Source organism: Episyrphus balteatus, chromosome 1 (assembly GCF_945859705.1).
Source record: "Episyrphus balteatus chromosome 1, idEpiBalt1.1, whole genome shotgun sequence".
Classification (NCBI taxonomy): Eukaryota; Metazoa; Arthropoda; class Insecta; order Diptera; family Syrphidae; genus Episyrphus; species Episyrphus balteatus.
Window position 1 is genome coordinate 100,900,860 of NC_079134.1, and position 72,089 is coordinate 100,972,948.

Sequence of the window (72,089 nt, forward strand, 5' to 3'; positions counted from 1 at the left end):
ATCGCAAAAAGAACTCGGTCTGTTTTCGTGTTCCTTTTTTACACCAAAAATTCGATTTTTTTGAGGCGATTCTAAAAATTGAAACGAATTCGACATTAAACTTCAACAAGCTAAATGAAAAAAAAAAATGAAGTGTGAATGACAAATTTGAGTGAAGTTGGTGGAGGTTGAATGATTGACGGATGGATATTGAACGAATGGAACATGAAACAGATTGAATTGAAATGCAAGGTGCAAACACAATGCCCTTAAGCCGACTACACTTTGCATTTTCTTTTTCGATACTTTTTTTACGTAGTTGAGCGTAGTTAAAACGTAGTTCAACAATATCTAAATCAGGTTTAAAATATGTCAAAAATTAGGTATATTATATATTCCTGTGTAAAAAGTGTAGTTAATTGCAAGAAAACAACAACAAATACTATAAAAAATAAAGAAACTATTTTGGTATACCTAATTGTGTTCAAAATTGTTGCAAATAAAAAAAAGTGTGTGTACACATGTACACGCGACTGAAGTTATACTTCAAACTCAGTATATTAAATGAATTTCATTTGATATTTTTATTATTTTTATTTTATATTATTAGTAAAATAATCAAACAGCGTATTTTTTTTAACAAATTCAGCTTATGCTATCTCCGTACCTTAACCCCAGACAGAATATAGTTATGCATGAAAAATTCTTTATAATTGGAAATTAAAGGCTTAACTACATACATAGTTACTTCATACATAGCTCAAAAAGTGAAAAAGTACAAAAGCGAAAATTTTCAAACGCATTTTTGTATACTTTTTCGGCCTGAAAAATTAAAACAAATATTGCAGAAAGCTTACTTTTTGGTCTAATAAACAATTTGTATACTCTTTTTCACAAAACAATTGCGCTAGCCAGAAAAAAATTATTTTCACTTTTGTACTTTTTCAAAAAGTGGTGTATGTAGTTAAGTCTTAAGACTTCCCTGAATATAGCTAAATGTCAGAGAAAAAAAAATTAATTTTATCTACGATTGATGGCCTTTATATCGAGTGTGTGAAGCTAGCCCCCCTTTTTTTGAAATTGTTATTTTTGAAAGTTGTTCCAGGTTGTTCCCGATTTGTTCCGGATTGTTCCAAATTTTTTTTGAAAAATTTTCAAAAATGGAGTTTTTAGAGCCAAAAAACCGTTTTTGACCTAGCCCCCCTTTTTTCGAAAATTGAAATTTTGAAAGTTGTTCCGGGTTTAAAAAGTTGTTCCGAACATTGTTCCAAAAACCAAAAAATTCTAGCCCCCCTTTTTTCGATTTTTTAGGTTTTTATATTTTTTTTAGCTTTAAAAAGTTGTTCTAAACATTGTTCCAATAAATTGAGGTCCTAAGGTTTGTATTTTTAAAGATATGGCTTTGGAAACTTTTTTTCAAAAAACTAAAAAAACAACTTTTCCAATTATTATTTTCAAAATTTTTTTTCTGAAATCGAATATTTAACCATATATACATATTTGGAGTGAGTTTCAGTGTTCTACAGTAAGAGCATCAACTCGAAAATGCACTTTCAAAATAAATCTTGATGTTTTCACATTTTCAAAAATTTCCATAGGCCCCCCTTTTTCGAAAAATAAAATTCCAAAAGTTGTTCCAAGTTGAACATTAATATTTCTTAAGCCAAACCAAAAATCGTTAAGAAAAACAAACAACTAGGCATTTAAACTAAAAAAAACGGTTTAAGTAAACTCTTGCCCCAATTTTGCTACCCTCTTGAAAATTTTAATATCCAAAAATTAAAACAAATTAGTCTTCTGATTTTCTTTAACCTGTTAAAATAAAATATGTTTCAAAGATATATCAACCCCCCAAAATTATAAAAAACCCCCCACCACTCCCCAAATTCGAAAACCGAAAATCCAAAAACGCACACACATGTATTATTATGAAAAATAAAATGTTCCCAACTTTTATCAAAAAATAATGAAAAATATAGATTTTAGAGCAAAAAAACTATTTCTACGATATTAGAAAAAAGTCCTCATTTAACCCCAAAAATTTTCAAAAATAAAAATTTAAAAAACAATATTGTGATAATATAGTCCTTTCAAATTAATTCCAGTTAAAACATAAGAAAAAAAAATGTTTATAAGTTTTTTTCGAAAACGTGCTCCCCAGACTCCCTTTTGACCAAAACTGAGAATATCAAATTAAATACTTATAAAAAACCCCACGTTAAAAAACATTATACGAGTTTCATACCATAAAACTTAAAATTAGATACTTAAAAAAATTAAAGAAAATTTTTACGATATAACAAAAAAAAAAATTCTGGCTCCCCTTTTTCGAATTTTAAAAATCCAAAACTTGTTCCAGGTTGTTCTAGGGCTCTTCTAAATTGTTCCAGATTTTCGCTTCTTAATATTGATTTTTAGTATGAAAAATTTCAAAAAAATGCTCCCCCATCCCCCCTTTTGACAAATCCAAAATCTAAAAGTTGTTCCAAGTGCACAATCACTCAAATTCAATTGTTCCAAAGTTTCATTCAAAAATATTCAAAACTGAGCATTTTAAGCCAAAATTTCATTTAATATGGGAAAATCATGTTAAACTTGTTCTGGCTCCCCTTTTTCGAATTTCAAAAATCCAAAACTTGTTCCAGGTTGTTCTAGGGCTCTTCTAAATTGTTCCAGACTTTCGCTTCTTAATATTGATTTTTAGTATCAAAAATTTCAAAAAAAATGCTCCCCCATCCCCCCTTTTGACAAATCCAAAATCTAAAAGTTGTTCCAAGTGCACAATCACTCAAATCCAATTGTTCCAAAGTTTCATTCGAAAATATTCAAAACTGAGCATTTTAAGCCAAAATTTCATTTAATATGGGAAAATCATGTTAAACTTGTTCTGGCTCCCCTTTTTCGAATTTTAAAAATTCAAAACTTGTTCCAGGTTGTTCTAGGGCTCTTCTAAATTGTTCCAGACTTTCGCTTCTTAATATTGATTTTTAGTATCAAAAATTTCAAAAAAATGCTCCCCCATCCCCCTTTTGACAAATCCAAAATCTAAAAGTTGTTCCAAGTGCACAATCACTCAAATCCAATTGTTCCAAAGTTTCATTCAAAAATATTCAAAACTGAGCATTTTAAGCCAAAATTTCATTTAAAATGGGAAAATCATGTTAAACTTGTTCTGGCTCCCCTTTTTCGAATTTCAAAAATCCAAAACTTGTTCCAGGTTGTTCTAGGGCTCTTCTAAATTGTTCCAGACTTTCGCTTCTTAATGGGAGGGGGGTCTATTCCCCCCGTTTAGCCAGGAGGGACAATTTTCTTAAAAAAGTGACTTAATTTGGAAAACAAATTATGTATTTAAAATCAACGGTTTCACCTACAATGACGTGCTATATTTTGTAGAGCCAAAAACCTCGTCTTATATCCTGTTTTTGATTAAAGCTGATTTATGATACAGTTTTTTTAAAATTAATTTTCAAAATCATTTCCAAAAAAAATAGAAAAAAAAAACTTTGAACTAATTTGTTTCAAAATTGTATGTATTTAGGTACAATTTTAGTTTTCAAAATTCAATGCTCTTATTTGTTAACAAACAAGAACAGAAAACCGTATTCGAAAATGTCTTGTCGTTTTCCAGAAATTAATAAAAAAACAAAACTAATTTTTATCGAAACTACGGTTTTCTGTTTTTGTTTGTTAACAAATAAGAGCATTGAATTTTGAAAACTAAAATTGTACCTAAATACATACAATTTTGAAACAAATTAGTTCAAAGTTTTTTTTTTCTATTTTTTTTGGAAATGATTTTTGATTTTGAAAATTAATTTTTAAAAAACTGTATCATAAATCAGCTTTAATCAAAAACAAGATATAAGACGAGGTTTTTGGCTCTACAAAATATAGCACGTCATTGTAGGTGAAACCGTTGATTTTAAATACATAATTTGTTTTCCAAATTAAGTCACTTTTTTAAGAAAATTGTCCCTCCTGGCTAAACGGGGGGAATAGACCCCCCTCCCATTAAGAAGCGAAAGTCTGGAACAATTTAGAAGAGCCCTAGAACAACCTGGAACAAGTTTTGGATTTTTGAAATTCGAAAAAGGGGAGCCAGAACAAGTTTAACATGATTTTCCCATATTAAATGAAATTTTGGCTTAAAATGCTCAGTTTTGAATATTTTTGAATGAAACTTTGGAACAATTGGATTTGAGTGATTGTGCACTTGGAACAACTTTTAGATTTTGGATTTGTCAAAAGGGGGGATGGGGGAGCATTTTTTTGAAATTTTTGATACTAAAAATCAATATTAAGAAGCGAAAGTCTGGAACAATTTAGAAGAGCCCTAGAACAACCTGGAACAAGTTTTGAATTTTTGAAATTCGAAAAAGGGGAGCCAGAACAAGTTTAACATGATTTTCCCATATTAAATGAAATTTTGGCTTAAAATGCTCAGTTTTGAATATTTTCGAATGAAACTTTGGAACAATTGGATTTGAGTGATTGTGCACTTGGAACAACTTTTAGATTTTGGATTTGTCAAAAGGGGGGATGGGGGAGCATTTTTTTTGAAATTTTTGATACTAAAAATCAATATTAAGAAGCGAAAGTCTGGAACAATTAAGAAGAGCCCTAGAACAACCTGGAACAAGTTTTGGATTTTTGAAATTCGAAAAAGGGGAGCCAGAACAAGTTTAACATGATTTTCCCATATTAAATGAAATTTTGGCTTAAAATGCTCAGTTTTGAATATTTTTGAATGAAACTTTGGAACAATTGAATTTGAGTGATTGTGCACTTGGAACAACTTTTAGATTTTGGATTTGTCAAAAGGGGGGATGGGGGAGCATTTTTTTGAAATTTTTCATACTAAAAATCAATATTAAGAAGCGAAAATCTGGAACAATTTAGAAGAGCCCTAGAACAACCTGGAACAAGTTTTGGATTTTTAAAATTCGAAAAAGGGGAGCCAGAATTTTTTTTTTTGTTATATCGTAAAAATTTTCTTTAATTTTTTTAAGTATCTAATTTTAAGTTTTATGGTATGAAACTCGTATAATGTTTTTTAACGTGGGGTTTTTTATAAGTATTTAATTTGATATTCTCAGTTTTGGTCAAAAGGGAGTCTGGGGAGCACGTTTTCGAAAAAAACTTATAAACATTTTTTTTTCTTATGTTTTAACTGGAATTAATTTGAAAGGACTATATTATCACAATATTGTTTTTTAAATTTTTATTTTTGAAAATTTTTGGGGTTAAATGAGGACTTTTTTCTAATATCGTAGAAATAGTTTTTTTGCTCTAAAATCTATATTTTTCATTATTTTTTGATAAAAGTTGGGAACATTTTATTTTTCATAATAATACATGTGTGTGCGTTTTTGGATTTTCGGTTTTCGAATTTGGGGAGTGGTGGGGGGTTTTTTATAATTTTGGGGGGTTGATATATCTTTGAAACATATTTTATTTTAACAGGTTAAAGAAAATCAGAAGACTAATTTGTTTTAATTTTTGGATATTAAAATTTTCAAGAGGGTAGCAAAATTGGGGCAAGAGTTTACTTAAACCGTTTTTTTTAGTTTAAATGCCTAGTTGTTTGTTTTTCTTAACGATTTTTGGTTTGGCTTAAGAAATATTAATGTTCAACTTGGAACAACTTTTGGAATTTTATTTTTCGAAAAAGGGGGGCCTATGGAAATTTTTGAAAATGTGAAAACATCAAGATTTATTTTGAAAGTGCATTTTCGAGTTGATGCTCTTACTGTAGAACACTGAAACTCACTCCAAATATGTATATATGGTTAAATATTCGATTTCAGAAAAAAAATTTTGAAAATAATAATTGGAAAAGTTGTTTTTTTAGTTTTTTGAAAAAAAGTTTCCAAAGCCATATCTTTAAAAATACAAACCTTAGGACCTCAATTTCTTGGAACAATGTTTAGAACAACTTTTTAAAGCTAAAAAAAATATAAAAACCTAAAAAATCGAAAAAAGGGGGGCTAGAATTTTTTGGTTTTTGGCCCCTAACTTTCGAAATATTGAACTTAGAGGTCCAAAAATTTGGAACAATGTTCGGAACAACTTTCAAAATTTCAATTTTCGAAAAAAGGGGGGCTAGGTCAAAAACGGTTTTTTGGCTCTAAAAGTTCCATTTTTGAAAATTTTTCAAAAAAAATTTGGAACAATCCGGAACAAATCGGAAACAACCTGGAACAACTTTCAAAAATAACAATTTCAAAAAAAGGGGGGCTAACTTCACACATTCCTTTATATCAATATAAGTTTAGTTTTAGTCTATGTGGTTTTCTTTTCCTTTTATTTATGAGTATTTACTTTTTAGTTTTTGTTTTTTATGGCAACTTGCCACATGCAACTTACCACATGCAAGTTGCCACATTTTGCATACTGAATGCCACATCCCTCGTGCTACTTGCCACATGCCACATGCAACTTGCGACATGAAACATGCAACTTACTGCGGCGTACTGCATTTTTAAATACTAAAGTACTTCCAACTCTAAGGGTGAAACGTCAGCCCTGCTGCCCAATTATCGCGGAGATGGCGATCGCGTCATAATCCCTTTGACATTCTTGTCAAAAAACAAATTTTCATATCCACCGTCCCATAAGAAGTATAACTTCAAAAATAAAGAAATTGGCACTCGAATTTCGAGGGCTGGGTCGGCTAGTGTATATAAATTTTACTTAATCCATAGGCTGATACGACACAAGACATTATTACGACACAGAGGGGGAGATATAGTTGAAAATTGTCTCATGTTATCGCACAGGTGACTTCAGTTAAGCTGGAGATTAGGGTGGTCCATTTTTTTGGATTTTAAATTTTCGTTATAATTAGCATTAGAAAAATTGTTTTTCTTCACGGCAGATTTACTGACGAGAAAGAAGTGGAAAAGCCCAGTTATGAGGTTCTAGTTCTAGAGTTCTAATATTGGCAAATTTGGTGAATCGGGGTGAGGTAAAAAAAAGTGCGAATTGTTTAAAAACTAACTAGTCAGAAAAATATTTGATATTGAAAAGATTTAAACGGATTTCAAAAGAATTAAAACTGTTACAAATTGGCATTTTCGATTTTTTTACGAGAATATCTTGAAAACTTGATGTGATTGAACTTTTCTGATTTCGGATTCGAGTTCATCGCATGAAAAACTTAAAAAAAGTATAACTTAGTTTTTGTAACAGAAATATTGTTGACCAGTATTTTTAGATATGTGACCTTTTACGTATAAATTCAAATGAGTTATTTTTTACACTTCTATGTATACAGTACTGTACCAAATTGCTTAAAAGTTTTTTGTTACGTTCTGCGACGTACTGCTTTTTTAAATGCTAAAGTAAACTCCAAAAGTGAAACGTCAGCCCTGCCGGTGTAACTTCAACCGGCAGATGAGTTTAAATTTTTTAATCCAATTGTAATTGTTTAAATGCTAATCGCGGTTCCATATAGGTTCAAAATTGAGATTTCTGATAGATGTAACCACCCACTACCGTTTTCTGTATATACTATTTACATATGCAATGCTTCCATAATGCTTCAATTCACAAAATTTTGCGAGTTGTTTTTGTTTGGTTTGGACGGGTGCATGCACCAGTTTTTTTTTTTTTTAATCTGTTTTTTTTTTTTTACGGCACCTTTGATCGAGGAATAATTTTGGGAAAGTTTTAAGACGCTAACATATCACCAAGTATTTTTTTATTTATTTATTTAGAATTTATCAGAATTAATTCAAAAAAATGTTAATGTGTGCAAAATTCTTCTGTCTGCTACACTGTTTCAAACTAATGAAAGTACCAATAATTGAGAAACTGACATTTTAAAACTGTACATTTGGGTGTGTTTAAAAGAACCGTATGAACTGTGGTTGCTGAGAAAATTCGACTATGTCGTCTTGTCGAATATGTCATCTTCAGCAGATCTTTCCTATGCCCACAGCCAACCATGTGAAGAAAGACCCACTAGAATTCAAAGACCTCCATGGAGTTTCAGTGCTATTTCCGATTTCAATTATTAGGGAAATAACGGAATAACCACTGAAACTTACTTACTTGCTTAATATATAATTAGAAATGCATTGCATGTAACCTAAACTATTTAATCAAAATAAGTTCTCGATGTCAAACTATATTTGGGTTACAAAACGTTATTATGAATTACCACTTGTTGAAATAATAATAACGCTTTAGAATCAAGACATTTGAAATAAAAGACACTTCTTGTTAAAGTACTGTCTTGCGATCACATCATTTTGCCTCGTCTTACACAAGCAAAATAATAGTAAGTGCTTAGTAAATAGATGGAATGTATTTTCCTTTGAGTGGTAACAGTTACAGTATCATTTTTAATTGAATTTTTTCAACCACTTACACTCAAAAGAAAACAACAAAAGTAAGTTCCGTTTATCGAAAACTTGCAAAATGATTTTTGATATGATACTTCTCAAGGTTGACATTATTTACTTAAATTCTTGCGTTATAAGAACCCAAATAGCTGTTGCGGTAACTCGATAACGTCTTTCCATGATCATGGACACGTTTCGTATAGTTGTTGTGTGTACAATTTTGATGCCTGGCTGCATTTTAACTTGCCAAGTCCGGGAAAATGAAGAATTAACAAAAGACTGGTGGCAAACTGCACAGTTTTATCAAATATATCCTCGATCTTTTATGGACTCTAATGGCGATGGAATTGGTGACTTAAACGGAATTACATCAAAGTTAGAATACCTTAATGAAATCGGTGTTACAGCAGCTTGGCTTTCTCCGATTTTCAAATCACCAATGTTTGATTTTGGTTATGATATTTCAAGCTTCTACGATATTCAGGATGAATACGGAACAATCGATGATTTTAAAAAGCTTATAGCTAAGGCGAATAGACTCGGACTGAAAATTATATTAGATTTTGTTCCTAACCATGCGAGTACAGAAAGTAAATGGTTTAAAAAATCGGTAAAACGTGAAAAGAACTATGAAGATTTTTTTGTTTGGCACGATGGCTATGAAAACCCTAATGGTGGAAATCGACTTCCCCCAAGCAATTGGGTTAGTTGAACAGATCTTTGATTAGTTTCAGTCGCATAGAATTACAGTTATATTACTTTATTTTAGCTTCAAGCATTCAGAGGATCTGCCTGGGAATGGAATGCTGAGAGAAAACAGTTCTATCTTCATCAGTATACAGTTCAACAGGCTGACTTGAATTACCGAAATCCTTTGGTGGTTGAAGAAATGAAACGTGTACTTCGATTTTGGTTGGAAATTGGTGTTGCTGGATTTAGAATTGATGCAGTTCCAATGCTTTTTGAAGCACTACCTGACATTAATGGTCGTTATCTCGATGAACCACCAAGTGGAATAACAAATGATCCAGAAAACTCGGACTATTTAAAACATCTGTACACCCAAGACCAACCCGAAACACTAGACATGGTATATCAGTGGCGTACCGTTATGGATGATTTTCAACGAATACATGGTGGTGATACTCGAGTTTTGCTCATTGAAACATACTCACCGGCTTCATTTACAATGAAAATCTATGGAAACCGTACCACAAAAGGAGCACACTTACCATTTAATTTTAATCTAATAACAATGTTAAATAAAGGATTCTCAGCAACTGATCTATCAAGGAGCATATCTTCCTGGTGGGATAATATGCCACCTGGACAAACAGCAAACTGGGTGGTAAGTTGGCCAACAAATTGTTTTTTTTTTTATTATATTAGTGGAGTAACTAAAGCTCAAAAGTTGGCAATATTAGGGAACCCGGCCGAACAGCTTAGATTTTGATGATCTTTTTTCCAAACGTCGGTAATTAAAAATACTTTAAGGTCTATAGAAAATTGCCGGTGTTGCCGTTTTGATTTTTTTAATTTAATTGAAGATTTTTGTGAAAAAAAAATTTTTTTCAAAAATTTTTCTTAAATTTCATAAATTAATTGATACCAAAAGATTGCCTAGGAAATTTAAGGAAAAAAAATATATGGGAGTGAGGGACAATCTTCTATCGTTCAAGCGATGGATGCAATTTTCTTATTAATTGACTTCAAATTCAAAAAAAATATTTGAAGACAACGGCAACACCTACAATATTCAAATATACATTTTTAAAAAGCTAGAAGCTAAGTCATATTTGTAAAATTAAAATTAAGTTAATTGAATGAAGGGCTTTTGAAAGAATGGTAATTGAACTCAGATTTTTGAAAAAAAAAAATTATTGACAAAATTTTAAAATGTCGTTTTTAAAACTTTTTCGCAATATAAAATGCATTTATTTTTCAAATCTTTTAGGCCACATTTATTATGATTTGAAATTATAAAAGGAAATGTCAATTATATTACAGTTAATGAAAAAAATTAAAAAGTATTTCATTTTGAAGAACTTTTTTTAATAGATGTTTTAAAAAAAAATTTAACTTATTTTATTTTTTAAATTCAGCATTTAAATATAAAGTTATTTTTTATTCATTCAAAAGCTCTTATTGTTGAAAGTTAAATAGCAAAAGTTTAAAGTTCTTATTTGCCAAAATCTTTGAGAAAATCAATGCAAAAATTCAGTTCTTATCAAATAAACCAATTGAAATTGAAGTAATTTTTAATTTTTTTTTCAAAAATGTGATATACATTACCTTTTCTGCTTCGGAATTCAACTGATAATATTTATGGCCAAAAATTTTTTTAAAATAAATTCATATTTTATTAGAAAAAATTTGGAAAAAAGTCATTTTAAATATTTTTAATAACATTTTTTTTTTTTTAATTCTGAGTTTGAAAACCATTTTTTTCAAAAACTATTCAATAAATTTTGGGGATTTAAATTTAAGAGATAAAAATGAGCTTCTGGCTTTTTATTATTTATATATATTTTTTTTTGTGTTTGAAGTCAGATTGTGAGAAAATTGCATATAGCGCTCAAATGATGGAAGATTGTCCCTTACTCCTTTATAATTTTTTTCCTTAAATTACCTAGAGAATCTTTTGCTATCATTTGTGTTATGAAATTAAGCAAAAAAAAATGGTTTTGTTCAAAAAAAGTTTAATTTTAATTTTAAAAAGCAAAACGGCAACATCGGCAATTTTTATTCTATAGACTTTAAAGTATTTTTAATTACCTATGTTTGGAAAAAAAAAAATGGTCAGAGCTGTTCGGCCGGGTTCCCTAATAATTTGCTTTAGTTACTCTGCTATATTAGTACCTACATTTTAATTTTTGCAGATTGGTAATCACGATAAGAGGCGAGCGTCGAGTCGTTATGGGGAAGATTTGATTGATACGATGAATATGTTGGTTATGATGTTGCCTGGAGCCAGTATCACTTACCAGGTAAATAAGCTCTTTTTTTAACCCTAGAAAGATAACCCTACAAAAAATTACGTTGAAGATAACCATACGTCGCGTCGATTCGACGTGTATGTGTTTGAAAGTGAGATTATATTATATAACTATATTATTATATTTGTGCAAATAATCAGATATCACCATAAATATTTAATGGATAAATAAAAAAACATGAGTTTATTTGACAAAAACATAAGAAAAACCAAAAATAAATATTTATTTCATTAAAAAACTTAACTATATTGAGATCACTTCTTCAGACTCATAAATTATTTTTTCAAATTTTTACAAAATAACTTTGTATATTATTAATTATATAAGTAACTTTTATAAGAAAAATTATTCAACTTCTTCTTCTAGACAGTTAGGTTAGGTTAGGTTAGGTTAAATGGGCTGACAGTTGATGTTGTTACCGTCACACTTAGATCAATGTAGATCCCTTGTGATACCTTGAAGTATTTATAATATAACCTCATTAAAAAAAGTGTAATCCTATGAATCCTATGGTTTGTCGAGCCACTTGGTAAACTTGACAAAGTTCAGTAGGCTGTTGCCTGACAGTTCTGATAGTTCTTCTAATTCATTAAAGAAGTAGTTCCCTAAAAATGTTTTTCTAGTGCGGCAGAGTGCTGGACAGTGACAGAGGAAGTGAGTAGTGTCTTCCTGTTCGTCCTCATTGCCGCAGCCTCTACATAGGTCATCTGTGCTAAGCCCTATTTTCTTTTTATGGTAGCCCAGTAGGTTATGTCCCTTTAAGGAAGGTTTACTGAGTAGTAAGATCTTATTAGATTTTTTTCTCGTCGTAATTCGGCCAAAGTTTGCTGGTGTGAGCGCAGGTATGTAGGAGGTTCCATCTTTCATTGGTTTTTTGAAAAATATGTTTGACGATATTTCGTTTCATTTCACATTGTGGGATTCTGATGTTGTGGTCTATGAGAGAAGGATCAAGTACTGAGCCTTCCCTTGCAAGCTCGTCCGCTTTTTCGTTGCCGAACACATCACTGTGGCCGGGAACCCAGCAGAGTCTTACATTATGCTGCATACCAAGAACCCTAAACTCTTCGCGACAGCAAGAAACAAGCTTTGACTTGATTAAGGTGGCAGAAATCGCTTTTATTGCCGCTTGGCTATCAATAAAAAAGGTGATGTCAGCAGGTGATATCGCCATCATGGATATTTGTTTAGCAGCATTTTTCACTGCCAATATCTCGGCTTGGAAGACACTGCTGTGATCGGGGAGCCTGAAAGAACTGGCAAGGTTGAGGTTTTCTGAGTAGAAACCTGCACCAACCCCAGTGTCGACTCATTTGAGAAAGGTACACTGTTTTCCCAATCTTGTCTGTTGGGGAAACTGACATTAAAAGACTTTTTGAAGTCTAAGTAAGGGGTCATGTAGTCTGTACATACGTTGTTGTCAACGTAGTTGGAAAGGATCTTGGTATGACCGCTTTGACTAATACTCCAAATGTTGGTTTGACTGAGTCGTAGGGCACTATTTGCTGCTAATTCTTGTACAAATAGATCTGAGGGAGTGAGATTAAGGATTGCCTCCAAACCTGCGGTTGGAGTGGACCTCATCACCCCGTAGTACTAATGCATGCTGTTCTTTGTACTTTGGTTAGGGTCTTCAAGTTCGTGGATTTCTCCAGAGCTTGCCACCAGACTAACCTGCCATAAGTCAGAATGGGTCTGACAATGGCGGTATACATCCACATGATTATTTTAGGATTTGGTCCCCAGTTTCTGCCAAGAATTCTATTACATGAGTAAAGTGCAAGCGTGGCTTTCTTATATCTTTCTGGAATGTTTGGACCCCAGTTAAGTTTCTTATCCAAGATCACTCCGAGATATTTCACTTTATCCGAAATCTTAAGTGGGGTGCCATCAATTTTTGGCACTATAAAAGGAGGAGTTTTCCTTCTGTTTGTGAAAAGTACCAGTTCTGTTTTAAGGGGGTTTACTTTAAGACCGCATCTCCTGGTCCAGTTACTGACCTTGGATAATGCGCTTTCTAATTGTTCGCTTACAGTGGTTAGGTATTTACCTGTCGGTCGCTAGAAGAGCTAGATCGTCTGCGTAGGCTATAACTAGGGTTGCCAACCGTACTCTTAAAAAGAGTATTGTACTCTATTTCTCGTGTTTGTACTCTATAATCTATAACTCTGATAGAGTACGTCAAAATACTCTTTTTTTACTTAAGGCTAAGTGTACCACCACATAAACATATTAACGTTTACAAATTGGTGGATAACTTTCATATTTCTAAAGATAATTGAATGAAAAAGATAACGAGGCTTAAAATATTCGACCTTATAATAACTAAATATGAACAATTGTGATTTAGAGAGTAAAAAGCACTATAATTTTGGTCGTTGTTTTAGTATGACCTACTTGTTTTGTTTGTTTTTTAGTCAGACTTAAAATTTATTTTTTTAATTTTGTTTTGGAATGAAATTGAATCAAAGGAAGGAGTAAGCTTTTTTCAAAAAATTAAACTTTGTTCTTTTTTTAATAGAAAAATATGAAACGCAACTGATGCTATTTTTCTTGATTTTCCAATGTTTGAACTGGTGTAACTTTTGCTGTTTTCAATATAATTCATGGAAATAAAAAAATTTATAGAATATTAATACCTACCTTTATTAAAAAAAAAAAAAAAACAGTTTTAAGTATTAATTAAAGAAAAATGTTTAAACTCAAAAAATTAGATTTTTTCTTTTAAAAAATCAAGGTATTTTTTTTCGAGTTAAGCTTCTTATACCTAATTGGTAACTGCAAAAATTGTGAACTATATACTATCTGTTCTTACAACTTCAGCATTCACTGAGAGAGTATTTTGGGTCATGAATTTATATCAATTTTGAATTTGCCCGTTTAGGGTTATACAGATACACATATTTTAAAAATAACAAAAAATATTGTTATATACTGCAAGAAGTACCAAAAAATACATTTTCAAGACTTGAAATGAATGGTACTCTTCTTTTTTCAAATGTACTCTTTTTCTTCGTCTCTGAGATCAAATATACTCTATTCCTTCTTAAAAAAGTTGGCAATCCTAGCTATAATCTTGACACCGCTGTTATTCAGTTTGATGTGAATCTCATTCATCACCAAAATCCAAAGAAGAGGTGATAGAATACCACCTCGTGGGGTTCCTCTAGATGCTTACATTTTTATATGTGACCCACCTAATTCACTATTGATTTGCCTGTTTTTCAACATGCACACGATCCATTTTATGACCGTGTCTTCTGTTTTAAGGTCAGTGAGTGCTTTTTCAATTGCACTATTATGAACATTATTGAATGCTCCTTCTTTATCTAGAAATGCTGCGAGGGTATATTCATTAACAACAAGTGTCTTTTCTATTGTTCTGACTGCACAGTGTAAAGCTGTCTCTACACTTCTACCTTTTGTGTATGCATTGCATGCTGAAAGGGTGATATAGCCTTTGGTCTTAAGTAATTGCGGATATGTATATCGATTAACCTTTCAAGTGTTTTGAGTGTAAAAGAAGTTAGACTGGTACGTCTGAAATCTTTGGGTTCTGTGTAACTGGATTTACCAGCTTTTGGTATAAAGAAAACTTTGACTTCACGCCATGTTTTAGGGACATATCCCAAATGAAGGCTATTTTGGAATATTGTGATCAGGTATGGAATAATGAATTCACTACTTTTTTGCAGCATTAAGACGCCGTCTAGGCCTGGAGATTTATAAGGAGAGAAGGAGTTGATGGCCCAGATCAACTTTTCTTTTGTAATAATTTCTCTAGGAATTTCACAAAATGAGTGCAAAGAGTTTGTAGAATCATTGACAAATTCAGAGTTACAACCTGGGAAGTGAGCTTGATTCTGTCCATTGATTATCAGGCCCTTTTAGGGAGCCTATAGGAGTAATCGTTTCGGAGAGGATTTTCCTTAGTCTTGCCGAATGATTTGTACATTCGATAGCACTGCAAAAGTTTCTCCAAGAGCATCGTTTGGCTCTTTGAGTTTCTGTCTTGAATTGTCTTTGATTGGTTTTATAGGATTCCCAATCACTTTCAGCTCTAGTGCGTTTAGCACGATTGAAAAGCTTTCTAGTTTCTTTTCTTATGTTACTGAGCTCAACAGTCCACCAGGGTGGTCGTTGTTTTTCTTCGTCGCGGTAATAAGAGGACAGCTTTTGTCGAGTGCATCGCGTAGAATTCCTGTGAATTCCTCTGTCAATTTATCTAGGCCATTTGGGTCTAGATTATTATCAGTCCTCAGGTGACTGATGTTCTTAACTATTTCTCTAATGAATACATGCCAATCGGTACGCCTATTATTCCTAAAGGGTTAATTGTGCCTAGCAGCATCAGGGATATAAAATTCTATTAGTCTATGGTCGGAAAAAGAGATTTCATCTAAAACCTTCCGTTTTTCTAATAGGCAAGTATCTGAATTATTCGTCAAGGTAATATCAAGAACCTCTTTACGTGTTTTTGTAACAAAGGTGCGGGTGTTACCTCTGTTAGCTACCACCAAGTATTTATGTCAGTGCTTCCCCATTGTATATGGTGTGAATTAGAATCACAACCTAAAACAATATCAAATTTGTTCTTACTTGCAAAAGATACCAACGTTTTAGTGATATCTGCTGGTGGTCCTTCTATGCTATCGTACGACATGTAGGTGGAAGAGAAGATGAGCGTTGGAAGCCCATCGCGTTCCAATTTTACCGTAGTCTGGTCAATGTTGCTGTAAGTAGTTAGAAGAAAAAGATTAAACTGTTTCCTAGCTACTATGCATGTTCTTGGGTTACTATTAAGGCTGCCAAGATTTGACTTGTACAGCAGAAGTTAGAACGTGGACCCTTGATATTCTCTCTTACAAGCCAGGGTTCCTGATACATCGTATTGTCTATTCTCCATGAGGTACACAAGGTTAGCAGTGGCGGCTTTACTATGATGAAGATTGATTTGTAAGATTTTCAATTCCATTCATGTAATAAAGTTTAAGTTCAACGCTTTACTAACCTGTTTTCTCTCGTTGCGAATCAATCTAAGTTTGCACCTAGTGATACCAGCACTTTCCTTGAAATCAGCCTTCCTCAGGAGTGGTAAAGATTTGTGTATCAATCTTACCACAACTTCGGTGCCGTCTTTGGTTCTCTCGTTCTTAACCACTTCCCACTCTTTGCTTAAGAGATCACTATTCAGAGATAGGATATATCTCTCAAGCCGTTCGCTGGGAAGGGCCGGGCCTTTTACCAACAGCTTACCTAGATGTCTGTTGAGATCTTTAATCTCCTTTACGTCGATGAGACGAAGGTCGGCGCCTTGCCATGGAGCTGCCGTTTTCTGTATGAACTCACGAAGCCATTCGACAGTCTCGTCGTTCTCGCAGTTCATCACCTTGAAACCATGGACAGTCGTGAGGTTACCGAAGAGTGGAAGAGCTCTTGACGATAGCCTCATTGACCTCCTCCAGGATTCTTAGTTCAAGGAGATGCCATTCACCCTCAGTCAGCTTGCGTGTGGGCTTACCATAATCAGCTATAGCGACTTGGTGGCCTTTTACGCTAGCTCGGGAGATCTTCTTCGTTTTTCTTCTAGGCAGTTAGGGCAAACCAACGTCTTGTGCTCTCCACAGATATGGTTTTTGCATTTGTCGCACATTGACTTTGTCATTCTTTTAATTTTTGTCGGGCAAAAGGCGCAATATTTTCCTTTTTTTTTTTGGTTAAGGTACACCTTCATCTTGTGTAGGAACAGAAGGGAGTCGTTTTGGTAAAATTTCAGAAATTTTATTTTTTATATTTTACGGCAAAGTAGGCAGTTCTTCCCTTTTCAAAGCCTACGGCGTTATCAAGCTGTTGCTAAGTGTTTCCATAAAATCACGACGACTAAGCGGCTTTTCTTGTTTAGATAAGACGTTGTCACAATAGATAACATACCCGTTTATGAACGCCATATTCAATATGCCATAAAACATTGCCATGGGCCATCGGTTTGTTTTACGGCTGCATGACATCGAGGAACACATTTTGATCGAACGTATCCACACCACCTTTGCTTTCATTGTAAAAGTGGATGATATTTGGTTTTGATGTGACAGGACGAACAGTACCATTTTCGTTGGACGATGACAGGAGAAAGACCATTTTGCTTGGTTTGGGCTTGTAGGACACTAATGTCAAGGGACCGTCATAGCAAAACATGGATGTTCCGATAGGCCTGTAGCGCGTTTTTTTTTTTAGATCTGTCGGTATTTCTCTCTTGTTTAATCTTATTATACCAACTAATGTCAAATTATATGGCCGCTTTAACAAGTTTTTTGCTAAGGGAACTGATGTAAACCAGTTATCACAGGTAATATTTCTATTACTTCCATGAATAGATTTTGTGAGTTCCTTAACATAAAACTCTCCGAGAGGCAATCCGTGGGTTTGAGTACATTTTCCCAGACATAAAATTGCATCGTGTAGCACTGTCGCACGCCATTACTATTTTAATCCCGTACCTACTGGGTTTGTTGGGCATATATGTACATATACATGCCCATCTTTTGCTGTATTTCCGTGTTGGTCCATTTTGTTATTTCCTCCACGATTTCGTTTGTAATAAAGATATTAAAACACTCTAAAGGATCATAAATGTGTTCATTCATGCGAGTCATCTTCGAAATCACTTTGTGCATCCTCTTGCAGTAAATTGTCTTCTATTTCACTGTCCGACCCCTCTATCTCTTCATCACTTCCAAGTATGTGATCTAATAATCTCTCAAATTGTGCATGTGCACCTCTTGGACTGCCCTGTGACGTCATTTTATGTTTGTAATATAGCCTACATAAAATAAAAATTACCTATGTTTATACAGGGTGTCCCAAAAGTTAACGTCGAAACAAAAACGGTAGGTAGGGTAGGTGGTGGCAGTTATCAGAAAAATAATAACAAAAATCGCAGCATTTCTTAAGAAAAAAAATTTATCTCGGTTATTTATGGAATATTCCCAACAATGTTGTACCATTTTGAAAAGAGAATTGAACACACCAACTTTTAAGGCAACTTGCCGAAACATCGTAGTGCATTTTTTTTACACTACGGCTCATTGAATTAGAGTCATGTAAAATTTTTTAGTACTAAGTTGGGTAAAAAAGTAATATTTTCTTTAAAACTGATGCAGCTGAGTTGAAATTTTTGAATGCATTTAATAGTAGGGTTATTCAAGGTTCCGTAACAAAAGAAAAAAATGAGAAAAATTAAGATTTGTAGTCACGGCACATGAAAAACCGTCACAGAGTGACCATTTTTTCGACTTTTTTTCAAATGCCCATAACTCTCAAAATATATGGCTGCGATTTTTTTTCTTATTTTTCTAATAACTGTCACCACCTACCCTATCTACCGTTTTCGTTTCGACGTTAACTTTTGGGACACCCTGTAGAACATAAACAAACATATCTTTACACAAAAAAGTTCATAAAATAAATATTTTTTTGTTACAAAAAGTGACGTGAAAGATAACGATATTAACTATTTAACGATATTTTTTTATTGAACAGTAATTATATATATACAATTTGCTTAAAGCTAGTTATCTAAAAAATTTACATTGATTATATTAGTATTATGTTGGCACAAGAGGGGCCTAACGTTTTTACATTGTTTTTTTTTTTTAAGCTAAATTTTCTTTTAATTGTCATTGTGTTTGTTTTAAATATTAGTTCTGTTGGCAGCTTCTTAACTCAGGTTGTTCAGGTCTGGTTGTCATTGTGAACGTTGGATTTAAAGATAACGTAGGTACGTGTCGTTTCGACGTGTATGGTATTTTCCAGGAAATTTATGTGTGTGCTGTAATGAACTAACCGCGTAAGCGTTACCGTTAGCGACCTTTTTGAAGCCTTCATCAAAGGCTTCAAAGCGACCTTTTCACTAATTTCATAATAGCGACTTTTTTTCTTTTGAGCTTGTTCAGAGCACCATCGTTGGACTATGGACTTAGAATAAAATAACTGAGCAGACCGAGTTGAATGCTAAACACAAGCATTTAGCAAGTGAAATTGAAAAAAAATTTCAAACAAATAAAATAATGGCGCAAGAGTGCAGTTTTGCCAGAGTATTTTCGAGGCAAGGAGAAAATTTTGAAAAATCTTGGAGCCAAAAATAGCCGTTTTCAAAAATGATCCAAAAAAACTCAAAAAAATTTTGTGGAATGAGATTTAAAATGTTGTTCTTTCAATTTTCAAATACCTTTTGCTTATCAGACTTCAAGTGTAATTATTTTTTTTTTTCATTTTGTTGATATATTTTGGTTTTCATGCTCATTTACGGGCGTAAAATTAAATTTTAAATGAAAATCAAATAAAAAATGTATACAAATTGGTTGTCACATTTACATTTTTGGTGGATTTTTGCTGTAAAATGCTTTCATTTTAAATGAGCCTGTAATCGCCAAGTTCGAAACTAAAAGAGCCAAAATCCGATAAATCGAAAATCAAAATTTAAAAGAGCGAGGTAAAAGTTCAAGGATAGCCTGTTTGGCGATAAATAGCCGGCTCTGGCAACACTGCAAGAAAGCAGTCTATTCGGTCTATTTTTTTTATTTTAATTGAAGTTGTAAATTTTATTTTTTGTTTCTGTAAAAGAAAATTACAAGTAAATAGACAAGGTGTGTTTTAAAAATAATTCAGAACAGGCTTTGTTCAGAGACTATTCAGAGCGTGCTCGGAATGTTCTGGCTCTGTTCAGAGCTTTTTTCTGAGTTAAAAAAAAACGCCTACTCATAAACTTATCCATTTCCATACCCAAAACAATACACATTATAATGTCAAAAATGGGCAGATCGACCTTTAATTTTTATATTTCAATCGCAGTAAACAGGAAATTTGTTCCTGTTTTAATTTATAAAATGTCATTTGAAAAAACTATAAATAGAAAAATGACAAATTTTCTTTGTGTTTCTTGTCGTAAAATGATCAATAATTTTTAAAAAAAATAGTTGTGTGCTTGGTTTATTCGGCTTTCGTGCGTTTTTCGTCGGATATTTATCACAATTAAAAATTACGGTAGCTATCACTATTCTTCAAACTGACATTGGTCGCGAAATTGTCAAAACATGTACTTTGAAGATATTACCTTTTTATGTGTATAGCCGAACAAAAAGAGGGAGTTTTCAATGGAATTGGAAAGTGAAAAAATATATTGGAAAACTTGAAAGCCTTTTTTAATTCTTGCTCAAATTAAACGCAGAAACACAATCACGCTTTGCCGTCGATTTTGACAACTGCCAAAAGTTCAACCATACGAAATCTGTGTAATCTCTCACAATGACGCTTTTCTACGTACGCTTTTTTGACAAACGTAAGGAAACGTAAGAAAGGCTGAACTTTTGCTCGCTTTCTGACATTTATCAGACATAGTTACAATCACCCACATAATTATTGGGCCAATAATGTGAATGCAAAAAAATAAATTATTACAGTACTAGGTGTGCTTTTTTTATGTGACAGCATATTTTATGTTTCAATCAGCTGTTCAAAGTTAAAGTGACAGAAGCGCGCTTTGAGGATTTCTCAACTTAACGCGACGAAGCGTCTGGCAAAGCGTGATTGTGTTTCTGCTTTAAATGTTTCAAACTTCAAATGTTACGGGCCAAGCGTAGCGTCCAACTAAATCTAAGTTCCTAAAATGAAGACTGTTTTCTTTAATTTCTAATTTGGTTATTTTTTTGTTGTTAATAAAAACTTTGTTTCAAGACAACTTGTGTTTATTTTTCTATGTAAAAACATATGAAAACGGTTAAACGACTTTTTTTCAAATAGCGACTTATTCGTCAAAAAAACGACTTTTTTTCAATTTTTCAGATTAGCGATTTTTTTTTTTCTGAAAGCGACTTTTTTAGCCACCTTTCAAAAATTTTCAACGGTAACGCAGTCCGCGCCACCCAAGTAACAATTTAGCTTTTATTAGGGTCAATGCAAGCTAGTTTTTAGCTTTCATAACAAGAAGGACAGGTCTTATGCAAATCATTTTGGCGCATTTTACCAAAATTGCATAGGACTTAACTTCACCAGTAGACCATGCTCGAATATTAAAGATGAGTGGAAAATTGGGATCTAATTGAAATTTCTAATGCGTTACAAACATTGCATATCCACAGGATACAAACTTTGCATACTTACAGGTGTAAACATTGCATTCTTACAAGAACCTCTTGGAACATCTTATAGAGGCCTTCTGTCACTTGAAAATACAAGGCTTCTTTAGAACGGTTCAAAGAGGTCTTATAAAGGTCTTCTTTAACTGATATTTACAAGGCTTCTCTTAACACTTCTAGATAGCCTTAGACTAGGCGCACACATGTGATTTTAGTCGCACGATTATCCAGTCGCAAAAATGGATCATATGGATTTCAATGCCTGTGAACACACATGCTTCCCGCGATTAAAAAATTGAAAATTGTGTCTACAGTCACTGAAATTCTTGTCATCTAATTTGCGACTAAATAATCGCGCGATCAAAATCGCATGTGTGCGCCTAGCCTTAAGGAGACCTCCTTTCTTTCCAAAATGGATGACTTGCGTAAGTTAGCCTTAAACTAAACGTATACAAACTATAGCTTGTGGAATCGAAGAAAATGAACCTAATGCAAGTAAAATTGTCACTTGGGCAGCACTTGTGTCTCCACCAAGCTCTATTGTTCGACTGAGTTGGCAAAAATTAAGAGCGTGGTGGTACCATTTAAAAAAGAATGGCAGTTATTTTTTTTAAATAAAGCACGTCGAATCGACGTAGGTTATCTTTCTAGGATACCATCTAATAACTATTTCGTTTTATATTTAATTGGCTTGTGTACCTACTAAACCAGGGCTATCGCTCAAAAAATTAAAGTACTAGTTAAAAAAAATTATATAGATACACTGAAACACACACAAATAAACCAAAAATGGCCCAACATAATTTTGAATCTTTCTGTGGCAATAAGACAGAGTAGCTTATATGTCGACTTCGCCATCTGTGTCGTCATCCCCACTAAACTCAAAGATCTCGCCCAAAGAATTACCACCATCATCTTTGTCATCAACATCATCGCATCATTCTAATTCAGCTTTCTCACCATCCCATTCCCGCACTTCCACATCCTCTTTTTCTACAACCACAACCAGGGCTACCTCTGAAAAATTTTGGAAAGAGTCATAAAAAGGAGTCCTGGCTGGAAAAAAGGGGTCCCATCAAAACTTTCAAGTAAAAAATCATAATTTTTCACCGTTATAATTCAACATGGTTGGTTTATTTTATACATACATAAATTAACAAAAAAAGTTCTCTTTCAACAAAACATAAATAAATATTCATAGAAAACAAATTAAACTTAAAAAAAAATGACTTAGGTTTATGTCAATTTTCTTGAGAAAATAAATTAAGAGTTTCTGTTATAGTCAAAACAAAACTCTTAGTTATTGATATTGGTGACCTTTTTGTACTTAGGTATATAAGTTTTTGGTGAACGGGCTTCAAATGAAACAAATATTTTCTTTTTGTCACGACGTTTCGTCCATGTATATGGACATCATCAGGTGAACAATGTCCATATACATGGACGAAATGTTGTGACAAGAAGAAAATATTTGCTTCATTTGACCTGAAGCCCGTTCACCAAAAACTTATATAAGTACAAAAAGGTCACCAATATCAATAACTAAGAGTTTTGTTTTGACTATAACAGAAACTCTTAATTTATTTTCTCAAACAAAACTCTTAGTATTATATTTATGTACACTAAAGCGAAAAATAACTATTTTAATATTTAAAGTCGGGAAAAGTATTTTAAATAGTCATTATTGACTATTTAAATAGTCACTTTTATAATACCTAACTATTTTAATAGTTAAAATTGACTATTTAATAGTAAGTTTGGAGAATACGAGTAAAAACACAAGACAAACAAATGTTTTTGTACGTTTTTTTGATAAATGTTGAAATCTTGGATTGATATTTGATACTTTAAGTTTTGATATCCAACATTGAAGAGAATTGGACTCCCAATAGATGCATAGGTATGAAGTGGCGAATTGCACCGCAAAGCATCGTTTGCCAGCTCATAATACTATCCAGTCGTGGCATGCAGCTAAATCTACAAGGCTTTCTTTCAGTTTTACAGACGGTATCTTTTTGAACGCAATGAAAAGAAACAAATTTGTTTGTTTGAGACCGAAGCTCCGAGAAATCGCGACTCGCGACAGCTTTCTAAAAACATGTGGTACAAACAATGATATTACAAAACTAAATTTGCAACATTTTAAAATTTGCAATATGTTATTAGATCGAGTTTTGAACGGTCACAGTGTATACAGCTATTTAAAAATATTTACAAAATCGACTTGACTTTATTTTTTTAACTGAACAAATTTTAAAAGTTCAATTTGACGTTTACAAACAGCTGTTTGTTTACCACGTTTACGCAAATATTTCTTGTGGGGTATTCATGTAAACCATTTGCGAAAATTTATATTTTTCTACAAAGTGGAAAATTCTATCGTTACATGAATACCCTTAATGTTTTTTTTTTAAATATTTTTCACTCTATTGATGAAAAAACAACCAACACTTACAAAATTTCTAAAGTTGATATGATCTAGTAATATGAGCTTGAAATCCATGCACAGTCTTTAATTTTCTAAATGAATTACCTGTCCTTAGGGTGAAGAGCTCGGTATGCCGGATGGAATAATAAGCTGGGAAGACTCGGTTGACCCTGCGGCTTGTAACTCAAACAAGGAAATCTTTGAGGAATTTACAAGAGATCCAGCTAGAACACCATTTCAATGGAGTGACGCTCAAAATGCTGGATTTTCCACGGCTGCTAAAACTTGGCTTCCAATTGCAGCTGGTTATGAAACCATAAATGTTGAAGCAGAAAAAAACACACCAACAAGTCATTTGAATATCTACAAAGCTTTGGTTCGCGAAAGAAAAAATAGAAAACTTTTACAATTTGGTGATTTAAAATTTAAAGCAATTAATGAGAAAGTTTTTCTATTAGAAAGGTGAGCAATACAAAACTCAAAAAGAAAAACTAGAATAAAAAAAAATATCTATTTTAGATCATTTACCACCGGTGAAAAACTGATTTTAATAGCTAATGTTGGAAATCAGCCATCTATCATTAATGTGGATGAATTTGATTCGACATTTAGAGGAAATGTTAAAACTTTGATTTTGAATTTAAAATCAACAAAAACTGAAGGGTACGAATGTTAATGTACAGTAAACAAGTATTAACAAAGCGGCTAATATTTTCTTTTTTCTTTCAGAACTGTTTTACCAGCTAGAAATTTGCAATTGAGTGCATATGAAGCCTTAGTAATTGAAAGAGCTTAAAAAAGATAGAAAATGCAGTTGAAATAAAATTAAAAGTTATGATTTCATTATTTTTATAATGCATTGAGTTTTTTATTTTTTTTTGTTTTTCAAAAACTTACTAGTCTAAAGCTATGATTACAGGGTCAACGGAATCGGTCAACGCGTTGACTCTCTGACGTCAAAAAAAAATCCATATTCTCTCTGTCATCGTTCACAGCGTCAATGCATAAAACATTGACTATCACACGATTGACACTATTGCGTCAATGTTGTCCTAAATTACGTTGACGCGCAGGTGTGCCAACGTGACGTTTACTTAGCAGTGTCAACGCGTTGACTCGCAAAACTTATGGCGTTTTCGATTGGCTCTCCGGAAGCGTCCGGAATCATTCAGAAGCCTTCTGAAAGTGTTTTATCCGCCCGAGTTTGACAGGCAGAACGCTTCTCAGAATAAAAATTCTCTTCTTGATTTCAAAACAGAATTCACTCAAAATCACTAATATTTAAAAAATAAACGTCAAACCAAATTTCCTAGTAGAAAAGCAAAAAATTTTTATTTGATTATTCACCAATACAGATATAAAATTTAAGAATTGAGTGGAAACGATTCAAACTGTTTTATTGGATTTCAGAATGAGTGAAACCTTGAGTGATTCCAATCGAAAACGACATTAGTTGATCACACTGTTTGACACAAAGGAAAAATTTAAATTTTTCAAAAATATTTTGTAAAACAAAAAGCGGACAAAATGAGATATGAAAAAAGCTCTCATAGAAAAATTAAACGAACATTTTTTTGACATAGTTTAGTTGCATTGAAATGTAAATATTTCCAGATATACGCAATGCACTTTTAAGATAAAAGTCTTGAATGAATTCTGATAATATTGTTGAAAGAATATAAATGTAAAATTACTAAAGTTTTATCGAAAAATTAGAAAAAAAAAAAATAAAAAAGCTTCCACATTTGATTTTTAAAAAATCGAAAAAAAATCAATATGGCCAACTTCAAATGCTTATAGCATAGGAACGCCGCGCCGCACCTAATGTTAATGGTTATGGTCTTAAAATGTAGCTTAGAATATAAAAGTGGTTTTTGTTTTTTTTGTTTTTGTTTTTTTTTTTGTAATTTTTGCATCCAACATGGATACCATGGCCATACTGAAAAGTTTTTTTTTTTGTAAAAAAAAGGTTAAATCCCTCCAAAACGGTACACCGTTTCCCAATCAAACTATCTTCACATTTCTATTTCTATACAAAAAAACAATGTCAATCTGAAACGATGACACGGTATTAAATTCTGCCCCGTCAACGCTTGGACAAGGTCATTGCGATGACACCCAGTCACCCGATGACACCGCGTCCCAATGGCATTGATAGAGAGATTACACGGTCATCGAAAATAGTCAATGCGTTGAACCCAAAAATGTGTGTCAACGCGAGTGTCATCGGACCCGTCAACGCAATGACAGCAATTTTCGTTGACGATCACACGACGTGACACTCTTCACTGAGGGAAAAACCGCAACGTAAAATGTAATATTTTCAACGTTGATTTAATGTTGAAAAAACTAACATGAAATATCTTTAAATTAAAATTGAAACAACATAAGAAATATTTTTATTTCTGTCGGACTTCAACTTTTGTTTTGTAGCATTTTATCACTTTAATTTCCAACAGTGAGATAGCACAGTGGTAACTGGTAAAGCATTCGCCTAGTGACCTAAGAGTTGTAGGATCGATCCTCAGCGGCTGCCAATTTTTTCCTTTATTTTTTTTTTTTATAAATGGATGCTTTTTTTCAAAGTTGAAACAACTTTGATTTAAAAATGTTTTACTTTGATTTTAAAATTTTCTTCTTCAACGCAAAATCATTCCAAAGTTAAGTTGTTTTTTCTCTGTGTTGGGACAGATTGTGACGTCATTATTACGTCAGATTTAAAGCGTTGACCGATTTCGTTGACCGTGTAATCATAGCTTAAGAGCTGGCAACACATTTTGGGTGAGAGTGATTTAAAAAAAAGTTAGTAATTTTGGAAAGGTCTTTAAATTGTGTGACGCAACAACGGATATCTTATTCCAGTCAAAGCATATTTTGATCATGCGCGCTGGAGCACTGTCATTTTTTATTTCATGGATCGATAGGGGTATACACATAAACCCAATTTCTCACCAACTGATCATTACTTTAAGCGGAGTTACTCACTAAAATGCATTTTTTGATATTTTGCTTCTAAAATGAATATGCATTGTCTTCGTTATAATACATATTGTCTATCGTTTAAATGTAATTTAACGGCCATATTATTCACTAGTTAAAAAAATCCATCTGAATGTAAAATTGTCAAATGTCAAAAAATCCAAAATAGTTATCGCGATTTTAACTATGAAAATAGTTAAAAAATAGTTAAAAATGACTATTTTTTCTCTGTGTGATAGTGAATATCATAGATTTGGATTTATTTTTGAAATTTCAATTTCTTTACATCCAGATGTATTTTTTAAACTAGTGAATAATATGGCCGTAACTGTATTAAAGTGAGTAAATACAAAATGGCAGCCAGTTGAAGTCAAATTCTAGTCGTTAAAAACACATTTAGGTTATTATTTCGAAAAAAGCTTATGTTATGATTAACATTTTTGTAGCTATTTTATAGCCCTTAATTATTCCGGCATTTTAAAGAAAAAACTAAGCCTATCAATAAAAATATCCGAGGAATTCATAAATGAACGCAAGTAAAACCGGTGCGATGACAGCCAAAAATATCCTTTTTTGAGAATATCTCGATTCTCGACTTTAAGATGTCTTACAGCAACAAATAAAGAAATTAATTTTTCGTTATACCCCTCTGACGCATGAAATAAAATATGACACTGCCTCTTACTTTGAAAATAGCCCAGTCAAATAGATAAGGGTTTAACCTTAGAATGAATGCTGTAACGGCTGCAACATAGTTGTTTTATATAATATAATCATCTCTAACTGTATACATATTTACTTTTTAAAAAACTGTTTTTTTTTGTTCTGATCTTTGAAATTTTTGTTTGTAAAAAAATTTATAAATTACTTAAAAAATAATAAATTTTTGATTAGAACAGTTTGTTCATAGAAATATAGACATATTTATAACAAGAAAATAATAAGAATTTAAATCAAAACTAAACGGAGGTAAAGAATAAGCAAGAAATCAGAACCAAAGTCAAAGAATTAACAAATGCTAATAGAATTTTTTTGCTCAATATCTTCGTTTTGGTATTCTATAACTTACCTACCTCAAAAGTCTAGAAAAATCTCATGTCAGCAAGCTGCGAGTTTCAAGATTTTCAAAAATAGACAATGGTATTACCTATACATACACATATGATACATGATTTCAAGGTATTTTTTAATGCTGATTCCAAAAATCCTAAAATCAAGTAATACCTACCTCTTTTTCATCTGTGAACCCGTATATTATTATTACAGTTGCAAACTAAGTGCCGAAAAACCTTTAAAAGTTATGGTACACAGAAAATAAAATTTGATAATAACAGCTATCAAATTAACATTTTTGAGTGATAATAGCCGTCCAACAATTAAAATATCAATTTGGATATTATTATCAAAAATCATTGTGACATTTTTCAATTTCAAGTTGATAATGAAAATTTCACTTTGACTATTTAGATATCCAATATTGACTGGATTTTACGTTTTAGTTTATTATAATGATATTTCTTTCTCTTTTCTTTTTTTATTAATCTAAGTATTTTCTTTCTTTTTTCTTTAAAATGCTACTTCTTTTTTTTTCTTTTTTATTAGCTAGTTAAATGCTAATTTGTTGCGCAAACCAAAAATTTGTAGCTCGCATAGTTTTTGAAATATTGAATTTTCCGCTAAAATAAGTCTGAAGTTAGCGGACAAAATCTGAAATGATTGAAATTAATGAGTTTAGTTGACCTCCAAATTTGTAGCTTTTTAAATGCTTTTCAATTACATAAACTTGGTTTTTGTAGCTTGAACAGTTTTTTTTGTTATTCAAAATTCCGCTAAAATAAGACTGAAGTTAGCGGACGAAAGTAGGAAAATTAATATTTTTTGATGCGCAAAATTGTAGCCAATTAAATGCTAATTTGTTGCGCAAAAATTAATTTTGTAGCTTCACCCAGTCATTTTTTATTGCAACTTAAAGTTTCAGAAGTGCACCTCCGGTTTGATGAGTCTGTGGAGACTTTTTTAAAAAATCACTTTTTTAAGTTGACTAAATTTAGGGTGCTGATTCCAAAAATAACATTAGTTTGTTTCTAGCAGCTCTAGTTTTTAAATTATTCATACATGATATGAAAAGGAATAGAAATTCATACAATTATTGTTTGTAAAATTTTTTTTTTTAATTTGTTTTTTTATCTTTTAATTTGTTTTTGTGTTTTTATTTTACTTACTGAAGCGAAATACATTACATTCGAAACAAATTTTTCCAAAAACAATTTAAAAACGCTTGTAATAATAAAATCTAAAAAAAATAGTATGAAACTACCCCAAAAATGTGAAAAATTAAAACATCTAAAAAAATAGAGCTCCTAGAAAGCAACCATTGTGATTTTTAGGCTTAGTGAACCCATATGCATTAGGTTCGATAAGAAAATTTCTGGAAAATGTTAATAAACAGTTAAAATGAGCATAACTTTAAAATAAGTACGAAATTACCCCCAAAATGTGGAAAACTAAAATATTTCCAAAAATTGGGCTGCTAGAAAAAAATTGATGTGATTTTTAGGTTTACTGACCCCAAATACATTGAGATTAATATAAATTTTTCTGGAAAATATAAATAAACGCTCAAAATAAGAAAAACTTAAAAATTAGTATGAACATTTCCCCAAATATGAAAAATTAAATATTTCGAAAAATAGAGCTGCTAGAAAGAAACCAATATAATTTTTGAGCTTACTGAACCCAAATCTATAAAATGTGATATAAATCTTTCTGGAAAATTTTAAAAAGTTAAAAATTGTTGGCCAGTGTTATCGTACAAAATTTGAATCGCATTCGATAATTGTATCGTATGTGTGCACTAAAGTATCCGCTGTACCCATATAGCACGGTCGAATGCTGATGATGGAAAACAAGAGGTAGTATGCTATTGATTAGACTGCAAAAGACAAAATCAGAGGATTCCTTAGAAAATTTCGGTTATGGTCAGTGTCTCTACAAGCAAGCAAATTTGATTCTTTTCCCTGCGTTGTTCAAAAGATTCTTGAAGAAAATTCATCGGAAGAATCGAAATTTGTTAGCTCCCATATTCCTCTCATGGTACAGAGTTTATCAAAGTTGGAGAGAAAGCTTTTGAGTTACTTTGCAGAAGTTGATTCTGGAAGTGAACATGAACAAAAATGGATTAAAATTCGGTTGAACTTGCTCTTCTACCTGAAAAACTGAAAGATGACATGTTAAAAATGGAATTCTATTTAAAAACAGTTGACAGCTTCTGGATTTAGAGAAGAGGAGAATATCCTGAGCTGGCAAACGAAGCTTTGCGGTTGTTAGAGCCCTTTGCCACTTCATACCTATGTGAAGTCACATTCTCTTCAATGATGGACATTAAAACTAAGAAGAGAAACAGACTTAACTTGGAAAACGATTTAATCGTTAAAGTGTCAAAGATCAATCCAAGATTTCAACATCTTATATATAAAAATGAGTTCATTTAGTGTGTGTGTGGCCGATAAACTCGCGTTTGGCTTGTCCGATTTTGGTAATTTTTTTTTTGTTTGAAAGGTATTAACGTGTAGATGGTTTGTATAAAAAAAAAATACCTTTTCTCGCATCTTTACATAGCTGTCAATTTGTACGAGTAAAAAAACACTCTCGCTTTTTAAAAATTTTAACTAAGCTTAATTTGTAAAGCTTTCAAAATAATTAAAAAAACCTGATTTGAGTGAAACAAATAATTATTCGTCTTGTGACATTAAATCCACATATGGTGAAACCAGAAAAGTGTGTGTGTATGATGACACCATCAATCAGAGTTATGGTTTGTATCTATTATATATATTTCTCCTGTGCGTTTGTTTGTGACCCTACTCCTAAACGACTAGACAGATTTTTCTGAAATTTTGTGTGAAATGTATGTGAAAAGGTCCATCCGAAACAGGTTTTATTTTATAATTGGGCCCGGTAGGTGGCGCTGCTGTCAAGTTAGTGGAAAATTCCAAATTTGGGGTCCAATAACTGGACAGATTTTTGTGAAATTTTGTGTCATTCGAGACAAGTTTTGTTTCATGATTAGACCCAGTAGTTGGAACTGTTGTCAAGTCTTAGGAAAATTGCATATTTTGAACGAACGACTGGACAGATTTTTGTGAAATTTTTTGTGTCTGATAAAATTCATTCGAAACATGTTTTGTTTCATAAATTGGACCCGGTAGGTGGCGCTGTTGCCGAAGTATGTAGAGACAAAATTCATATTTGGAGTCCAAAAGACTTGACAGATTTTTGTGAAAGTTCGTTTGTGTGATAAGGTCCATCCATGTTTTGTAAATTATAATTGTATGCGGTAGGTGGCGCTTTTTTCAAATTATAGGCAAATATTCGATATTTGGAGTTCGAAAGACTCGACGCTGTTGTCAAGTTATAGTTAAATTCCATATTTGGAGTCCGACGGCTGTATAGACTTTTATGAAATTTTTTGCGTTTGATAACAGGTTTTGTTTTATAGTTGGACCTGGTACATGGCGCTACTGTCAAGTTATGAGCAAATTCAATATTTGGGGTGCAAAGAGCTTATATACAAGGCTAACAAAACAAACATGATTTAACTCTTTAAAATGTTATTTCCTCAAATAAAATTGTTTACCACTAAGCTATCTCACAGTTGAAAATTGGTATGATAAACTGAAACTTAAAATTTGTTTAAGTTGTTTCAACTACCAATTCATTAATACAATTTCCGCATTAATTTAAAATGGTTTAATCTTTTTAAGAAAATGTTTTAATATTTAGACGTATGCATAGAATTAAGACGAAATCTTTTCATTTTTTCTTTTTAATTTACAAAGAAAGATCGCTACTTTTTGAATTTCCTAAATAGCCAAAAAATATCAAATTTTATTAGCGATTGCAAGTGATTGAAAGGAGTTCGAGGCACATAAGATTTTGTTTTTAAAAACATTTTTTTTTTACTATTTGACGCAAAAAACCATTGCCAAACAGAAAAAAAACAGTGGCATGCATGCAACATACATATCGCCTGGGAAAGCAAAACTATTGTAACTCAATAGGATCTGTTAAGGACATAGCACCATTTTGCTTTCCCATGAAGATTTATGTAGTTATACCTTAATAATAATATTTTAATGAAACTTCGTACACATTCCAATTAAAATTATAATAGCTGTCAAACAAACGGTTTGCTTTTTTAATACTTCATACAATTTTATGTTTGTGCTCCATATATCAAGTTGTGACCCGATTTTTTTGTATTGGAAAAGGTTAACACATTACAAAGCCAACTATTGGAAATAAATACTAAAAAATGCGGAACGAAGTCCGTCGGGTGAGCTAGTTTACTAATAAACAAACAAGCGCATTTGTCGCATTTAGAATTTTTTTGTTTTTTGTTTTATTTTTTTTTTATTATTTTTTGCATTTTGTTTTTTTTTTTAATTTTATTTATTTTTCGGTATCAATATTTGGCTCGGAGCCGCGACCCCCCTACCACTTTGAAAAACACTGGATTAGATGAGGGTTGTACGGTACCGTGGGATTTTAATTCACCTATGATTCAGTTTTTGAGATAACATACAATTTTTTTTAAGGGGTTATATCTAGTTGTAAGTGCGAAAAAACGTTCTTTTTTGCGGATTTTTTGTGAAGACGCATTTCATTATACAAACATAAAGAATACATGTACATATAGCAAATTTAATGTATAAAAATAATTCGCTGTGTATTAAGAAAAATATTGGGTTCCGTTATTTTTGTAGTAGATCTCCTAGACGACCTCCAAAAAAAGCTGTCTGGCGGTGAGCAAGATATCTCTGATACAAATCACCCAAAATTGAAAAATCCAAAATATTCATTTCCAGGATAGACAAATGCAGGTAATGAACGAAGGAATAGTCAAAATTTTGATTTTTGACAAAATGGCGGCTTCTCAAAGACAAAAATCGTTTTTTTCACGAAAATTGACACTTTAAAATGGCATAAAAAATCCAATTATTGTCAAAAACCTTTTTCCTTCGTTCATTACCTGACAAAAGTATCAAAGAAAATTCAGTAAAAATTTCAAGCCGATCGGTCAAGCCGTTCCGAAGTAATCGTGCTCACCGCCAGACACATTTTTTTTGGAGGTCGTCTAGGAGATCTACTACAAAAATAACGGAACCCAATATTTTTTTAAATACACAGCGAATGCTTTTCATACATTAAATTTGCTATAGGGATATGTATTCTTTATGTTTATATAATTAAATGCCTCTTTACAAAAAATCCACAAAAAAGAAGGTTTTTTTTGCACTTACAACTAGATATAACCCCTTAACTAACATACAAATAATGGATAAAACTGAGAAAATTTATTTGACAGATAATGAGATCGTAAGTGCTTTCTTTCGATATTGTTAACGATATCGGTACATTTCAAGTAGTGATGGGAACTATCGAATAAAAACTATCAAACTATCGAAAGTTGTAAAATATTCATTCATTCGGTAGTTTTAAATCATTCATTCATTCATTCATTTAGTAACTATTTTCATTCGAATAATTTTTTCATTCGGTAGTTTTTTATTCGATAGTTTTTTCATTTCAAATAGTTTTTTTATACCATAGTTTTTTCATTCAAAATTTGAATGAAAAAGCTATTCGAATGAAAATAGTAACTAAACTATCGTTTGATTGATTATAATCAATCAAGTTCCTAGATGTTCATCCTATAATTTGCGTGTTATCCTTCTTCAAAGTCAAGAGTGCGCACACTTACCACAACCGACTCTACCTTTCCGGCGTGGCCAAGCCTTAACGAAAAAACACTGATTTGTTTCCGGATGAACGTGATCTTCAAATCAATCTACCAATAAAATGTTTGTTATTTTAAGCCTTGGGACGTTAAATTAAATAAATGCGTCCCTTCTGATTTGTATATTTAACATTCTTCACAAAGTCAATATTTACGTAAAGGGATTTTGTATATCATGCCATTATATCTCTATTTGTATTTTATTTTCAAACAAAAATGTTTATCTCCTATCTCCTATGCACAGTGCACATCCATATGTATTAACACATGGGTCTATCGCGGGAAACAGTTGCGACAAAGGGCCAGACTGCTGTGTGCCTTAGCTGCAACTGCTACCCACTGCAAGTAGGAATCAGTTCCTCTGCTGTCGAAATGCTTCTATAGTACTATTCTGTTCCATTTGGAGGGTATGCTACAAAAAAAATTAAATTTGCCTCACATAAAAACGAAAGATGTATGGTTAATTTGTTTTGTAAAATGCTTGAACTTTAAAAGAGCGATTAACCAAATTTAAAATTTAAAGACCCAAATTTTGATAGATCGGAAATCAAAATTTTAAGGAACGAGTGAAATCTTCAACATGCCTGCTTGGTTTTAAACAGTCGGCTCTGAAACACCAATGCCAAACCAGTTTTTAGAAGAAAAAATTGGATCAGAACAATTATAAGCAGAATGAATGGGTGCTAGGAAGGAAAAAATTACTATTAGCTTTTACTATTTCATATTTACTACTAGAATATTTTTTAATGAGTATGAGTGAAAATTAGGATTGCTGGTATATAAAAAAGAGGAGAACCCAACTGGAACGGAACAGATGATACAAAATGGAATGGCAGTCGATTTTCTAGTAAATTTTTTACAAAGCGGATGGTTAATATACATAGGCTCATAAGATGCACTCCTTTTTTTTGTGGTAAAGTGTTTGGTGTGACAAAACAAGTTCAAAGCCAGCTGTTTATTTTCTGGAATTGTTTTTGTAATTTTTGGTGATATGGTGAGTATTGTTAGGAGATTGATTGTGAGCGATTGTTCTTTTAAACATACAATTTTCAAATGAATTTTGGGAATATTAAATGTTTTTTGTTCAATTAAATGACAGTGAGAAAAGAGTCTGTCACATAAAGATATTTTTGTTGCTTTTTTTAAAGTCTAATTGCCTTGTTATAGTATACCCTTCTATTCTACTTCGATACATAGATTCATGATAACTTTGACTATTCTTTTAATTTAATATCAAAAATTTGGGTGCGAATTTTTGCGATTAACAAAATAATTTACGAATGAAATTTTCACTTTGAGTAAAAAACACTCATACGCCCTACGTTTTTTTTACTGGTTGTTGACATTTCCCAGAAATTTTTGTTATTGTAGTTGATGCATTTGGATTCACTAAGTCTAAAAACCACAATTGTTTCTTTTTAGAATGTCAATTTAGACATCCGAAGTTACATTAATTCCCAGCAAGCTGAAATTTGGTAGGATTGTTGGAAACACCCTCATAAATTAAATCTTAAAAGTCCTCATCGATCCGAGACCTGGAAAAAAATTTACTTGTGGTCAAAGGTCACAAAAACTGGTTTTTCACGATTTCACCAATATGGTAAGTCTTATCAAAAAAATTTCCATGCAAGAATTGTAGACCAGATTATTATATATAAAAAGTGTCATGACACTTTTTTTCCTAAGACCCACCGTTTCTTAGGTATAACGATTCAAAAAGTTGAAGTTGAGTTGTAATCGTCATAATCAGGCCTATTCTGAAAAAAGAACTCCCAACTGAAAACTTCTTGAAATCTCATTATTTTTTTAGCTTGAATTTCGTTCTTCGATGGTTAAGAATATGAGGAGAGCAAAAAAAAAATTAAAATTTTCACCACTTTTCTGATTGGGGCCCTTCTCCCGAAACCATTTCCCTGGGAATTTTTGTTTAGAATAGGTCTGAATGTATACAGGGTGTCCGATAGAGAATGGAAAACGGTTGATAGCTACACTTATGACTGTTCTAAAAACGGAAAGAAAAAAGTTTTATCGTAACCAGTTCATAAAATATTGGCTTTTTTTCGTTCAGTGTATTTTAAATTTTATCATCTTATGTTTTCGTTCACTGCAACCACGAATGAATGTGTTTAAAATTTTTCATAAAATACTCTTTTCACATTTTGCATCAAAAAACAGATTTCAAACTTTTTATATAATAATCTGGTCTACAATTCTTGCATTGAAAATTTTTTGATAAGACTTACCGTTTTGCAGAAAATCGTGAAAAACCAGTTTTTGTGACCTTTGACCTCAAGTAAATTTTTTTCCAGGTCTCGGATCGATGAGGACTTTTTAGATTTAATTTATGATGGTGTTTCCAACAATCCTACCAAATTTCAGCTTGCTGGGAATTAATGTTACCTCACCCCCTTATTTTAGTCTAATTTGGCCAGACTACTAATATTTTAGATATTTTAATTTTTCACATTTTGGGTGTATAAAATTTCATACTATTTTTTAGTTTTTCTTATCACATCCGTTTTTAAAGTTTTTCAACTTACTTACAAAAAACCGCCTTTCATTGCATAAATAAAAATTTCTAGCAAAAATAAATTGTTTTACTTCAAAAAATAATTTTGTCCAGGTTTTTTTTATCGAAATACTCCTATGTGCGTCGGTTATAGCGATCAGGAAAATGCATCCGGAAAAAAGAAACAGTATGAAATTGAATAATTTTTTCCTGGTGCTCGTTTATTGCGATCAGGAAAATTGACGTCAGTTGAAACACACGAAATATACCTAGTCTCTTCTCTTCCTGATTGAAAAACACACGAAAACATTTTTCGTATGCAGTGGAACAGGAAAAATTTGAAACACTTCATGGGAACGATTTGTTTCATTTGGTTTCAAATGTCAATCAACTGGCACGAAAAAATTTTTTGTAAAATTTTCTTTTCGGAAAAAATTCTTTGAGTCATTTATAATAATCGATTGGTATATCATTTGTGTTTCAAATCAAATCAACCCATCACAAAATATCTGTTTGAAAATTTTTCCTGATTCATTTTCCTGATCGCTATAACCGGCCCCAAAGAGAGGTGGATGCGAAAACTGTGTTTTTTCGATTTCTAGCCTTCTATCGAAAAAAAATTATAGTTAAGTTCATTTATTTTTATTTATTGATCTGAAACTGTTAACTCACTCTTTAAAAAAAATGCAAAAAAAATTAAATTGTATTATTTAGAGACTAAGGGGGCCTTTCCTTTTTTTGAACAAAAAAGAAATTGAGAAACCACATACCTAATTTATTTTGAGTGAACAACAAAAAATTAAATGCTTGGATTTATGAAATTCAGATTTAATTGATTGGATTTAAAATTCACTTCAATCCAAACTAAACCCAGAGTGAATTATATGACCATTAGTTTTGGATCACACAGAATCTTTGTTACATACGATTGCCGACTTTCAACTAAATAGTTCAGCAATTTTCTATAGGTGCAAGAGACCCACGATACTGTTTCACTTCTAATTTTTGAGAAAGACAGATTAGGTATACCTTGATGTTTTGTACCCATGTGTTGATTTATTTTGTTGATTGATTATGCAGCGTTCAACTGGTGAATGAGCAGCACTATAAAGCTGCAAGTGCGCTTCTAGCCTAAAATGAAAAGAAAAAAGTTCAAGGCCAAATTGAACAACTAATAATTGAGGAGCTGATTTCCAAAAGCAGCTATCGAAAGCGAAATAAAGGTAGTTTTGAGTAAAGGGCCATTTTATAAAAGATAGTTTGGTGTTTAATAGGCGCAGTTTTGGAAATATGTTTCTGTCCTGTTTAGAAGTTTATTTTTGTTTGATTCAGATGCGTGTTGATAAGACCTGACCTACTCAATTCTTGATCGATTAAACTAAATATTTTAAAATATGTTGTAGGTAGTTTCAAAAATAAAGCAATTTATAAGAAAGAAGGTTCAAAAACATAAAAACCGTTATAACTAGAGAACAAAAAGCGAAAACGAGAAAATTGTGTACTAGCTTAGTTTTACGACTTAGACTTAGCTCATGCACCCATACGACATGATGGTTTTCATCTGTGGCTGAGAGGCATGCTATATACCTAAAGAACAAGACAAAAATCGAGGACATCCTCAATCGGAGCAAACAATTACGTAAAGACTAGTGTTTTATAGATATTAGTGGGAAAAATGAAGAGGAGGTATAACGACATCTCAGATTTTTAATCTCGCGTCAATGGAACAAATTTGAACGAAATCAATGCATTTCGATTTCGCATTTACTCGGGCAGTAAATCTAGTACCTAATAAATGTAGTAGTAGTAGTACGTTGCTTATATTTAAAAAACAGTTTTTTTTTATTATGTGAATGTTTTATTGCTCTTGCCAAAATTTTCAATTTTCGAAATTACCTACCTTTCACTACTCTTGAAATTTTTGAAACGACAGCACTGATCAGTTTAGTCACTCTCAAAATAGATTTTTTTTGTATCTTTATTTTTGTATTCAATTGAAAAAGTGAGTGAGACGCATTCAAAACAAACAAAGATTATAATAAATACTTGTGTACCAAACGTCATTTCTTTGTTGGAAATAGTTCGTATCAAATGAATTTGTGATAATAAGTTCTATTAGCCATTATTATGATTCTGTGCGATTTTAATATACTGTAACCGCAGTTAGAGATAAGGTTCTGTTAATGTTGTGATTTGTTTTTTGTTTTGATTTGTCTTCAGTATACATAGTGGCATAGTTACATCAAAATAAATCGACAACTTGCTTTTATTTATAAATTACTTTTGGTCTCGATTGTAGGCAAATTTTAAGATGGTGCGTGAGAGTGTACTTTTTAAATTAATATTTCTTATACCATTTGTTTCGGGTGGTGTTTTTCCAAACTTTCCATCCGGCTTTGAGTTAGAATTTATTTCTAACGGAGATGATTTGCAAAATGACCAAAATGACTGGTGGAAAACAGCATCATTTTATCAAATCTATCCAAGGTCATTCAAGGATAGTGATGGTGACGGTATTGGAGATTTGACAGGTAACTTGAACCATTTTTTTAAGCTTACAAATTGTGTTAAATTGTTTAGTGGTATTTTAATCCCACTGTTTTTAAGACATATTTCTCTTATACTAATCATAACAATTGACATACATGTAGATATGTAGTATATAGGTAGGTATATCTTGCTTTTGAAATTTTCACGGCAATCTATATTATCTATACCTATATTTATTTGACCCAAAATCAAATACGTAACACCTAATGGCAAATATATTAAACCCTAAAGCGAATATATTGTATCTTTTAACAATATAATAAACATAAAAACAGATCAGTTCAACCAAGTTATAATCAAACAAGACAAGCATGAATTCGGATAAAAGAAAAATTAACAGAATAAACAACATGTGGCAACAAAAAAGATTGAGTCCGACAAAAGATTCAGAACTCAGTAGCCAGGTTTTGCATGCTTCGAATTTTTTGGTAGTCACTTTAACGAGTTAGTTGTTAGACCTAAGATATATGTAAAATGTTAAAACCATTTATGTTGCATAGTTATTTATGGCATAGACACCTTTACTCTTTAACCAACAGAATGGGGTTAAATCGCTAAAGAGCAGGATATCACAAAATATATAGAGAAAGTGTACCGATTATGGAATACCAATATACAAACTGATTTTTAAACACAAAAAATCAAATTTTATTCAGTTTTTTGAATTCAGATTTATTAAAATAGGTACTTAAGGCTACTTAAAAACCAAAAAAAAAACTTAAAAAATATCACAATTTATTCAATAAATAAAAAAGTAGTTGTCTGTAAGGCCGGTTTACGGACGATGATTTTACGTGATAACGTCATAAGAAAACAGGTCGTGTACATTTGTTAAAAAAAATTATCTAAACATTACTTAAAACTCAACTTACTTGTAAGCTAAATTATAAGATAATAAATCTTATAGTAAAGTACTTAAGCTAAAGATTAAAACCTAACATTTTTATATCTGTATGAAGTATGATTTGTTGAAAAACGGAATAACTTTTTGAATCCTATCATAATTTTCAGGAAAAAGCTAAAACAAATACCTATTTTTTTCTTTTCTCATTATATCAATTTTTTATATGAAAAGCTTACAAAAAAATTACGCCATTAAAAAGTTTAATATTTTTGCTAAAGAATAAAGCCATACTAAGATTATAACAATTCGTAAAAGGTATACAAATAATTTATTGAAAACAATGACTTTTAATGAAAAAAGTGAAAAAATTAAACTTTTTTTTTCTAACACCATTAAATCCATTTTTTTATATGAATTTTATACCATCTGAAAGCCTATCGTTTCAGCTCAAAATATTCATATCAACCATGTCTGCACGACATCTACAAAAAGAGCTAGAATTTTTTGAACCCAATCAATTTTCATCAAAAAAAGCAAGAAATCAATCTTTTTTTTCAAAATATTTATACCGCCCATGTCAGTTTTCATCAAAAAAGCAAAAATATCAATCTTTTGGGGGGGAGTGGTTAGCGCATACCAAACAAATTTTTTTTAGGAATCACAATACTTAGTATGAACTACATATACTGCAATCGATTCTTAATCCCGCTAAAGCAAATGGTCATAAGAACTATGTCGAAGCGAAAAAAATTATATAGGTATGTTGGATTTTCTGTACTTATAATTGTATAACTTGTAAATTTGTTCGTAATTATTTTGTTTTATATTGTGCATGTGAGAGGTTGTATTTTTGTTTACTAACCACTAACATGCACTTATGTCGAGCCTCTGTTCGTAGATAAAAGCTTGTTCTAAGCTTACTACATCAAAGAATCTGAAGTGAAAAAAAAAGAAAAACATGCCAATATCCTTTTTAAGTATTTTTTGGGAGAGCGATTCGTAGTTAAAAGTTTAAAATAGTTCTGCTAACCGTAAACGAATTTAAAAATGACCGAAAATTCAGTCATATTCCTAATTTAAATTTGTTCAAAGAGTGATAAGTTGGTTGATATAAATTGCGAGCGGTAGCGAGCAAGAAAATTTGTTTGAACCATTCTTATGCCCACTTTTCACGAGTCGATTTTAGTCGCACGATATGTCGGTCGACCAGGATTTTTCTATGGGGATTTCACTTTAGTCGCCTGCGACTTACGTTCACACGAGTCGGAAAGCTTCGCCGCACGGCAAAAATCGACTCGTGAAAAGTCCCCATTAGGCTTTATACAAAAAATTATTTCATTCACTTTTATATATAAAACATTGAAAAATGGACTTTTTCTCGCACTGAAATTTTGTAGTAGAATACATAAAAACAAAAATTTTAAATAATCCAAGTTGTTTGGAAAGAGCTAATTATACTTCACTTTGAAATTTAACAATAAACGGAAATTGTTTAATTTTATAATTTGAAACAAAAAAATAACGAAATTTTGTACATATGTAGGTACCTACTACACTCTCTGAATTAATTGATACATTTATTTTCCCTTATATACTGGATTTAAGCTCAACATAGAACAAAAATGGGTAACAAGCAACTGAAGATATTTCGGACAGTAGAAAAGACGTCGGAAAGATTTAAATAGATTTAACGGTAATATTTCAAAAACGAGATGTGATCGTATATGTCTGTCTTTGGATTCGAGTTTGGCACACCGAAACCCTTTGAAAAAGTATAGTTTAGTATCGGCACCAAAAAACTGGCATAAATACCTACTTGTAGTTTATAAAGGGTAATTAAAAGAGCAGTTTAAGGTGTTAACGTGGTGCTTAAGAAAATTGTCAAAGAGGCAAAAACTCGTTTTTTTGACAAAAATTTTTTTGTTTTCCCTTATAAAAACTTCATGGACAGCTTATTTAACGATACAAAATTGTTAGAGAAGGGAGATTTGCATATAGGTAATCAAATCACTAAAATACAAAAACAAACCATTTAGTGCTGCATACATTAGACTTGTATTTGTTTATAATATATCTTTTCATTTTCTGAAAAAAAATATCGGGGGGGGGGGGGGTCAAACCCCATAACGCCTCCTTTAAATACGGCTATGGGTACTTCCCACACCGGTGGCTAGTCAAGTCATGGGCAACAGATCTCCACAGGTGTTTTGAGGTATTTCTGAATTTTTTAAATTTAACATTATGTAGCTTGTAGTTAATGTACAGTTATGTGTGATTACATCAAATTAACCCCTTGTAGCCCCATGTGACATTTCTGTAACAAACCTAAAAAGATCGCCCAAAAGCTGTGAAAAACATATTTTTATTCTTTTAAAGCTTCATACACAATCTTTAAGAATTGCTTTATCGAAATAATGCGCCATATTTCTAATAAATATCACCAATAGTTTTTAATTGGCAGTTAATGTTGAAAGTTCGGCTTTTTTGGAAAACAAGCAAATTTATGTACAAACTACGAAATTCGGAAAAAATATTTTTCGTGCATAAACTAACGGGGTTTTATTTTTGGATTTTAGGAATGCGCCTAAAAATAAATATTAGATAGCTTTTTGTTCCAATTTTTGCATTTATATACAAAAATAAATTATTTAAACTTTTTTTTTACTGCGTAAATTTCGAAATAACTAAGCAAATAATGAATTTATTGAATTTTTAAAAAATACGTGTTTTATTATAGCTAAAGCCCTTTCGATTGACATTATTAATTTTAAAATTTACGATGTTGGGTTACAAGGGGTTAAATGTAATATTATCAGCATGCTCAATTAAATTAATAAAAAAACGTGTTGAAATATAGAACTTTATTTAACCGTTATCTCAAAATTTTGACTACAAAATTGATTGAAATTTATCTATATATTATATAATTATATATATATATATATATATATATATATATATATATATATATATATATATATATATATTAATTTCATTAATTTATCTGGTGAAGAAAAAATGATAAAAAATAAAAAACTTTGGACAAAAAAACTTGTTTTTTCCCGTTATTCGGTGAAAATCATTTTAAAATTCCAATTTTTAGCTATGCGTACGGTTTAGACTACATGTTGAAAGTTGAAAGGATAAAAAATATAAAAAAAATTAAACTTACAATAATATGTCATGCACCTACAGCCTACACGAAAACCAACTTTTATTAATTACAAGGATTATAACAACGAATATGCGCATGAAAAGAAAGCTTGAATTGAAATAAATAGTGGTTCTCAGAATATTGCACTAATTCATATTAGGAGCGTATTCCATAATTGGTACACTTCCTCTACTTTATTATTCATCTTCATAAAATAGCATTTAAAATTTTGTATTTTGATATCTTTTATATAGGAAATAATAAAAAAAAAAAAGGAAAAGGAATTGCGCTCTGTCTTCTGGGGTTGTAACTACTAAATACCTAGTTCAGAACAATGGACACACAAAATTGCATACCCAGAAATAATTCGCATAGAGCAGAAAAATGGTACAGAGCATAAAAATGTAATGTCCCTAAAAGTTCCATGTGTGCATAAAAAGTTATTCAAGTTTATGTAGGTTATTCATATATGGACCAAACCGCGAAACTACGAAGATAAAAATTTTATTTAAAATCTGAGGGTTTAATGATTATTGGTAGGTTACACACATTCTTCACTTCAAAATGAATAAAAAAATACGGAAATACGGAAATATATCATCAAATAAAACTTTAGATTTGTCATTATGAAATTAATTTTTTGGTTCCGTTCGACTTTCACCCATAATGATAATTTTGTACATAATATTGAATTTATTTAAAGGTATAAGAGAAGCACTACCCTATTTAAAGGAAATTGGAATTACAGCCACATGGCTTTCGCCTATATTTACTTCACCAATGGCTGATTTTGGATATGATGTTGCTAATTTTACGGAAATTGATTCAATTTTTGGTACCATGAATGACTTTGATGCATTAATCAGAGAAGCCAAACAAATTGGGATTAAAATCATTTTGGATTTTGTACCCAACCATTCAAGTGACGAATGTGAGTGGTTTCAGAAATCAATCATTCGTGATCCTGAATTTGAAGACTTCTACATATGGCATCCCGGCAAAGTCGTAAATGGTACTCGTCAACCGCCAACAAACTGGGTCAGTGTTTTTCGTGGTAGTGCATGGAAATGGAATGAGCAACGTCAAGAATACTATTTACATCAGTTCGTTGACAAACAACCCGATTTGAACTATCGCAATCCAAAGGTTAAGAACTATATGAATGTAAGTTATGCTATAAAGAGACCTGTTTAACTGTTTTGTAACTTTATGAATGGCGATAACCATTTTGGACGTCTCTAAAATCCATTTCTTCCGTAAATAGAGCAAATTTTTTCAAGTTCAAAATGTATGAGTTATAATGTATGATTTTGAAGAAATTTAAAAATTTTATCCCCAGTGATAAAAGTTACAGAATAGGGGCACTGCTTACATTAATTTAACATCTTAATAATATTTCTTAGGAAGTCTTGCGGTTTTGGCTAAAGAAAGGAGTATCAGGCTTTCGTGTCGATGCTGTCCCACACGTATTTGAAATTGCTGCTGATGTCAATGGAAATTATCTTGATGAACCGCGTAATGATTGGGTTACTGATCCAGACGACTATGGCTATGTAGACCATATATATACAACAAATCAACCAGAGACAGTTCAGTTGGTCTACGAATGGCGCAAAGTTCTTGATGATTTCAGAGCTGAAAATGGAGGCGAGGAGAGGTTATATTATTTTTTAACATATACAAATTTTTTTTTGTTGAAAATATACATATTTATTTCACCAGAATTCTAATGATTGAAAGCTGGTCTTCAGTGGATATAGTAATGGAATACTATGGAAATGGTACAACAGAGGGCGCTCAAATACCGTTCAACTTTCTGATAATTAGTTCTTTAACAAATGAATCCAATGCTTATGATTACGCTGAAGTTATCAATACATGGACTAACAAAATGCCAAAAGGACGAACAGCAAACTGGGTTGTAAGTAAAATTTTTAGAATTAATCAAATACATTTTTAATCTTATTGTCCAAACAGTGCTGTGAAATACCACTAAGCTCTAAATTTCGTGATTATTTCACTTTACGAAAGCGAAATAATTCCGAATTTTCACATTATGCCTTATTGCACTTTGTCAAAGTGAAATAACAACGGTAATAGCTATAGAACTATGCTATACCATTTTAAAAAAATTAATTAAAAATTTTAATAAAGTTGTTCAAGCGAATAGTTTTTAATTTTATTTTATTGCAAAGCTTTTAGTATTTTTTTTTTTTTTGTTTTGTCTTTGTTTATTGCTTGCATGCATAAGTAAGTGTGTATTTATTTTGTTATATAAAACAGCACTTCCCCTACATTACAAACCAAAGCTTTTAACGTTATCATATTTTTATATGTTATAATTATTTATTTTTCATTTTAAATTTAATTATTTCTTTTTCATTTGCATCATATTAAATATTTTCTTCCAAAAATTTACATCCTCCGTGGCCCAACTAGTAAGCGCGCGGTTTTAAGAGTTCAGATCTTAGTGCTCTGAGTTCAATTCCCACTTGGAACCAAACATTTTTTTTTATTATTATTTTTTTTTTTTAATTAAATAAATAGTTTCGACTCCTGCTGTCGACCATAATAATTTTATTTTTTTCTTATTAATTTTTTTTTTAAGTTTAATTTGTTTGTTTTTTTTTTTTTTTTTTTTTAAATTTTTTTATTTTATTTATTATATATATACGCCTATTTGCGTGCTTTGGACCTTGTGGTAATCTCTACCACCCAAGGTGTATTGGCTCAACGAACGCATTTATCGAAAAAATAGCAAATTCCGAGTTCGCCTATTGGTATTGCCCTGACTGCCGCGAATTAACAATATCAAGATTGGCTTTTAAAATGTCTTCTTTTAAAGCAGACATTTTAAAACTTTCAAAGGGATTTGAAGAGCTACTCAATGTCTTAAACATCGCTGTTTCAAATTTAAATTCTTTTTCTGTAGACAACAAAATGGTAGATAATTCCACTTCAATGACCGATTTAATTTCTGAAAATCACCAAAATAAAATTTCTTCTGTTAATGAAGACATCCTTGCCCAATCAGGGTCAGGTATTCAGAAAAACCATGTTTCAAAAGTTAAGAAAAGAAGTAGAGATGCCGACTCCTTATCACATACTAAAAATTCTGGCCCACCTCCAAAAAGAACTAACCTCAGATCCAACCTTTCCAACACTGCCAACACATTAGAACTTCCTGAGCCCATTGAAACCACTTCCACAACAAATTCCATTTCCAATCCTAAATTTATCAAGGCTGTTTCCAAACCTAAAACTATTTTCGTTTCACGTTTGGATCCTGACACAGCTCCTGAAGATGTCATCTCCCACTTAGTCTCTTGTAATAGCATACCATCGAACACTTCTATAAAATGTACGAAAATCAGTAAACCCAATAGCTTTATCTCTTCTTTTAAAATAATTACAAATCCACTGCATTTCGATTCTATTTGCAATATTAATAACTGGCCTCCTGGAACACTAGTTAAGGAATTCTGCTCCACAAGAAAACGCAATTTGCCTAAGGATCTTCCATCAAAAAACTCAGTAGGATTACCCTCTTCTACCAAAACGTAAGAGGGCTTCGTAGCAAAACCGCTGACATTTTCGTCAATTCTCAAACATTCCCACATGATATTTTTGCTCTGACAGAAACCTGGTTAAACCCAAGTTTTTTGGACACGGAACTTTTTTGCCAAGAGTTCTTAGTTTATAGAAAGGATCATCATGTTGGAAACTCAAAGGAATTGGGGGGAGGTGTCTTAATAGCTGTACATAATAAATTTGTTTCTTCTTCTATTTCATTCCCTTTTAAACTATCAATTGATTTAATTTGTGTAAAACTTACTGTAGAAAATAATTTTGTTTATATTCTAAACGCATACATTCCTCCAAAAAGTTCAGCATCCGTTTATGTCGAACTTTCCTTTGCTTTAGACTTCGTACTTGACCTGGTTTGCCCCAACAGCAATATATTACTTGTGGGAGATTTCAACTTACCACACATTCAATGGATTCCGTCGGAAGACGAAACTTACCAAGAACCTTCGTTGACTTCCTCTCAAAATGAACTGGCTTTTCTTGATAAAATTAGTTATTCTGACTTACAGCAAATAAGCTGTATTAAAAACTTTAAAAATCGAACTCTCGATTTGGTATTTTCCTCTGCTATTAGTACCCTTGTTCTAGAGTCTAGAATTGGAATTACTAATATAGATAATTACCATCCACCCTTGGAAATCTTTTTGACTGTAGCAGTCATGTTACTGAAAACAGTAATGACATTGATTGCTCCTATTTTTTTGATTTCAGAAAAGCAAATTTTGAGTTGCTATCCGAAAACTTATATAGGTCTGGAATATCAGACGTATTGTCTTTGTCTAATATTGATGAAGCTGTTAACAGTTTCTATAGTATTCTAAACAATTGTCTTATTAATACTCTTTCCATGAAAAAAATGAAAAATACGAATTTAAATCAATCTTGGTACACAAAAGAACTGAAATCGTTGAGAAATAAACGAAATAAAGCATGGAAAACTTACCTAAAAACCTTATCTCTAACTGATTACGCCTCTTATAGCGCTCTGTTTGAAGAATTTAAATCTCTTTCGAAAACACTTTACACCAATTATTTAATTGAGAAAGGAAATAGCTTAAAAAAAGATCCTAAGTCTGTTTGGAAACTCGTTAACTCTAAAAAAAACTCAGATGGCTACCCTGCAAATTTTATTTATGAAAACGTCCCAATGCAACAAACCTTTGACATTTGCAATGCTTTTGCGACAAATTTCCGTAAATCTTTTGTTGATGAGGCTTTTGAAATTGACGAAATATTTTTTAGAAATCTACAAAGCTATTCCCAAACGTGTTGTAACAATATCCCTGTACTAGAAAGTACTGTTTTAGAAATTCTTTCATCGTTGAATGATGATTGTTCGGTTGGACCAGATGGTGTTCCTCCAATATTATTGAAAAACTGTAGAAACTCGTTATCTAAGCCCCTAACGTATTTGTTTGAACTTTCCCTCAAATCTGGAAAGTTTCCCATCATTTGGAAATCATCATTTCTAACTCCTATTTTCAAGAAGGGTGATAAGACAGATATAAAGAATTATAGACCTATTTCAAAACTATCGTGCATTCCGAAGATTTTCGAAAAAGTTGTTTGTGAGAGTGTAGCATTTTTCAGCAAGAATCTAGTATGTGAACAACAGCATGGTTTTATGAGGAAAAAATCAACTATTACTAATCTCCTTACCTTTTTATATAAATGTTCAAATGCTTTAGAAAAAGGAAGTGAAGTTGATTGCATATACACTGATTTTTCTAAAGCGTTTGATCAATTAAATCATAAAATTATTTCTTTCAAGCTAAAAACTTTTGGTTTTCCGCCTTTTTTTACAGCCTGGATAGAATCATACCTTGAGAATAGATCCTATCAAGTTAAATTCAGGAACTGTCTTTCTGACCCCTTTATTGCTCGCTCAGGTGTACCCCAGGGAAGCCATCTGGGTCCATTTCTTTTTATACTTGCTATAAATGATGTAACTTCATGCATTAATTCAAGTGAAATTCTTATATTCGCCGATGATATGAAGATTTTTAAGACAATAAAAAACAACCATGACCGGATTCTTCTACAAGCTGACATTGACAGTTTTAGTGTTTGGTGTGGGAAAAACGGTCTCTCTCTCAACCCAGTCAAATGTCAAACAATTACTTTCTCTCGAAAACGAGTCCCGAATGCCTTCGATTATTGTATATCGCAACACAAGCTCTGTCGAGTATTTAGTTTTAAGGACTTGGGTGTCCAATTCAGTTCAAACTTAGAATTCACCGAACACATTAATTTCATAGTAAACAAAGCGAGCTCAATGCTTGGATTTGTAAAACGCTGGGCAAAGGAGTTTGACGATCCATTTGTCACACTTTCTTTATACAACTGCTACGTTCGACCCCACCTCGAGTACGCTTCCCAAGTATGGAGTCCTTTTTATGAGGTTCATAAGAATCGTATAGAATCAATCCAACATAATTTCATACGCTTTGCTCTGAAGGGTCTACCTTGGACAGATCCTTACAACTTACCTCCTTACGATCAGCGGATTCAACTTTTAAACATGCAAACTTTGCAACAAAGGCGTGTCAATAACGATATTATATTCTTTCATCAATTAATTAATGGCCAACTTGACGCTCCTGACTTATTAGGTTGCCTTGGCTTTAACTATCCGGGAGGATCTCACCGCCTACGAAGATTTGAACTCTTACATATTGACTTTCATAGAACAAACTATGGTATAAACGAGCCTCTTAACCGAATGAGCAAACTTTATAATTTAAACGATATTGACTTTAATATGAGCAAGATGAAATTAAAAACTTTATTTCGAACCAGTGCTCCACAGACGTGATTGTCAGTTAATGTTTTAATTAGATTTTTAAATTGTAAATATGTTAGTATATCATTTTTAGCTAATATTAATTGTATATTGTGCATGTGGATAGTATTTAATTGTTTTTGTCCTACTAACTACTAACACATGCACTAATGATGAACCCTCTGATAGTAGTATACAGCTTGCTCTAAGCTGACTACATCAAAGAATCTGAAGTGAAAAAAAAAAAAAAAAATTAATTTTCAAAATCAAAACTTTGAAAAAAATTTTTTTTTTTAACTTTACGTTAGAGTCATTCCATATGAAATCAACAAATTGGAGCTAAAATGTCTGCGGCATGATTTTTAATTTTAATAAAAAACATTGAGGACAATCTTTGAGGTACTATTCTGCCCATAATCTCGTAAAAGCCCTAACTACAAAATTTTCGATTTCGATTTTTTTTGCATATTTGGAGTTAGGGCAATGTCTCTGATTTATCCTCATTTATTTTTTTAGACTAGGTCTTCAAATACGTCAGAAAATTCAAAATGTACTTTTGATTTTTTTCATTTTTATATGCAAATTGCGATATTAGATTTACTATTTCCCTCTATAACTCAGAATTAAGAAAAATGTAGTTAGAGCTTTTACGAGATTATGGGCAGTTTTGTGAACAAAGTCACTTAGAGTCATTTTGTTATTTTCAGTTCTTCAGGAAATATGATTTTTTTTTTTTCAAAGTACTAGTTTAAGAAAAATCAAAACAAAGTTTTTTTTTCATTATAAATCATATTTTCATGGATCCATCGTTTTTTTTATCAGTCATATTTTACAATAATTCTTCTAATAAATTACCATTCAAAAAATGTTATAACCATTGAATAGTGGCTATAAAAAAGTAATTTAGCTTTTTTTTAATGCAAAATAGAAAAAAAAAATTTGTTTTTTTGTATTAACATGACTGGAATTTAAGTCCAACTGATAAGTAAAATGCTTATTTCTAGGGGAAGGAAACTGCATAATCAATTTAACACTTAAACAAAAAAAAAAAAAACAGAAAAAAATAGGTACCTACATTTTTGTTTTAATTTATTTATTTTTTCAAAATTTTGAAACATACATAGTTTCTTCAAAAATGAATATGTAAAACAACTTAATTTTTTTTAAATATTGAAAAATGGCTTTTGTCACAAATAAAAGGCATAGGTACCAAGATATCGAAAAAAATTACCATTGATTCTATTTTAATTCAGTTTTTGAGAAAATTGCCCAAACCACCTAAATGATGAGAAATATGTCCTTCATTAATTTTTTGTTTTGTCATAACTTACACGCTTCACCTTTTTTTATTTTTTTGCAAAAATAATATGTTATTGTTTAGAAATATTGAGCTATTGAAGTAATGTAGCTATCAAAGCGACTGAGAAAAATTAAAAAAACCGTAAAAAATAATAATAAAATAAAATGACATACCTAGGTAACCTCAAAAGTAATATTTGCACACAAAAAATGTTTATGCACAATAAAAGATATTTATATTACCTACAACCAGTGTTGCCAGAGAATTTTAGAGGCAAGGAGCCGAATTTTAGAAATCTTGGAGCCAAAAATCGCCAATTTCAAAAATTGTTCATAAAAACTCATATTAATGTATTTTGTACAATTTTTTTTAATTTTTTTTTTTATCATTTTTTTTCCAACTTCAAATCAACTTAGATATATGATAACATAAACAAAAAATTATTTGAAATTTGTACATTCTTCTGAACTTCAGATTCTACTTCGAAGAAGTTTAGTTCTACTTCGAAGACTTTTAAGGCGTGATCACAATAATCAAGTACTTTTGTTATAAAAGTTTTTAATTTTGAAGGAGCCAAAAATAGCCAAATTGAAAACTTAAGGAGCCAAATAGTTTGGGAGATACTAGATCAATAAGCGTTTTTAAAAATGGTAGATTTTTACCAGGGGGTTGGCTTCCCGAAAATCAGGACTTAAGCTTTTCTAATACCCTTCTTCCAGATTTGAAAAAATCAGCTTCCTGTATTTCGTTCCACGGAAAGTCTATCTTTCCTGTACTACAGACCTTGACCGATTTTTTTTTTCTTTTTTTTTTAAATAAAGGTTATTTAATGACCTTTTTTGAAAATGGCAAAAAATAAGAGTTATTACAGAACCTTTCAAAAAGTCTAGATTCATTTCTGATTCCTGTTTTTTTTTATTTTTAGCTTGGCAATCACGACAAGAATCGTGTTGGATCACGCATGGGGATCGATCGAATTGATATGTTAAATATGCTTATAAAAGTTTTACCCGGATGCAGTGTAACTTATCAAGGTGAAGAAATCGGCATGACTGATGTGTGGATCTCTTGGAATGACACCGTGGATCCTCAAGCCTGCAACTCAAATCCTTCGGTTTATGAAAAAATGTCTCGAGATCCGTGTCGAACTCCGTTCCAATGGAATAACGGCAAAAACGCCGGTTTCTCTAATGGAAACAAAACTTGGCTACCAGTTTCTCACTTGTATCCCTTGGTGAATGTTAAACGTGAACATGAAATCCCAAATAGCCACCTGAACATATATAAAGAATTACAGGCCTTGCGGTCGGAAAAAGTTTTAAATCATGGAGATTTCGAAATAACTGCTGTAAACGATAATGTTCTGGCAATAAAGAGGTATGTTTTTGTTAATATTGGATTTTTATTTGGTTTCATTAATAATATTAATTCTAGATCACTCGTCAATGAATATACTTTTATTGCATTACTCAACATAATGGATGATGTAGAAACTATAAATTTAAATGCAATTTATGATAATTTATCAAATTATTTAGAATATATTTTAGTATGTGAGAATTCTATTCGCAGAAAAGGGGATACAATATTAACTGATCAAATACTCTTACTACCAAAAGAGGCGGTTTTGCTGAAAACAACAACTAAATTAGAGGTCCCTTCTTATTATTTTCGCTATAACATATTATAAAATACTTTTTAGGAAAATAAAATCACTATAATGCAAAAATACCCGTTTTAACGTTTTATCACATCTTATTCAAAATCGCCATGTTGGTATTTACTTGTTTTTTTTTTTTTAGATTCTGAATGAAAACTCCCGGGGAAATGCGTTCGGCGGAATCAAAAAGTTTGAACATCTTGCACTGTTTTCGCTTTTCATTATTATTTCAAGGGCACAAAATTACAACAGAAAAAAATTATACGATAGAATTTTATAAGCAGAATAGGGCTGATTGATTTTTCGAACATATATAATAATTTTTAGTTCTTCAAATTTTATAACAACAATTTTTGATTTAAGTAATTGCCAATATAAGAAAAAAGTGGTAATAGCATTTTACGAAATTCATTATAATTCTTAAATGGTAGGTTTTTTGTGTTTTTGGGAAATGCAATTTAATACAACTTTGAACATTTTTCTCAACACGAAAACCTAGCTGAACTATAAGCGAGAGTCGTAAAACGGTTCAAAACAAAATGGCAACCAAATTAGTACCGCTATTTTTTGTGAAAAATAGGGGGTTGAGTGTCTGTACTAATGTTTTTTCGTATTTGGAATCCGAATTGCAGTTGCGAATTATTTTTCAGACATATGTACATACAACCGAACCAAATCTATTTTCAGTGGACTATTTGCCCACAAATTATAAAAATTATTTAAGTCACTCTGTATGTTTTTTGACCAACGTTGATACTTACAATTGTATGTATTCGACGAAGGTTCAAAATTCATAAAAATAAGAAGTCGGAAGCGGTGATAATTTTATTAATAAATGTAAGTTTTATTATCCGTTTAATTTCTTAACAATTATTGGATAATGCTTAATTAATTAAATTTAATATAAATAACTATTTTCGAATGATTTGTGCTTGACGTATATTGCCGTCAAACACTTTCAATCGAATTTTAATTATAAATACTACTTTATGTTAATTAATTAGGTACTAACAATCACAACTAAAAAAACGTTTTTTTCGAGATTATATTCGAACGACGTATATTGTCATCGATCGATTTCAACTTCGAATTCCACCTTTTCTTTACTATTTAGTGTTAAATGTTAATGTTAAAAAATATATCAAATTATATTTGTTTTACGTATATATTCGTAAAACAATTTCAATTTGATTTACAACTTACAATTTTGTATGATCCTTCTCGCTTGGAATGTCGGGAAAAAGTGAGTTTCTTCAGAAAATTTTCGCCCTTTTATACTCTTATTCGAGCTTTGGTGCTGCCATTCAAATTTGTAAAAGTTTATTGAAAATAATGAGCCTTGGCAGCATTTTTTTTCCAGTTGCTTAACTTTCATATGATTGTTTGTTGCTGTCGGTATATATGTTTGTCTCTTTTTCACTCATTGGATCTATTGGAAATTATAAAAAATTAAATTATTAATAAATTATTAACATTTTTAATAATTCATTACAAAATTATTGTTCCCCAACTAAATATTTGTATTGTGAATAAGTTTTTTAATCTCGGTTTATAAAGTTGTTTCGTCAAAACAACTTTGTTTGTTCGCGCATGTTTACAAGTGACGTTTAACTTTATTTGTTTGTTTTATTCGTGAAATTTTTGTGTTTTGTTTAATTTTTTATTGTAAAAATATTGAAAGATTGTTAAATTAATTAAATTTAATGTGTATTTGTTCGGGGACATAAATTTATAAGTGAAATTTTAGTAAAAATAATATGTGTATTTTGTAGGTTATTTTTGATAAACCTTTTTGTTGTAAATTTGTGTATTTAATTGTTTATATACAATTAAACATTTTCATTTAATCATTCAAGTGATTATATTTGTTTATTTTAATTGTTTATGTATATTTTATACAAAAAAAAATAAACTTGTGACGTTGTGTGTTTTGAAATAAGGGTTGCAAATTGCAACTTCAATGTAAATTGTTCATTTTTTGCTTTATGTGATGTTTTTTGATTGTAATTTAGTGCTAATAGTTTACAAATATGAAACTAAAGCAATTTAATTTAATTTTTCTTTCATTTGTAGGTTCCAACTCCCTTATTAGGCAATTGGATTTTGCTGGCGCTCCAATGGACATAAATTTGCAATTTTTTTTTTTATTAACATTGCATTTATAAAATAGGGTAAATTGATGATATTTTACCTTTGCAACATATAATACAATTTTTTTTTTTCTTTTTCAGGATTGAAGCTGAATATTAAGAATTTTTATTAATTTTAAGTTTAGAATTAAGTTAGATTAAGAATTTAATATGTGATATGTAATATGTGATCTTAAAAAAAATTAAAGACAAGATTTTTAATAAATTGTTTAATATTTTAATTCAATGTCTAGTAAATTCATTTCTTTTATAAAGTTATACAATATGTTTTAATTTATATTTAAATTTATTTCAATGTGTGGTTGAACACTGTAACTGAGAAATCTATACCTACGAGATTAACGGCCATAATATTCACTCTGGACTTAGTTTGGAATAAAGTTAATTTTAATTGCAATGGCTCAAATCCGAATTCCCAAGATTTAATTTTTTGTTCTTATTATATTACCTATACACTAAAAATAAATTATGTGACTATTCAAAACATTTTTTATAATTTGCATTTATCTTTTTCAAAACACATTTCTCCTTTTCAAAAAATTTGAAAAAAACAACTGATAACTTTGAAAACTTATTTTAACATCTGGATTTTTAAAGCAAAACAGGCTTCCAGAGAGTTTAAATTTATTTGGATGTAACTAAATTGGATATAAATTTGGATTAAAGTAGTGAATATTATGGATTTGGATTAATTTTTGGATTTAAATATCTTTACATCCAGTATCCAGATGTGTTTTTAAACTAATGAATAATATGGTCGTTTATGGTTAGTAAGTTTTGCCGTTGTATTCAAAATATTTTTTGACGTGATAACGTCTTATAAATCGATGAACCATGGCAGCCACCACGAAAAAGTGACGCCATTTTCTCCCGTTCCACTTGAAATTTTTAGCAGTGCGACAAAAATTTAAATTAAACATTAAAAATAAACTATTGGAGATTCAAAAATCTTCTATAGCTTATTTGAAAGATAATAACCCATAGTTGAATAAATTTGTAGAGTTTCAAAAAAAATTCGTCATTTAATAGGGTAAATAGGGGTAAAACAAAATTGAAAAAGTGGCTATTTTCTAAACGCAATGCTGTAGAAAGTTGAATTTATTTTTAATCGATGGATGAATTTATTGTAAGGCTGATATTAGTACCAAAAAAATTCTAAAAAATTTCAAAACCAAGTTATAAATGATTTCTTAAAACTAAAACATGAGGTAGACCTTTGACAAAGTAGTGACTATAGGTAGGGTAAAATTTTTTTTTGACAATTTGAAAAACGTCATTCAAAAGATAATAAAAATTACATTTAGGGGTCTGATACGGATTTTTTCTTTAAGTCTCTGCGTCTTGAAATATGAATTTTTGAAAAATAACTACTTTTTTAGGGTGTTTTTATTTGTATAAATTTTTCGTTTTAGAACATATTATAGTCTATGACCGTGCGCATGCTTGCGCAAAAAATTGGTATTCTTATGGTTTTTTACCGATTAACGGGAAAAACAATTTTTTTTTGTCCCAAGTTTTTTGACCGGTTTTAACCGTTTTTTATTTTTATATTTTTTTCTTCAACAGATAAATTATTGAAATTTATACTGTTAATAGATAATAGGCAGGACTATATATGAGGTCCGTCAAGCTGGGTACGCCACAACCGAAAATCCAAAATCTGAGTATGCAGGAATTTGTTGCTAATTTGTTGCTAATTTGTTACCCCAATCCCGAATTTGTTGCTCCTGCCCTTACCCCTTAAAACTGTGGCGTGCCCAGCTTGACGTCAAGCTGGGTACGCCACAAATTAAAATTTAAAATTTCAAAAATGTAAGCATGCAGGAATTTGTTGCTAATTTGTTGCTAATTTGTTACCCTAATTTCGAATTTGTTGCTCCACGTTTTGCCCTTCAAATGCACATTAACAGATTATGCAAAAAAGCTAAATCGCCCAAAAATTATCGCACAGTCAAAAAAGTGGTATCAATAGAAAGAGGTCCTTGAAACCTTTTCAAAAAGGTCCATATCAAGTTTTTATTCCAATCCCTTCATGTCCAAAATGCCTTGTGGAGCTTGAATGCATTTGTGGAACATATGTGGATGAAACGAAAAAACGCAAAAACACGTAATACTCAAAATTTCAAAAAAATAAGTATGCAGTAATTTGTTGCTAATTTGTTGCTAATTTGTTACCCCAATCCCGAATTTGTTGCTCCCCCCCTTACCCCTTAAATCTGTGGCGTACCCAGCTTGACGTCAAGCTGGGTACGCCACAGATTTAAGGGGTAAGGGGGGGAGCAACAAATTCGGGATTGGGGTAACAAATTAGCAACAAACTAGCAACAAATTACTGCATACTTATTTTTTTGAAATTTTGAGTATTACGATTTTTTGAGTTGTTGGATGACGTCATCGAAAAATTATTTTTCCTCCTGTAAGATGGGATAAATTAATGATAGAAAATTTAAAAATAGCTTTTCGCAGAGCAACAAATTCTGTCAAAAATTTGGCGTTTTTAGTTTTTTGAAAAAGCGTATAGATAAAAAGTCTCCACAAAATTGCATCTTTTGCAGTCGATTTGAAGGTCAAATCGTGGAGCAACAAATTCAAGATTGGGGTAACAAATTAGCAACAAATTAGCAACAAATTCCTGCATACTCAGATTTTCAAATTTGCGTTGTGGCGTACCCAGCTTGACGTCAAGCTGGGTACGCCACAGATTTAAGGGGTAAGGGGGGGAGCAACAAATTCGGGATTGGGGTAACAAATTAGCAACAAATTAGCAACAAATTACTGCATACTTATTTTTTTGAAATTTTGAGTATTACGTGTTTTTGCGTTTTTTCGTTTCATCCACATATGTTCCACAAATGCATTCAAGCTCCACAAGGCATTTTGGACATGAAGGGATTGGAATAAAAACTTGATATGGACCTTTTTGAAAAGGTTTCAAGGACCTCTTTCTATTGATACCACTTTTTTGACTGTGCGATAATTTTTGGGCGATTTAGCTTTTTTGCATAATCTGTTAATGTGCATTTGAAGGGCAAAACGTGGAGCAACAAATTCGAAATTAGGGTAACAAATTAGCAACAAATTAGCAACAAATTCCTGCATACTTACATTTTTGAAATTTTGAATTTTAATTTGTGGCGTACCCAGCTTGACGTCAAGCTGGGCACGCCACAGTTTTAAGGGGTAAGGGCAGGAGCAACAAATTCGGGATTGGGGTAACAAATTAGCAACAAATTAGCAACAAATTCCTGCATACTCAGATTTTGGATTTTCGGTTGTGGCGTACCCAGCTTGACGGACCTCTATATATGTGCGAATCAATTTTGTGGTCACAGTTATGAGATAACGGTTAAATAAAGTTCTATTTTTCAACGCGTTCTTTCTTTTGATCTAGGTCAGATTTAACTTTATTGAGCGTGTTAATAATATTACCTTTCATTTCATGTATCACACATAACGGTACATTTACTACAAGCTACACAATGTTAAATTAAAAAACTTCAGAAATACCTCAAAACAACTGTTGAGATCTGTTGCCCATGACCATGACCAGCCACCAGAGTGGGAAGTACCGTATTATCAATTTGAAATTTCGACATGGTTGGCTTTAAAAAATTTTAACTTTTTTTGTAGACATCGAAGAAATATGATTGAAGCGTCATATGAAAGGTAAAATAATAAGCTTTATTATGATATAAAATTTAATAGAAAAAAAATAAATTTAATAGCGTGAGAATATGAAAAAGATTGATATTTTTTGCTTTTTTTGATGAAAACTGATTGGGTTAAAAAAACTCTAGCTCTTTTTGTAGATGTCGCACAGTCATACGCGATATAAATATAATAGGCTTTCAGATGGTATAAAATTATTAGACCTAGGTTGTTATATAAAAAAATTATTTCTTATAAACAAAAGCACATAGCCTGTTTTCTTATGACGTTATCACGTAAAATTATCGTCCGTGAACCGACTTTACAGACAACCACTTTTTTTTAGTCACTGAAACTGAATCGGAAGTTCATTTCACTCGATCAGGTCAGGTTTTACTAGATGACCTCAAAAAGTGTTCACAGGCACTTTAAACCCAACATTTTTTTGGAGTTTTTTTGGAGGTTATCTCGGAAACCGTATGTGATGGGGTAAAATGGAATTCGGATTCAATTTCAGCGATAAAAAAAAAAAAAACAAATAAATTACATGAGGTCTGTTCGTTGTTTTCCCGCTCCAGGGCACTCTGATTCATGTCAATCAACTGTCAAAAAAATCAGAGTTTCTCGGGTTTTATTTTACATCGAACACCTCAGAGCTCTAGTTTCATCAGCTGATTTCTGTTTTGACATTTTTTAATTTATTTAGTTTCTTATTTCATGAATTTCGTGAATAATCTCATTTGTGGATACACAAATTTTGTATCCATAAACGACAAATCAATTTTCGCACTCCAAACTATTTTGTTTTTTCTTAAATGACAACAGCTGATTTGATTTTGATAACTCTGAATACCGCACTCTGACAAAATACCCAGAGGTGTTCCTGTTCAGGGTGCGTTCAGAGCGAACATCGAACACAGAGGATATAACTCTGGTTGAAAAAGGAGCTACAAAAAACGCTTGACAGTGAATTCGGAGTGACCCGGAGTGCCCTAGAGCTCACAACGAGCAAACCTATAGTCGCACCGCGCCCCCCCAGGTCAGAAGTTTTTTATTTTAATTTGGCTGTGTTATTTTAAGAATTACGGAATGACGGGATTTGGGGGTTTTAACCTCCCCCCCCCGAAATTTTTTGTTAAAAAAAAACTAAACATTAATTCACTGCTGAAATTCACAAACTTAAGGACTTATAAAAGCTGTGAAACAGTAGATAAATGTTCCCAAGAGAGCGAAGCTAAAGAAGATATTATGTTATAATTTCGCTATGTGAATGTGGATTGATTGGTGGGTCCTGCATGAAGAAACCCCTCTTCAATTCTGCATCCACACTAAGCCGGAAGTGTATTTTCGTCGGTCGGTCTATGTTCCGCTTTTGAACCATTTACACAGTTAAAAAAATGACAAAGATTGGTTTGTTCATTGATTCGTTCTGGTGGTTGAGTCCCATGTCAACCCCCCACTACCTTAAGATCCCGCTCGCTTTTTAAGCGACGATATATCGTCGGCACAACTCCAAAATGTATCATTTTACTTGTTATCGGTCCCTCTATTCACTGCATGGATCCCAATGCTCCAATTTTTGCCTTGAAGCCTAAACTATGAATTTCCGTAGCACAAGTTTCCATAAGAATGCATGAGTTTCCAAAACTTTGAAGAAGTTTTTCTCAAACGTACAATTTGTGAGTTGCGGTCGACATTTTGTTCGCGTCCGAAAACTCCTCGTATTTTGAACTTTTTTTCAGTTAAAATGCGAGGAAAGCTGCTTACTTAAACTTTAGTGAAAAACAAAAACCAGTTTAGCGGAAAATTTTTATTTCACTCCGATGCAACTTCCAATAGCTTTTTAAATTCCGGACGAACAAAAATATTTCGGGCGAAAAATTGTCCACGTGGCTTATAAATAATACAAACAAAATGGTTAGGTAATTAATTTTTTGAAACCCCCCGAAATTTTTTTCTCCATTCGCCCCTGTGTGTTTGTCTTTTAACTAAAAAATTAAGTTGAACATCTGATTGACATTCTTTTTAGGCTATTTCTTTATTTTTGCGTTCTGGATAAACTATTTTTTCTAGCCGGTCTATTCTATATTCCTTATACGAAAAAATAAAGAAACACACTCATTATGAACCGTATATATGTTTATGTTTAATGTAAAGCTTTCCTCTGAGTATTTTTGTAGAATTCAATTTTGCTTAAGGATGTTTCAATCCGCACAAAGTCGGTTAAGAAATTTGCATAAATACATAAACATTATTGAATTCTCTTTAACAGTTTTGTATTACTTTTTTCAAGTAATATTTCCCAATCTTTCTATTTTGTTTTTTGCATCAAACTCCTTTTAGAATTCTAAAAATATAAAAGAGAGTCCTATTTTTTTCTTTTGAAAACATCTCGATATTTTTGCTTTCACTCCAATGGAACTTGTCAGGGGTTATCCAGTCAGCTTGAATTTTATTCTACGTCAAAGGCTTCATAATACCCAAGTTACTAATATAAAACAAAACACCTTTTGCTTTAACTTTTTGTTGTCAGCTACCGGAATTTCAATTATTTCATTAAGCTCCTTAGTCACGTCCTTTACTTCCGATGTAATCTTGTTCAATCTTGTGTTGTTTTTTCTTTTTTTGTTCTGTAATAGTCCTTTTCTTATTACATAGGTTTCTCTGGCACACTGGGAATGCCATATAATCTGGAGTTGTGTGGGGTGCTGACTGATTATATTTTGTTCATTCTTGGTCGGAATTCTAACTGTAAGTTATATATCAAAGAAAAACCAACAACAAATTCAAGGTAACGAAAAAACACGCTCGATTTTGAAGAACACGTTCTTTTGCCTATTATGATAATGCCACTCAATAATTATTACTGCTATTTGTTGTTTCTGAACCGTCTGCCGTTGTCTTCTTAAATTAAAGGTTTTTCTGCCGGAGGACATAAGCAGATTTCGGGTTTCATGTTATGTTCCTTAAAAGCTCTTGTCTAACGCATGTTAAAAGAATCTTTCGAAAAATTCATTCATATTCAGTTTGATTTTAATTTTCACGATGTAAAAATAATTTTTAATTGAATAATCTGGCGATGGAATCATTTTCTCGTGTTTAGTTTTCTAATAAATTACTGATTTTCATTTGCAATCTCAAAAGGAAAACATATACATATTCTTCTATCCTGGAAGGTATAACGTTGATAGGTACCTTCCTCGCAAAAGCCAAATCTGATTTTTTACTAATGTATGTGGAAGAAATCATGAAGAGTGGAGATACTCTTTCGTTTTAGTTTTATTCTCATTACACGGTGTTACAAAAACGAGGTTTTAAAATACGCAGGCGGAGACCTATCACGTTTTGTGATAGGTCTTTAAAAAGTCCCTAACACCCCCAAAATCTGGAGTTAGGGGCAAAAAACAGTTGACCTTCACCCATTGAAAAAAATCTAGCTTCGTCAAATTTGTACCCATTTTCGATTTTTTCTTTGGGAGGGGGGTCTATCTCTCCCCGTTTAGGTGGGAAGGACAGTTTTCTAAAAAAAAATTATCAAAATAAAAAAAAATTATTAAAAAACAACGGCAACACTTAGAGTAATAAATGATACCATTTCCGAAAGGCAAAATTATACATTTAATTCTAATTTAAATCAATATATTATAAACAATAGTTTTTGAAACAATCGATTTCAAAGTTAAAAATAGGCGAAACAAATTTTTTTTTAAACTCATTTTATACTATTTTTTCCAGACTGTGAATTTTGATAAAAAAATTACTTACACAGAAAACTGCCTCAATTGATTCCTTATCGAAGAGTGAAAACTACACTGAAAAAAGTATTATTCTTAAAAACTATGAATCTCGTTCATAAACCAAAATTCATACATTTTTAAGAAAAATTCATTAAATTTAAGCACAAAGTCTTAAAAAAAAAGTTTAGTTTTAAGAAAGATTCATAAAATTTAAGAATCAGTTTTCATAAAAATTTTCCTATGGAAAAAATTTTTATGAATTTTTTTTAAGAACAAATACGAAGGTTTATGAATAAATTCATAAACTTCTAGCTCCAATTTGAAAGAATATTTTGCTGAATATTAGAATCTGGACATACTTTTATGAATGAAATTCACTATTATTTTCCATTCAGTTGTATTTTGAGTTAAAATAATTTTTAAAATTGACTTTTTCCCTTTTAAAATTAAAAAAAATCTATTTTCAAAATAACATTTGTAAGAAGTTCATAAATTTTGTGTTTTTAAGTATTTTTTCTTAAAATGAATGTATTTTTTTCTTAAAATGAATATATTTTTTCATTAATTGAAAAACAAGGAATATTTTACCGTTATCCTGTATTCGGTATTAAGAACTTATTCTTAAAATTTAAGAATCTGTTCATACTTTTTATGTTCGAAATTCATATTTTTCCAAAATTTAAGAATTAATTCATTAAATATTATGAAAGTATACATATAATTAATGAAAAAATTCTTACGTTTTGAGTGTTTAAGTATATTTTCTTAAAGTCTATGTACTTTTTCATCAATCTAGAAAATAATAACTGTTGTTCTGAATCTATGCCTTAGAAAGATTTCTTTGAGGATTTAATTTAAAATCTGATATTCAAAGTGGACGGTCGTTGCCGAAACAAGTTATAAAAGTTTGTGAATAAAAGACAATATTGTTTATAGTCTTAAGCTTTTTAACCACGTAGACAATTATGAAGAGTATAAGTTCATTTCAAAAGTGTAAAATATTGTTGGTTCCTGTTGCCTCTTTCACATATACTCAGATAAGTACAAAAACATATAATGTTAAAAATTGCTTTATTTTATTTATTAAATATATTTTATTTTTTTTTTTGTTATAGGTGCATATTTTAAAATAGAAAATCGTAATTTGATATTTTTGTGAAATATGGAGGCACGTACGTAATCTTCAACTTTGGACCGGAAAAGGGGGAAAAATCAACACAAAATAAAAACCATATTAAAGGCGATTCTCAACAAATCCTGTACACCTGAAATTGTCATTGCAAACTAAAGCAAAACATTGAATTTAGTAAGTGTTGCATTTTATTTTATTTCTCTAAATATTTAAATTTTGTTTTAACTTAATATTATCAACATTTCTCATATAGGTACCTAAATTCTTTATATTTTTATCTTTCCCCAACTTATTCAATTTTGTATTGTTTTTTTTTCAGCTCCAGAGTCTAATGCTGCCGATTACAATAAGGTAAGAATTAGATAATTTAACCTTCTTGCTATTTCGATTTTTTAAACCAAATACTACATATTCATTTTACTAATATCTACAAACTTTTTTCTATCTTTCCAGATGTTGCATCCATTAAAGAACTAAAATTAAATTAAAAATTTAATTTATAGTGAGATTTATAGTGATAGTGATCAATAAAACATTTTTATAACGTTTAAACTTAATAATTTCTTTTATTTTTAAAAACAATTTTCATTTTTTTGTTTAAGATTTTGGGTTGTTTTCTTTTGCTGTTTGTTTGTTTGGAATACAATTTTTTAGGAACAAATTAAAGGCTTGGAATGGTAATGTATTATATGCATTTATATAAATAACTGCATAAATTTTAATGAAAAGTGTATTATATTTTATGAAAACAATCATAAAACTTTAAGAAAAATTCATAGTTTTTATGATTTTTTTCATAAAATTTAAGCAAAATTTCATTTAAATTTTTACGAAATTTATGAAAAAAAATCATAAAATTTAAGAAATAATCTTAAAATGTAAGAAACTTTTCTTAAAATCTAAGAAACTTTTCTTAAACATGTTCAAAAATTTTCGAATTCGTTTATGAACAGAATTCTTAAAATTTAAGAACTTATTCTTAAATTTTAAGAAAGATTCATTGGCTTATGAATTTGTTCATAAAAAGATTCTTAAATTTAATGAATTTGTACATTGGCTCATTTGCCATGAATTTTCACATTAATTTAATGTACAAATTCATTAATTTTATGTACCTTTTTGGTTCAGTGTATATGTTTCTATGTCTTCTAGTTTTTGAGAAAATTGAAAAATAAAAACAAATAAAAACAAAAAATATTTTGAAAAAAGAAAAATCTGATAAAATATTTTTCAATTATAGACATAGAAACATATAGAATTCACTGTTTGTTAACCCTCTACTGCATGAATTATGATCGAAGTGATATAAACATTTTTTTTTACAATTTTTTAGCTTTATTAGGGGTTGAAAAAAGGTATTACATACAAATTTTTATTTTTTTACATATATATAAATTTTTGGAAACATAAACCATATATGGGTTAGTATGCATTCAAGGTTTGTTTTGTAAAGTATGTTTTAACTACAATGGATTTTTCTTATTCATGGAATTTATTTAAACTCTTTCTTATATCATTGTAGCAGAAGAACGCATTCCATTTTCTACACATTGGGCCTTACCAATAATGAATCGCTAAACACACGTTTAAGTATCGTCGGGTTAAATTTTACCGTCGCGTTAAATTGAGTGTATACTAATAATCAAAATAAACACGCGTTTAACTAATTGTGCTTCTATTACCAGATCTATTACATTTGTTGTCAAAATGACATCATTGAAGTGACATTTTATGCATGTAATGTAATAATGAACACAAACATAACTACAAAATACCTACATATCTTCATATATTTCTATTTTGGTTGTAAAAGTTAAAAAATGGAGCCCAAGCAAGGAAGCCAAAAGTGCTTAAAAAAAGTTCTTCTATCATGTCGTGAAGTAGGTACGACGATGAAAATTTGCAGTTTTATTTCTTTTTAACTTGCTGAATACAATGGTGTAGCTGTGGCTTGTAGTACTGCCAAAATTTTACTGAGGGAAACAACAATGGCGTCAGCTGAGCAAAAAGTTGAGAATTCTTGAACTTGCGCTACAAGCTACAGCCACAGCTACAACATTGTATTCAGGGGGTTAGTTTTCTTTTTCAGCCTTTTCTGAAAGTAATGAATATTTATTAATAAAAACATAAATATTTATAAACAATACATTTTTCCATTTTCTTATTTAATAAATTGCCGCCAATGTTATTAATTTTTCTCAACAACTCGTGACTTGACAAATTTTTTTTTGCTGTCAAATGACATTGCAAACCGTGCGTTTACATTTAACCGTGCGTTTATAGTTCAGTTTCTCAACTATAAAATTAACGTGGCGTTAACCCTTAACCTGACTATTAAATTGGTTATTGGTATGGAGAAATATTTAAAGCTCAGTTAAATATTTAACTGAGCTTTAAATTTGATTATTGGTAAGGCCCATTGTGTACGTCTTCAGTACGCAAATTTGACATATTGGCGTTTTTTTTGCCATTCAGGGATATGGTCGATGTTTCCAGTTGGCACTGAATTCAACGACTTTTGCCCTTGGTTGTGGTGAGTGAATTGAAGTTTCGGGATAAGATGGGGATGGACTTCGCATGATAACCCATATATGGTGTTTTGGAAAAAATGCCAAAAAATAATAATAATAAAAACCGATAATAATAAAAACCGATTTATTATAAGAAAATAAACGTAGTTTTATTATAGTTTTTTCTTTTTGACATTTGGTGTAATATAACGGAAATAAATCGATATAAAATCGATAAACCATATATGGTTTGGTATGCGGTAGAGGGATAAGGAATCAATTGAGGCAGTTTTCTGTGTAGGTAATTTTTTTATTTAATTCACAGTCTGGAAAAAATTTGTATAAAATGAGTTTAAAAAATTTTTTTTTCGCCTATTTCTAACTTTGAAATCGATTATTTCAAAAACTATTGGTTATAATATATTGATTTAAAAACTAGAATTAAATGTACAGTTTTGCCTTTCGGAAATGGTATCATTTATTACTGTAAGTGTTGCCGTTGTTTTTTTTATAATTTTTTTTATTTTGATAATTTTTTTTAGAAAACTGCCCCTCCCATCTTAACGAGGGCAGATAGACCCCCCTCCCAAAGAAAAAAATGTTTGTAATGAGCTCCTCTATAAAACCCGTTATCAAATCCTGGCGCCCAAGTTATCTTACTACGTTCCGAAATAACATTTTTGTTCTATACCTAAAAGTTCGAATTTCTTTATCGAAATTTTTTTTTTCTAAGCCAATTTTAAACTGATTTTCATAAAAAATACCTCGTTTGATTTGGAAATAAATATTATTTTAGAATATATTTTTAAAACAGCATGCTGTTGTGAAAATATATACTTTAATTTGATGTCAAGGTGGATAAATGACGAAAAAAATGGAATTTTTGAACTTTGACAGCTTATATATTCTAGGTGGTTTCACCGAGTTACATGTTTTATGCATTGCTGAAAAGGTATATTTATCTCCTAATAGAAACGGTAATAAACACGAGGTTGACGAAATGGTGATTATAGGTAGGGAATCTTTTTTTTTTTTTTGACAATTTGAAAAACGTCATTCGAAAGATAATAAAAAAAAGTTAGGAGTTTTTTTACCGTTTTTTATTTTTATCTTTTTTTCTTCAACAGATAAATAAATGAAATTAATATTGTAGACAGATAATAGACAGGACTATTTTTTAGTCACAATTTTGAGATAACGGTAAAATAAAGTTCTATTTTTCAACAGGTTATATCTTTTGATCTAGAGCAGGTATACATTTTATTTAACTTTATTGAGCATCCTGGTGATATTACCTTTGATTTATCACACATAACTTTATATTCACTACATACAAGCTACACAATGTTAAATTAAAAAACTTGCGAAATACCTCAAAGCACCTGTGGAGATCTGTTGATCATGAACAGCCACTAGTGTGGGAAGTACCGTAATTTCAGTTTGGAATTTCGACATGGTTGGCCTTAAAAAATTCTAACTTTTTTTCTAGGCATCGCAGAAATAAGATTGAAACGTCATATGAAATAATGAGCTTTCACATGATATAAAATTTTTATAGGTTGTCATTGAAAAAAATTGATTCAATAGCGTGAGAAGATAAAATTATATGTTTTTTTTGCTTTTTTTTTGATAAAAATTGATCGATTTCAAAAAATGCTAGCTCTTTTTGTATAGATGTCTAATAGACATGATCGATATATATATTTTGAGCTGAAGCAATTAGCTTTCAGGTGGTATACAATTTTGTTTAGGTTGTTTTATCAAAAAAATGGATTTTTGGGTGATGGAAGTGATTTTTTCACTTTTTTCATAAAAAATGACTGTTTTTAATTGTTGTAAATTATGATTGTTTAAAATAAATAAACTCTTCAATTGACTCATTTTAAACAAAAGCACACAACCTGCTTTCTTACGACGTTATTACGTAAAATCATCGTCCGTAAACCGGCTTTATAGACAACCTCTTTTTTAATTAAAATTTTGTTCTCTATTTTACTTTGATTTGTTTAAGACCTCAAAACTTGTAAAACTTCTTGAAAAAAATCAAGGTATTTACATATGTTTGAGTTAAACTTTTTATTTCATTTTATTTCGATGAATTATGTATATTGGTAACTGCAAAAATTGTGAGCTATATACTATCTGTTCTTGCAACTTCAGCATTCACTGAGAGATTATTTTGGGTCATGGCTATGAATTGGTGAGATGAAAGTACATATATCGTCACCCGACTATTGAAGTGCCATACACGCCATTTTTACATTTTTGGAAAATCGCATTTAAATGTTCGGAAGATAATAGCGAAAGAACTAACCGCTGGTATTTTTTGATATTTTAGTATGATATATAATTAAAATGTATCTTTTATATACATGTTATTGGACATCAACAATTCGTTTAGTTTTCAAAATATTTAAATTTTTGTCCAAAATGAGTTTGCCGTATACGCCATGAAAATCAGAAGTTTCTTTTATTCTTTGACAGCTATAAAATTCTAGGTGGTTTAACCGAGGTCCATGTTTTATACATTGTTGAAAAGGTATATTTTTCTCCTATCAGAAAATGTAAAAAAAAAATCGAAAATGGGTAAAAATTTGACGAAGCTAGATTTTTTTCAATGGGTGAAGGTCAAAAAAACGGTTTTTGGCCCCTAACTCCAGATTTTGGGGGTGTAAGGGACTTTTAAAATACCGTTTCGTAATCAGTGCGGCTAGCTCTACAAAACGTGAAAGGTCTCCGCCCGCGTATATTTTGAGTGTTACACCGTGTTATTATTATAATTTCGTATGTAAAAACAAAAAAAATGTATTTATTTATTTTATATAACTTAATTGAAGAGAAAAATATACATATGTATATTAGGGTGGTCCTTAGGAACAAAAAATTGGGGACGGCCCATAGAATGGTTCCAAATCAGGCAAAAAAAATACCCTAATTTTTTCAAATTTGTATCTCTGACCCTTACTATTTTGAAAAGAAGTTTTTTGAATTTTTCGATATTTCCTCATTTGCTTTTAAAAGAAAAAAGATGACATTTTATATACTCTTTAAAAAAAACAGATAGAAAGAGAAAGATAGATAGAGTGAGAGAAAGAGAGAGGGAGAAAGATAGAGAGAAAGAGAGAAGAATCTCATTTCATTCAGGTAATTGAAAATGATGGAGAAATCATCATAAAAAAAAATAGACCATGCCGAAATTTTGCTTACTTTTCGCGTAATGAGCGGAATGAAAAATCTGCCTCTTTGTTTATAAAAAAACTATCTAAATTGTATCAATTATAAGACTGTATAGTGTTCAGAGACGCTTTATTTGAGCCTAATGCGAAGTATTTTCGTTGATTAGTTCAAAAATGAGAGCTGTAATAGTGTTATAGCAAAAATTCAAAAAACTAAAAACTTCTTATCAAAATAGGGCCAGTAAGGGTCAGAGATAAAAATTTGAAAAAATTAGAGCATTTTTTTTGCCAGATTTAGAACCAATCTAGGGGGCGTCGCACTCAAATTTCGCCAAAAAGAAAAATAAGGACCACCCTAATGTATATGAATAAAAATAATATAAATTAATAATATAATATATAAACCTATATAAAAATTCGAAAGAAAAAGTTAAAAACATTCAAATAAATAAACAAATATGTACCTAATAGTTTTAAAAAATAAACGTTTTGTTTGCACCAAAAAAAAAAATGTTGAAAAGATTTGTTTTTTAAACTACTAAAATAAATATCATCACTGAATACCACACCAAAGAAAAAAAAAGTCGATCAGATTCCTGCGCCTACGAACACTCTTGCAAAAGTTATATAGAATAAGAAGTGATGTAGGTAATGTCCAATATGTAGATTAGCAGAAAGATTGAAAAATTCAACACTGAATATCATACCATTTTTTTCTTAATAAATATACCTACCATGAGGCCCATTTCACACATAACCGAGACCGGCTATCCGGCCCGGATACACGGTTTTGTCAAAAAATGAGTATGTTTTCACACACACCCGGCAGCCGGTCGGCTGCAGCAGCAGAACAAGGGATGAAACAAGAATTTTCGTTGTAGGTTTCACTTCGACTTGGTCTTGATATACAGTCGTCGGCATAATTATTTTGACTATTTTTCAGTTCTCGATCAGATAAGAATAATTTCTAACGTTTAAACTTTTTATAGGTAAAGTTAGTGGTTGTTTTTTAAGTATGTTATGGTGAATCTCATGGTGGTCAAAGTAAGTCATATGAGTGAAATTTGGCTTTCAGGCAGCTTTTTTGTATTAGAAGTGCTATTTTTTGAGCGGCATAAGTATTTTGACCAGCATTCTTTTTCAATTTTGGTAAGGTAAAGTAATACCTTTTGCTTATTTTAAGCATGTATCCAACTGTTGAACATGTTAAGGCTCAGATTCATAAAAAAATTGGAAACATTTCGCAAATAAATATTGAAATTAGGGCATTTATTGTTACAAGTTAAAATTCCCGTTACCTGTTAAACAAATCAATGGAGAACTGATTTGTTTGCGAAAAATTATGTCTTAGCTAATAGAGAAACACAAGAGTAAGAGTACTGAGTAGAATCAGCCATGAATCTGTACAAAACAAAAAAATACACAAAAAAAAAGACAATTTTTTTTGCGTAATTCACTTTGAATCCCAGATTGAACCCTTATATCATGGAGCTGGAAATGAAATCCCAAGGGAAGAATTCCTCCTCAGAAAGCAAAGATTCCCAGGAGACTTAGGAAACACAATTTTGGGACTTATTCAGCAAGAAAAGCACTAGTTAACCTCTTGAAAGCATGTTGAAAACTATGAAATTCGCAAAAAAGCACGTTGGTAAGATTTTTTTTTCTTGAACAAAGTTTTCTAGACCGTATCCGAACAAAATTCACTCTTGGTGATTTATGGAGTGCAAAAAAACTTTCATCGGTCCATTAAACCTTGATCCAGAAAAAATTAGGCTTACCAACGTGCTTTTTTGCGAATTTCATAGTTTTCAACATGCTTTCAGAGGTTAACTAGTGCTTTTCTTGCTGAATAAGTCCCAAAATTGTGTTTCCTAAGTCTCCTGGGAATCGGTATTTGGTTCTCTAGAAAGGGAAAGAGAATGCAAATAAAGACACAGAGAGAGAACTGAGTTGAGATGATGTTGAACGTGAGAGATGTATGGCGAAGAAAGGTCACTAATACACACAAACTCATTTACATGAAGTCTGAGTTCGTCATTCGGGGACACCCATTCTTAATGTAACATTTCAATGGACTATTTGGGTTTAGTTTTTTCCGGTAGATAGTATCTCCCAACTTAGGAGAGGATGTGCTTCATGCCATCAAAGGTTTTCTCGAAGAAGACAAAAGGTAGCATCAATTTCGGTCACAAAACAGGGGAGGGTTTAAGGCATTTTCGTACAAATCTTTTTATTATGACTTAAACCAACCTCTATGATAAAAACGTTATTTTTATTCTCAACTGTCTGTTTGAAGATATGTCAATAGTTGTATAAATATGTGGCGTCAACGATTTTAATAATTGTATAAATATGTGGTGTCAATAGTATCACTTCAACCATATGGTTTTTAATCATCTACTTTTAGTGTATGGGTACCCAGATTAAATTAAGATTAGTTTGGAATTGAAACATAAAAGTCCGGAATCCTATGCAACTATAGACTATGCCTTCAAAATTGAATTTAATTTTTGAAAGAAGGTTAAGAAGTAGATAGTTATAGTATCCTGTTGGGCGATGGATTATGTCGCCAGAAGGATGAGTTCGATTCCCAGCCTCTACCACCTAAAATTAAAAGATTTTTTCAGGGGTATACTACCTTTAAGGAGGAAATAGGAAATTATATTACGAACTAGCTGACCTGGAGGACTTCGTTCCACCTTTTCTTGTATTTATTTCCAATTTTTTACTCTTTATTGTGTGAACCTTTTCCAATAAAAACACAAATCGTTTCTCAACCAATCTTATATCTACATTAAATTCTTGTGCCGAAGTGTTACTTATGAAACTCCTCCGAAACGGCTGAACCGATTTTTATGAAATAAAAAACGGCAAACACCTATTTTCCATACCCTTAAATGGTTAGGTTGGTCCAACCAAAATATTTTTTTTTATTAAAATGATTTTTTTGAAAATTTGTATCTTTGGTTTTAGACCGCGAGCGCACAGCAAATTTTGTGCAAGTATAACCAAAATGTGAGTATGTAGTTTTAAAGCCTTATTCGTTTAACGAATTAGAAGCTTTAAATCGCGTCCTGTTATGGTTTCCAGAGGGTTGAATAACGTGAGTAGGCTAAATTAACACAAATTCACATTCTGAATATGTATTAAAACTGATATTTTGTCATCTCCCAAAAGCCTGAATAATATAATCTTGTCGATGCGACATTCGAAATGAGGTAATTTGCGTAATTACCTATCTCATTTGGGCTCTAGTGAAAACAGGCTATTAAACAGCTTATATCTTGAGTTCTATCGATCGCACCGTCAAGATTGATATCTTCAAGCTGAGAATAAATGACAGAGCCTAAGTGCTTATATTCAGAAAGTGAATTTGTGTTAGTTTAGCCTAATCACCTTGATTGGAAAACTCGCGTTATTTAACCCCCCGAAAACCATATAAATCCGCGATTTAAATCTGCCAGACTTTTGAATTCGTTAATAAAGCCTTTAAGCATGGAATACACGGTACAATTATCGTACAAAATTTGAATCGCATTCGATAATTGTATCGTATGTGTGCACCAAAGTATCCGCTGTACCCATATCGCACGGTCGAATGCTGATGATGGAAAACAAGAGGTAGTATGCGATTGATAAGATGAGGGTTGTACCGTGTGTTGGCTTTTAATTCACCTATGATTCAGT

General features: G+C 31.2%; 2 protein-coding genes across 3 annotated transcripts; both read left to right on the top strand.

Annotated features, from left to right (window-relative positions):
- Positions 1-8,455: 8,455 nt before the first annotated feature.
- Positions 8,456-24,739, top strand: LOC129921573 (maltase A3-like). The gene is made up of 6 exons (XM_056003472.1): positions 8,456-9,030; positions 9,097-9,675; positions 11,207-11,314; positions 24,000-24,346; positions 24,404-24,547; positions 24,614-24,739. Exons 1-6 carry the CDS (start codon positions 8,506-8,508, stop codon positions 24,678-24,680), a joined length of 1,770 nt encoding a protein of 589 aa, XP_055859447.1. The 5' UTR covers positions 8,456-8,505; the 3' UTR covers positions 24,681-24,739.
- Positions 24,740-38,184: 13,445 nt separating this feature from the next.
- On the top strand, positions 38,185-52,120 carry LOC129920169 (maltase A3-like). Of its 2 annotated transcripts, XM_056001406.1 has the most exons (7): positions 38,185-38,345; positions 38,471-38,702; positions 43,423-43,883; positions 44,123-44,376; positions 44,442-44,640; positions 51,315-51,766; positions 51,824-52,120. In XM_056001406.1, exons 2-7 carry the CDS (start codon positions 38,483-38,485, stop codon positions 52,077-52,079), a joined length of 1,842 nt encoding a protein of 613 aa, XP_055857381.1. In that variant the 5' UTR covers positions 38,185-38,345; positions 38,471-38,482; the 3' UTR covers positions 52,080-52,120. The 2 variants fall into 2 exon arrangements, with proteins under 2 accessions (XP_055857381.1, XP_055857371.1); XM_056001396.1 differs by having other exon boundaries at positions 38,185-38,702.
- Positions 52,121-72,089: the final 19,969 nt, after the last annotated feature.

Coding starts and splice junctions, on each gene's coding strand:
- LOC129921573 (XM_056003472.1), top strand. CDS start 8,506: ATGATCATGGACACGTTTCGTATAGTTGTTGTGTGTACAATTTTGATG. Junction 11,315..23,999: donor GAGCCAGTATCACTTACCAG/GTAAATAAGCTC, acceptor ACCTGTCCTTAG/GGTGAAGAGCTCGGTATGCC. Junction 24,347..24,403: donor AAAGTTTTTCTATTAGAAAG/GTGAGCAATACA, acceptor TATCTATTTTAG/ATCATTTACCACCGGTGAAA.
- LOC129920169 (XM_056001396.1), top strand. CDS start 38,483: ATGGTGCGTGAGAGTGTACTTTTTAAATTAATATTTCTTATACCATTT. Junction 43,884..44,122: donor AGGTTAAGAACTATATGAAT/GTAAGTTATGCT, acceptor AATATTTCTTAG/GAAGTCTTGCGGTTTTGGCT. Junction 44,377..44,441: donor GAAAATGGAGGCGAGGAGAG/GTTATATTATTT, acceptor TTATTTCACCAG/AATTCTAATGATTGAAAGCT.